Source organism: Macaca thibetana, chromosome 15 (assembly GCF_024542745.1).
Source record: "Macaca thibetana thibetana isolate TM-01 chromosome 15, ASM2454274v1, whole genome shotgun sequence".
Lineage (NCBI taxonomy): Eukaryota > Metazoa > Chordata > Mammalia > Primates > Cercopithecidae > Macaca > Macaca thibetana.
Window position 1 is genome coordinate 78,174,099 of NC_065592.1, and position 72,089 is coordinate 78,246,187.

At 41.8% G+C, this 72,089-nt stretch overlaps 1 protein-coding gene across 4 annotated transcripts; it reads right to left on the reverse strand.

Annotated features, from left to right (window-relative positions):
- Positions 1-14,490: 14,490 nt before the first annotated feature.
- Positions 14,491-47,572, reverse strand: VLDLR (very low density lipoprotein receptor). 4 transcript variants are annotated; one of them, XM_050761922.1, is made up of 19 exons: positions 46,863-47,572; positions 33,652-33,771; positions 28,949-29,071; positions 27,431-27,553; positions 25,410-25,781; positions 25,191-25,313; positions 24,982-25,104; positions 24,084-24,203; positions 23,855-23,980; positions 23,193-23,364; positions 22,388-22,606; positions 21,370-21,488; positions 20,615-20,754; positions 20,153-20,294; positions 18,447-18,593; positions 17,457-17,540; positions 17,001-17,081; positions 16,014-16,183; positions 14,491-15,138 (listed from the first exon to the last, which is right to left on the reverse strand). In XM_050761922.1, the coding sequence occupies exons 1-19, from the start codon at positions 47,167-47,169 to the stop codon at positions 15,103-15,105; spliced, it is 2,847 nt and encodes a 948-aa protein (XP_050617879.1). In that variant the 5' UTR covers positions 47,170-47,572; the 3' UTR covers positions 14,491-15,102. The 4 variants fall into 4 exon arrangements, with proteins under 4 accessions (XP_050617879.1, XP_050617881.1, XP_050617880.1 ...); XM_050761924.1 differs by lacking the exon at positions 27,431-27,553; XM_050761923.1 differs by lacking the exon at positions 17,457-17,540.
- Between the last annotated feature and the right edge of the window lie 24,517 nt (positions 47,573-72,089).

Sequence of the window (72,089 nt, forward strand, 5' to 3'; positions counted from 1 at the left end):
TAACAACTATGTGAAGCAACTAAGTCAAATTTTATAATTCACTCATTGTACAGATGCAGAAATGGAGGCATGGACTATAATAAGTAAGTGGCAAAACTAAGATCAGAACTCAAAACTCTCAACTCTGGCTTTCATGCTTCTACACATGGCATACTGCCTCTCCAGAGGGACAATACAGAAATGGTGATGAAGTGATTTCTTGTTTGCAAGACTCAAAATATACACACTTGGTATATACATAGGGTGAGCCAATATTACACCCCTGGAGTTGAATATTTTGTCAATAAGTTTCCAAATGTTACAATTCCATAAAGAAATGTCTATGTTTTGCTTTTAAATAAGATATTTTTTCCACCCATTAATACACTGTTTTGATGGTATCTCAGAGAACTTATGTGTGGGATTTTAGAAAAAAAAGAAAACAGGCATAGATAATGTGAATTTATTTAAATGTACATAAAACCGAGGTTTCTAACTTCCGATATGGACCTTTTTAGAATCCCCATATAGATAGACACCAAGAGATACAGGAATTCCTGAAATTAAATGTAAAATTTTTTGAGTATAAATGTTTTCTGGGAGGATCTTTTGGTTTCATTGGACTTTTAAAGGAGGTTTGTTTCTTGAGGAACCATTACTCTGATAGACACCAGAAATAATTCCTCCTATCACCCACCAAAGCAGCCCACAAAGATATCTCCATCTCCTGAGCTTTCAGAGAGTGTGCTATCTGTCTGGCATGTTTATTTGGGACCCACTGAGCTTTGCTTTGTCATTTAACTGTTATACGTAAGAGGGACTTCATCTCAATAATCTGTTTCAGAGTACACAGAACCGTTTTGTGCCTGTACTAGATGCTTAAGAAATCATAGATTTATAAATGTTGACTTTAAAGTCTCTGATAACTAGGGTAAGAACCCATGAGGACTGTGGGATCAAGCAATGCTTAATTAAGGTACTTAGTTGGCAAATCAATTCTAAACACAAAAAACTAAGTAACAGGTATGATTATCAAGCTATAGGATAACTTTAAAAATAGCCCCACTAGTGTATCGTAACCTAGATAATTGTTACCATTTCAATGTGATTCCTTTCCCCAGTTATGTGTTTTTTCAAAGATGATGCTTGTATTAGTCCATTTTCAGACTGCTGATGAAGGCATGCTCGAGACTGGAAAGAAAAAGGTTTAATGGACTTACAGTTCCACATGGCTGGGGAGGCCTCACAATCATAGCAGAAGGTAAGGAGGAGCAGGTCATGTCTTATATGGATGGCAGTAGGCAAAAAGAGAGCTTATGCAGGGAAACTCCCATTTTTAATACCGTCAGTTCTTATGAGACTTATCCACTATCATGAGAACAGCATGGGAAAGACCCATCTCCATGATTAAATTATCTCCCACCAGGTCCCTTCCACAACATGTGGGAATTATGGGAGCTACAAGATGAGATTTGGGTGGTGACACAGAGCCAAACCACATCATTCCACTCCTGGCCCCTCCCAAATTTCATGTCTTCACATTTCAAAACCAATCATGCCTTCCCAACAGTCCCCCAAAGTCTTAAGCCATTTCAGCATTAACTCAAAAGTCCATAGTCCAAAGTCTCATCTGAGACAAGGCAAGTCCCTTCCGCCTATGAGCCTGTAAAATCAAAGGCAAGGTAGTTACTTCCTAGATACAGTGAGGGTATAGGCATTGGGTAAATACAGCCATCCCAAATGGGCAAAATTGGCCAAAACAAAGGGGCCACAGGCCCCATGCAAGCCCAAAATCCAGGAGGCAGTCAAATCTTAAAGCTCCAAGATGATCTCCTTAAACTCTGTCTCACATTCAGGTCACACCGATGCAAGAGGTGAGCTCCCACAGCCTTGGGCAGCTCCGTCCCTGTGACTCCATTCCTGACTGTTTTCATGGGCTGGTGTTGAGTGTCTGTGGCTTTTCCAGGCACATGGTGCAAGCTGTCAAAGGATCTACCATTCTGGGATCTGGAGGACAGAGGCCCTCTTCTCACAGTTCCAGTAGGTGGTGCGCCAGTGGGGGCTCTGTACCCTACATTTCCCTTTGGCACTTCCCTAGCAGAGGTTCTCCATGAGCACCCCACCCCTGCAGCAAACTTCTGCCTGGACATCCAGGCATTTCCATACATGCTCTGAAATTTAGGAGGAGTTTTCAAAACCCCAATTTTTGACTTGTGCAGGCTCAACACCATGTAGAAGATGCTAAGGCTTGGGGCTTCCACCCTCTGAAGTAAAAGCCCAAGCTGTACCTTGACTCCTTTTAGTCATGGCTGGAGCAGCTGGGTTGCAGGAGACCAAGTCCCTAGACTGCACACAGCAGAGGGACCCTGGGCCTGGGCCACAAAATCATTTTCTCCCTCTAAGCCTCTGGGTCTGTGATGGGAGGGGCTGCTGCAAAGGTCTCTGACATGCCCTGGAAATATTTTCCCCATTGGCTTGATGACTAACATATGGCTCCTTGTTACTTAAGCAAATTTCTGCAGGCAGATTGAATTTCTCCTCAGAAAATGGAATTATATTTTCTATTGCATTGTCAGGAAGCAAATTTTTGGAACTTTTATGCTTTGTTTTCCCTTTAAATCTGAATGTCTTTAACAGCACCCAAGTCACCTCTTGAATGCTTTTCTGCTTAGAAATTTTTTTCTGCCAGATACTCTAAATCATCTCTCTCAAGGTCAAAGTTCCACAGATCTTTAGGGCAGGGGCAAAATGCCACCAGTCTCTTTGCTGAAATGTAGCAAGAGTCGCCTTTACTCTAGTTCCCAACAATTTCCTCATCTCTCTCTGAGACCACTTCAGCCTGGATTTCATGTCCATATCATTATCAGCATTTTGGTCAAAGCCATTCAAGTCTCTAGGAAGTTCCAAACTCTCCTACATTTTCCTGTCTTCTGAGCCCTCCAAACTGTTCCAAACTCTCCCTGCTACCCAGTTCCAGTCATTTCCACATTTTCTGATATTTTTTCAGCAGCACCCCACTCTACTGGTACCAATTTGCTCTGTTAGTCTGTTTTCATCCTGCTGATAAATACATACCCAAGACTGGGAAGAAAAAGTTTAATGGACTTATAGCGCCACATGGCTGGGGAGGACTCACAATTATGCCAGGAGGCAAGGAGGAGCAAGTCACATCTTACGCGGATGGTGGCAAGCAAAAAGAGAGCTTGTGCAGGGAAACTCCTGTTTTTAAAACTATCAGATCTTGTGAGACTTATTCACAATCATGAGAGCAGCATGGGAAAACCCACCCCCATGATTCAATTATCTTCCACCTGGTCCCTCCCACAGCTACAAGATGAGATTTGGATGGGGACACAGTCAAACCATGTCAATGCTATTAGCTCTACATACAGTCTATAGGACTTCCTCATTAGGACAGCCACGGAGGGTCTCAAAAGGGCATTAATCAGCATGACAAATTACTACGTTCCCTGATGGAAAGTGCAACGATTTTGCTGTTTCAAAATCTTAAGTCTACCTTCAAAGATGTAAGGGTTTTATATATATATATATAACAATATGTATGCAAAGATCAGTTTTGTGCTCCCTGAATATAAATCAACGAAAGGACCTGTAACTTGTATGCTGAGTAGTAAATCACTGGGATAGGTAAACAATCTCTTATTCTTTCAAGAGACAGTGCTTACTTGGAGGCCTAAATACTGGGATGCTTACTTTAAAAATAATCTATGGTTTGCATTCATGGTATCAATTTAGTTTCACAATCCAGTATTTGAGCACTTAAAAAGCATCCAACTTTGTGCTATGCACTGAGGGCACAAAGATTGCAAAGACTAAATTCTTATATAAACGAAGCTTGTATTTCATTCAGTCAAAAAGTTATATATAATCTCAACATGATGATATACATGGTATTGTAGATTTATATGCCAGGTAGACAAGAGACTCATGACCCAAACAGGGACAACAGGGAAGGCTTCCTGGAAGAAGAGACATCTGAGCCCAGACTTGGAAGAAGAATAAGAGCCAGGTAAGTAAAGGCCAGAAGGGCACTTCAAGCAGAGGGAAGAGCAGGAGCAAAGGCACAGTCTTGTACAGAAAACAGCAGTAAAGGAGGAGGTTAAGAGTTCGGCATTACTGAGAAGTTGGCCTGGGGAACTGCAGGGCATAGAGGGGCCGAGCAGCAGGCTGCAGGGTCAGGTCATGGTGATCTTGAGCCTGAGTCTTGGGACCTTGGCCTTTGTTCTGTAGGCAACAAGAAGTCATCTTAGATAGGAAGTGACATGATCATATTCGGACTTTGAAAAGATGATTCCATAGTTCAAGATAGTCCAAGATCCTACAAGCCATGGCTATACTTAGTTATGTATCCTGACTAGCAAAATGCTGGATGCATATTATTTAAAAGTCACCTGATCCCACCTAATACATTTAATAACCTGTGACATCATCTGGAGTCACTCTGTCCTTCAATCTCCAGATAATACTTGAACTTCCATTCCACATCCTGCAGAAAGTCCAGTGTCCCAGCCAGAGTTCTAAAAGACCCTGGGTTGCTTATGTTCTCTGAGTCTAAGCTCTTCAGTGACTTAATTTGTTCAGTTAACAAATTGTTCAGAAAGTTCCTTCTCTGTTCTGTTGCCATATCAACCCAGGTCTAGGACTGGGCTCCTATCTATGATTTTCATCAAAAGCCACTCCCACAAGGTGTTAGTGTGTGCCGCAGACGTTACTGAAGGATCAGGGAGGTGATAGGGCTTACAGTGCCAAAAAGGTAAGCAATCCAAAATTGCATATTGGATATTCTTGTTTGTCACCTTGAGCCCCAAATTTCCACGGCACACCATGTGGCTCTGCCCTCCTTTCCACCTTGCTGCTTCCCAGCTACTTCTCGTCCCTGACCTGACCCTGTATTTTCTGTCCACAGAATACAGAGCGATGCAGCCATCTGTAGCCTGCTTCCCAAACTTGGCTCAGGACCTCCTTTGGCAGATCCACAGATTTTCTTTCCTTTGTAGCTATATAGAAATTTCCCTTCCCGGGGCATTCCTAGCCCTCCTACCAAGGCAAAAGAAGCTACAGTTGGTTTCGGTTTTAGATAATCTTTTTCCACCCCCATTTCACTGGATTTCTGAGACTGAAAGTTGTATACAAACTGGTGTGCCACTTTTGGTGAACTGACACTATTAAGTAGGCCCATTGAAATATTATCTGTCTCATAATGGAGATAGTTCACAGAGTACTGGGAACACAGTGCCTGCTGCAGGGGCGGGAGAAGAGAGGGAGAATGGCACATAGTCTCTGTTCCCAGCATAGTCCTCCGTGGAGGTTAGCAGATCCTGACATACAGGAGGTTGGCCTTCTTTTCTGAATGGAAATAGGCACTGGGGCTAATGTCTGGGAAGAGGCTGCTGTCTGTTTCATAAGCTGTTTGCTACTATTTGGCTTCTATTCTGTAACATGCATGGATGCATTTCAGAGACTCACCTTATTACCTAACATAATCCTTTCCTCAAAGTTTTGGCTTTAGGAGGCTTTGTTTTCCCAAACAGAATCCATTTCTGTTTTTTTTTTTTTCTTAAAGAGTCACAAGTTATTGTTGAATTTACAGGCTTACTATGAGAGCAATTGTTACTCTGTGGGTGACTTAAGACATTGCTGAATGAGGTCTCCTTCCTGGTAACATTAGGCGGCCCGCTTTCTGCTTCCTCAGTGGGGCCTGTTGCCTCCTGTATCAGACAATTATCAGAGACTCAGTGACCTTCGGGTTCCTTTTAACTCATAAATACCAGGATTCTAAAATTTCTTAGGGAAAGTAGTGTTGATAGTTTTCCAATATTTTTAGAGACCAGACAGGTAACAGGGAAAATATAAAGCAGTTGGATAGACAGAATATGCTGGACCCTGCCTAAAGCCATCATATTTCAAAAAAATGATGCCATTCATACAAACATTCCTCCAGAGACCATGACAAGAGTTAGTATGGAACTCCATATTAAAATGATGATGCCAAAATATGTCCCTGGAAAGCCTTTACGTTGAAGGTAGAAAAGAACTTCCTTTGAACGGTTGGAGCCTTTGAACTTTTGGGGGGCTGGAAGTCATGCTCTAGGCTCTTCTTTTCTTCTAAATCCTGACTTCTTCCGGTTAGGGAGAAGAGGCATGACTTTTCTCCCACTTTCCACGCAGCCTCGTTTTTTTTCCGGCCGTGCTGGGGTTGTGCCGATCATTCCTGCCCAATCAGGGAGGCAGCCAAACAGATATCCCACAGGCAGAGGGCACAGCTGAGATAGGAACTGGTGAGATTCTCCTGGATTAAGAGACCATCTACAGGCTGAATTCCCCCCACTCTGGGGACACAGCCTGTGCACACACCCCCTGTGATGGACTGAATCTGGAGTAGAGCTTTCTTTCATCTCTACTGGCTTAGCTCACATCCTGTCCATCTACCAGGGCCACTACCAGTCTCCTAATTTATCTCCCTGTTTTCACCCTTGCTTCCCTGCTGTCCATTCTAAACAAAGCAGCCAGTGTGAGCCTTTTATAATTGGATGTCGTTCTATTGCCCCAAGCCCACCAAAATTGTCGTGTCACTTAAAATTCTGAGTCCAAACCACAGCTCTTGAAATTGACATCACTTGGTCCTTCTTCTTTTCTCTCCTCCCACTCTGCCTCTGCCACCCCCAGCTACCAAGGCCATCTTGCTGCTTCTTAGAGGAATCAAGCATGCTTCTGCCTCTGGATTCATGTATTTACTATGCCTCAGTGGGCTCATACCACATTTCCACTAGGTTCTCTGCTAAGTCCTCTCTTCGGAGAGCTACCTTAACCACTTTATCTAAAATAGCACATTCTGCCGTTCTCTAGTCCCTTACTCTACTTTGTTTATCTTTATAGATCTTATCACTGCCTAACATATAAATGTCGGGTTAGTGCCTGACTCCCAGCTAGAATGAGCATCATGAAGGATGTGGCTCTGGCCCGTCATGTTCTCACTGGTTCCTCAGAATTCAGGACAATACCTGGTACATAGCAGGCACTAAACAAATGAATGAGGTAAAGACAGCACATGTAGGGGGTGTCTGTGTGTGGCTATAAGGAGGGACAGCTTCTGATGGGGCTGATTCGTAGATCCTTCCTCAATTTTGTGAAAAGTTTAAGAAATGTTTGCACTTCCCTGTAACTGATGTTTCATCTAGGATGTGCCAATTATAAAACTGTTCTGGAACCTTTTAGAATCTGTTAATTCCCCTGAGGTCTGAGGAGGAATGCCAGTTGCTATCTAGTTATCTGAGATTACCTTACAGCGTTTAGAAGTCCTGCTTAGGAAACCACAGGGCTACTTGTTTGGGGTCAGGCCAAAAGGCAAATTCCCCTGGAACTTTAAAGAACTAATCCTCAGCAAATCTCACATGTAAGTGGGTAAATTTAAGGAAACATAAACAATGACTAAGGGTTTAAAATATACTCTCTGCCCTCAATCAACCAGTAGGCAAGAAATGCCTCTGAATTGAACACTGTGACATGAAATGTTCATGCCTGAAATCTAGCATTCCACATTTCCTAGATTGTGGGCCAGTTATATTTGCTGAGCTTGATAAATCCAAAGAGCATGCTATACCTTCTAGAGTGGTATAAGGTACAGTCTGTCTTCTTACCCCCACTAATTAAAAAGACATTTATGAATAATTGAACTTAAACCAATCACCTGCGTTCTTTAATCAGCAGAGGGTCACACACGAGGCTTTCTACAAAGCTCATAGGTGCAGCATGATTAATCAACTTGATTTTTTGAAGTAAAAAAAATCAAATGCTAGCATTTCAAGGGGAGATTGATCAAGGAACACTTGCAAATGGAATTTTAATACACGAATACGGATCAAAATCAGATCTCCGAATAGACATAAGGATTTTTACTTTAAAAAAGATGAATCATGATTTTTTTTTTTTTTTTTTTTTTTTTTTGGTGCTAGAGAGGGAAATAACAGTTGTTGTTTGAATGAAGCACTTTATATGTGTTGCCTCTCTCTTTTATGAGAACTCTGTGGAAGTAGGTGTTGTGATTTTCAGAAGAGGACAGAAGCTTGGATGGAAAGCAACTTACTTGTGGCCACAGCTTGATTAAGTAGTGGAAAAATATCCAAACTTATATCCACTTACTGCAAAGCTGGTGAGATCAACATCTCAAACAAAATGCAACATCTCACTTATTAAGGACTCACTGTTGAGCTTTAAAATATTTTTTGGCTGTTTCTCTTTCCTTTTATTTATTTATTTTTCTCCTATTCTTTCGGATCCTCTGAGTCAATTTCAAGGTTTAATGCCTAATTTAATTCAGACAATTGGGGCCATTGCTTAGAAAAGTTTTAGGTGGAATATATCTAAGACTCACAAAAGTTTTAGCCTTATAAATGAATCTCAACACCATCTAAGAACTGACGAGGAGACAGAATCAAAATGATTTTACTTGTTACGTCCTTTCCTGTCCTGTCGCCCTGAGGTATGCCCCCTTTAGCCGGGTGTTGCCTGTTCTCAGTCACCTACAAGAAGGAAGTGCTAGGCTAACATTCCTAACTAACAGGAGCTTTGACTTCTGTCTTTTTCATGGGAAGGGTAGAGAGGGGAAATTTGAGAAGATAATATACTGGCTGTCCATGGTGAGGCACTAACTGTACTAAATATGGCAAGAAAGGGAACATCTCAGTTTTTCAGCCTGAAAAGTCCAGACCTGGGTGGCCTTACTTGTTTCCTAGAAAGGGGTGACTGAGTCATCTTCAGTGATTCAGTTGAGAAAAGGAAAAAGAATTGAATAAAAGCTTTTATAAAAGGTATCTAGAAAAAGGAAAGGCTCACAACAATTATCTCAAAAATAAACTTTTATTTAAATGTACAGTTCATTAATAAAAAAATGTTTATCAACAGGTCATCAGGACTCTGCATTCTAACATGTACCTTTAGAATGCTGAAGATCCTGAGCATGATAATTTGGTTGTATGTGCCAGACTCCTGAGGCATTACATGCTTTTAAATCACGTTTTAGTATCAAGTGACATTTAAAAAGAGCAAGATAGTTTTGTCAAAGCCAGTCATTTTGTTCAAAAAATTCTCTTCCTCCTTGCATGTGTGTAAATTGAGAAATACCCAAGTCTCAGGGGATAGATTCCAGAATACCTAAGATCCAATCCTGGAGTTATAGCATCATTGAGTTACAAGCCACAGTTCTTCCTGTCTTTTTGGCCATGTTTCTCCCTATAGGAGAGTCTTGAAACTTAAGATTTGTTGTGGTACAGCTTTTTCTCCCAATATCTTAGGAATGAAGTTGCCTGCTCATAAATTCCTTTAGGGGAATCTTTATTATTTTCTTTGCAATCCAACAATCTACTTCTACTTCACTTGGATGGCCAAGGAAAATAATTCTGGAATGTGTAGCATCTTGAAGGCATAACAAATAGCTGAGCTGATCTGTGCTGACCTAATAAGGTAGTACCAGTGGTACACTTCCATTACACCACCATATTGGATGCCAGCCATAATAGGCATCGGAGGAACTGTTGAAGGATCCTCACATCAGTAGCAAAGGGGACTCAGCAAACATGCAATGCAACATCCAGCTCAATCTTTGCACAGTAAGCACATAGGATTTGGAATCACACATTGTTTGTAGCCTCAGTTTTTACCTGTGTAAAATGGAGATACTTATTAGGGTTGCTGTGAGGAACAAGTAGAAGGCTTGGGGACACTTACTTAGTACAAAATTAAGCATATGATAAGAATTTAAAGGAGATTTTAAGTTCTTTGGCAGCCATCTAAAGACTATGCAGGCTCCGAAATATTTGTTTCCATCCTAGGAGGTAGTCAAAAGAACTGAGGCAGAAACATGCCATCTATGTTTCTAGCGTTTAAACCATGCAATCTTTTAAGCCTTCTTAACTATGCAAGATGCTATCACTCCTTAAATATCAGACTTAGCTCTCTTTAGACAGGTGTAGAAGAGAACACTTGGGTCAGCATCTAACACATTACATTCATCACAGATAAAGGTACCTGTGACTTTCTCTGGTAAAGTCACTTACCGGTTCCTGTGTGTGACAGTAAATACAGACCTAGCATTGATGTGATATTCAGTAGCGACATCTGCCCTGTACATATTAGATGCCAGACACTGTGCTGAGCTTTTCGTGTGCATCTCACTTAACACTTACCTTGTCACAGTGAGACAGTCCCCATCATCTCTACTTTACAGGGGGAATTAGTAACTTGCCCAAGGTACCACACACAAGACACAGAAGTCTATGCTGTTAACTACATTGCCTGCTGCTTCTAAACAGAACCACCTTGCCACACATCTGACTTTTTCCTTAAGCGCAGTGAAGAAAAAAGCCATTTTTGATATGCCGTGAGGTAACCTGCAGAGCACAAACTCCCCACCCGCAGCTGGTCTCACTCGCGTCTCAGTGTTTTGACACTGAGATTTTTACGGTGAGATTTACAGGAGAACACTGGGTCATGGTCCTACTTTGCTCTTTTTCTCAGATTAGCCAGGCTCAAAAATGTGAAACAGACTCAGGAGACACGACAGAGAGAAGGAACCCCACTGTTATCAGTTCGTTAGTAGCTTATTTATCTATGGATCCCTAAGTTTCATATCTAGAGCCTCACTGGCAAAATGCATTCAGCTGTCATGTGTGAAGGTAGATATGAAAGGGATATGCAAAGACGCCTGATAACCTTCACATGTAACTGTTTTGAGCTAAAAATCCTCCAGGCTGGATTAGAGAGAAATAAGTTCGAAAAATGCTATTGTTCCATCTTCAAATTCATTCCCTCCGTATTTGGAAATAAGTACCTTTGATGATTTTTCTACTTTTATATATTTCTGAACTCTCATAGTTTAGGTCCATGATATGGCTGAAGCATGAATGTACAATTTTTAGTTGTCCCAAGGAAAATCATACTTGTTAGGATATTTACTCGAGTAGTTTTATAATGTTACAATTCTGGAAGAGAAGAAAAGTCATTATAAGTCCCTTCCGGCCTTAGAGAATACATAATACCAAAAATACCTAAAAATCTTTTATTTAAGAAAGTGAAATCGCTTGATGTGCCCTCCCACTCTGGTTAGATGCTTAATAGACCACAGCAGACAGTGCACCTCGGGGCTAAGTGTGCAAGAAAAGTACACAAAAAGCAAATTATAGGCTCAGGTACTGTGAGGCATAAAACAAGAATCCATCAATCCGTGAAATCACTTGATGTGCCCTCCCACTCTGGTGAGATGCTTAACAGACCACAGCAGACAATGCACCTCAACCAGGGCTAAGTGTGCACACTTGGCCAGCAGCCACCAACAGAACGTGCAGCAGCAGCAGTTAGCGCTGACACAACTATCGCTGCTATTGCCACCATCTCCCCACTAACAGGGCTTGCAGAATGTATAATACCACATGGGATTATATATATGTGGTTTTTAGGCACCGCCTCATTATCCACAAGAAGGGAAGCTTCTTTCTACTCTTTCACTAGTTGCTACTCCTACTTGTTAGGAGTTTGATGTATCAGACCCTTTTGAGAAATGTCTATGTCACAACGACCTTCAGGATAAAACAATTATGAAACTGAAGGGCTCAGATTTGGGGATCAAGATTAGCAGGTGGTACTCATTGTACTTGAACTTAAATTAGCAAAAGTATATGTGCTTTTTGCAAGTTTTTGCCACCATTGAAAGCAAAATGTATAGCTTTCATTTGGATTCAAAATAATAAATTGTTTTACTAGGGCAAGATTTCACTAGTAAGAATTCTAGGAAATTATTCCAATTAGATTATATAATAGAGTTAAGTGACCCCTAGAATCTTTAGGTTTGGGGTAGAGATTCTTGAATGGTAGACTTTAAGTTGGTCTCCCATTTCAACAGTGTTCTTAACTGAAGAATTAGTCTTTTAATATCCTATAGTTTGCTATTTAAAGCTTGGCTTCTCATTTTTGCGAAGGGCTATTTGACTTCCACAGATATAAGGTACAGAAGCAAATGCCAAAGTGCAAGTCTCAATTTTTTTTTTTTTTTTGCCTCGTATTCATCAAGAACTAGAGAGGCAGGGATACCTAGGCTTTAAAACACCTACTAGAATGTTTCAAGGGAACTAGTTGAACAACTGGGACTAATTTTGCCAAATAGATAGCTTGCAAAGGGCACTTAAAAATTTGGACAGAGGAACTTGGCTGGATTTCTTTAGCAGAGGCCACAAATCTGTTTATTCACCTATCATCAATCTTTGTGGCAATTCCTAAAATTTCTGGAGGGTCCACTTTCACTTTGTGTGACAGGCTCATCTAACTCCAAATATTCTGCTTTAGTGTGTGGTAAGCTTCATATTTTACCTCTTAATTATCTTCTACATTAAACTCTAGAGACACAGGAAACTTACCCTAACACATTTCACATAGAATTCAGGTTCTTGTTTGGGTGATAAAGCCAAGGCCTCTTATCATTCATGCACTATTATTACAAGTTGTATTGACTAGTAGTTTAGTCATATAACTATTTTTTATTTTTATAAATTTTTTTTGTAGAGACAGGGTCTCACCATGATGCTCAGGCTGGTCTCGAACTCCTGGCCTCAAGTAATCCTCCTGCCTTGGCCTTCCAAAGTGCTGGGATTATAGGCGTGAGCCACCATACCTGGCCCCCCAGTATATTTATTCTTATTTCAATAGGAATATCTAGTTACTTTGTTTCTACAAATGAGTTTGTACCTCTTAGGTACAATGAGTTGTACCTTGGCTTCTTCTTGGGGAGGACATGGTAAAAAAAAAAAAAAAAAAAAATGAGATGTTTTAGACTCTTTGAGGGTTGGAAATTTGTACCCAGAACATGAAAGAACATACTAGGGACAGGAATTCAAAAGATGATGATGATAGAGAATAATGCTTTATTTGCCAAAACAAACTTTGGGCCTTATAATTAATACTGTATAATCGTTATAATGGGGAAAGCAATAGTATCAAACTTCAAGCTTCTAAAGGGAATTTGGTATTACTCCAGTTTAAAAAAAAAAAAAATCCATGTTTTTTTGTACCATAGCAGGGTCAGAGCAGCATTCAAACACTGAAATGGCTTTCAGAGTTCATGTTGAATGCTAACCTACTTACCAAATAGGCACTTCAGCTACTCACTGTCAGCAGGCCACATCCTGTTCAGTGTGATGACTAAATGTACAGTAAGGAAAAGGTGGAGAGCAGACAGTTCTATATTCATGACTACAGCCTTTTCCTTCTACATGCTTGACCTCCAAACCTCCCATGAAAAAAAGGTCCAAGGCTATCTTTCCTTTTTCATTCAGTTGACCAAAATCACAAGGGGGCATCCCTTAAGACAACAGAACCAACTTTCCCTTCGTCTAGTAATATTAATTTCTTTCCTTAAGCCACAAACAAGATGTTAACTGCCTTATATTTCATATGCAAGTGAAAATATGAGTCATCCACTGATTCATGTAGCGACTTAAAACATCTTCTCTTCATCTTCTTCCTACAGTGTTGGTCGGTCATTTAATTCCAGAGGAATTGCTGTACCTTCCACAGTCAACTCTCCACCTCACTTGTGACACACAGCATCCACCCGATGCTTCCAGTCTTGTGTCTTTCCTTGCTTCCAGACATCCTGAGACTTTGGAGAAAGAAAGTAATGGCCAACCTGATGGAAAAATTCACTAAACTCCCTGTGCAACTTTTTGTCTCAAACTCTTCATCTGCTCTTCATACTGTAAGTTCCAGAAATTGTCCATAATAAGAATCTGCCCTATCCCAGCCAGGATAAAAATTTAGGTGATATTATAATTATATTCTTCATGAAGTCACATCAAAACAGTGGTTTTTAAGCTTTAGTTTACATCAGTATTGCCTGAAGGGCTTATGAAAGCAGGTTTCAGCCCTAGCCCGCAGAGTTTCTGATTCAGTAGGTCTGGGATGGGGCTGAGAACTTGCATTTCTAACACATTCCCAGGTGATGCAGATGCTTCTGTTCCCGGGACCACACTGAGAACCCTGCCTTAGATTGTTCAAGAATGCCATTGCTTGCTATCCTCCCTGGGCATCTTCACAGTAAGACAGTCTAGACTTTTATAAGAAGAAAGCCCTTATCCATGCCTTAGAAGGCACTTGTCCTTGACCTAAATAAATGACAGAACATGGAAAACAGACTTAACTATAAAGAAGCAGAATTCATAGAAATCTTAGCATGTGTTTCTCAATCAGGAAACAAGTTAATGGAAAAGAATCTCCTCTAACCAAAAGGAATTCTAGGTACAGACTAAGCTAGCTTCTTTTACACAGTAAGAAATATTTTGGGAGCAAATGTTAAACAGTACTTCATTTTTTAGCTGTACTTGGGTGTAAGAGAAACTAGCCCAATTACAGGCTTAGTTATACAACATCAAGAATTATAGCTCACACAGAACACTTGATACTACTCAGGCTAGGATTTCATCCTAGAGGAACAGGCACAAACCATGGTTAAGCTGCTTGGTTTAATTTTTTAGCACTTGAAAAAAAATGTACAGTAGTTTGAATACTCAGTCTTTGCAAACCTCCATTGAGGTCAAAGATTTCATTCATACGTACAAAATTAGTTTACAAATTTTTTTTTGGCAATTTCATCTTAGTAACCCGTTTTATCCTATTGCCATTGTCCCAACCATTGAAAAAGTTTACAATAATTTACATAGAAATATTTTCAAAGTGCTTAAGAATAGTGATTGTTCTCTGGGATATTTACAGATGGCCTATACAATGTATGTACAGGTGGTATACACTATAGCACAAGTTTCATTGCTGGAATATGGCTTTCTAGGGAAAGTGCATATTTGGCCAGAGGTGGCAATACTGTCTAGAAATTCAAGAGTTACAGATACTTAGTAACCACATCCAAAGCTGAAGTAGAATGTGGACAAGAATATTTACAAAAGTAATATAAAAACGGTCAAGTACACAAGCTTGATCCACACAAAGGTATCTTGATGTTCTTCCAGCCGAGAGGAAGAAAGAGACTTCAGCTGCTGGCTCGGTTACTGTTCCGACGGGGGTATTATTTGTTTAGACCTCAAAGGTCAAGACTTGTCACAGAAGTCAAGCTAGATCATCATCTGTGCTTACAACTGATATCTGTGGAAAAGAAGAAGTATGGAATGAGCTTGGTGATCACTCACTGATGGCAACTCTCGTCTTTAAAATGGACCCTGCTTTTTAGTTGGTCATTCGAACACTGAGAGTGCTCAGAAGAAAAGTCAGATACAAAAGAGTACTGAATTGTATCATTCATGCATTTAATTTGAATTCAACTATACCTGCTTGGTAGTGAGATAAGATAGTGTGACTGATTCTGCCTCTTCTACTTAATGATCATAAGTCTTGGAGAAAAATGTGAAAAGCCATCTGTGTCAAGAATTGACCACTGTTCCATGTTTCACCAGAGCTTGAGAGGGGAGCAATCAATACTTGTTTTTTTCAGCCTGTTTCCTACGTGAAGGCCAGACACTCCACTTGGGTTTCATCTGAAGAACAAGTGAATGACTACTGCTAGAAGAAAAGCTAGCTATACTAAGTGTGCTAAGTGTGGTGGGATACTTTTTAAAGCAAAGTGTATCATAATTTTGGCTAAGTGAATCTTACTCAATACACTGACTTTAAGCCAACTCCCCTATATAGGATATGCTAATTTACTTTCAAATATCCAGTAGGCAATGGATTTAATAGTTCAGTAAAGAGCTACTTGGTTCATGCTAATATTTACATGTCATTTCTATAACCAAAAATATCTTAAGGTCACCACTATATTAAGTTGACCCTCTTGCCATTTGGTGAGGGCTAGATGCTGATCAACTGACTTATGTTCTAATAGGCTACACTGTCTAATGTCCAGGTGGCAGATGAAGTATTTGGTAACTCCATCATCCTAATGGCTCTCTTTCTAGCCTAGGTCTCCTTTCTGAAACGTCTCACTTCAAGCCATGGTATATAAAGACACAAAGCTGACTTACTGCTGGGTATGTGTGTCCAACAGAAGCACTGTGTCTACCAATGTCTATGGAGAGGTCCTCTTCAGTGGTTTTCAAGTACACAGGATTGTCAAAGTTCATACTTTTCATGTTCTTGTGTTGCCAATTCCGCCACATCAAGTAGCCACCTACTGCTGCCATCACTAAGAGCACTGAAAAAAATCAGAGGGTAGCTAAGTGAGTTAAGTCTAATATTGGAACATATAAGAAAGGTAATAATGTTCAGGAATCCATAATAATTGACATTAGTAAAAATGTCATGTTTTATGGAGCTAGGATAACTAGAAGTTGGAATAAACATGGGCCAGGAGCTTGAAACAAGTTCAGCCCAGAGGTAGTTCTATGCACTGGAGCTGGGCTAGCCACATCCATCCAGGCAAGGGCAGGGTCCTCGGTCCCACCTTAGGCTCACCAAATTAAAATTGCAGAAGGTTCTGGAGAGCTATTCAGGTGTTCCTGGTGTGTTAGCTAAGCTTGGAATCTATTAATTTAGGACAAAGGCTTTTATAGCCAAGTCCTTGTAATTCGCATGTCTCATAATAGTTTGAGGTCCTTTTTCCATAGGTTTGAAAATTCTTAACTGCTTTTAATTTACCCTCAACAAGTCCTGTAACTCTTCAAGAAAGCATTTAAGCATTTGTGCATCTCCTCTGTATAAAGCATTACACGCATTTCAAAGGGGGAACAGAAGAGCAGTTAAAGAGACTTATAGGGGGACAAGCCAGGCTAACAGTGCTGAAGTGGAAAGCATTAACTGTTGAACATTTATCATGCCAGTTACTGTGCCAACGGCACAAATGAAGAGAAAGATATGGGCCTTAATTTAGTGTACTATGTGGGGGAGAAAGTGAATATAATTCAGTGTCATAAGTGCTATGACAGCATAAAAGGGTAGCTCCAGATGAACAAAAAATATTCATCTGGTATCTAAGTAGTTCTTGAACCCAGACTTGTAGGAAATCTACTTACAGAGAGGAAGAATGGCCCAAGCGGCAGAAGTCCCTTTTGGGGGAACACTGACCTCTGATACTGCTGTGGTCACATTGATCCCTACAGAGGAATAAAAGGAATCCGTTTAGAAGGGTCTGTATTAAGATTTAGAGATTTACCCATCAGGTAAGGAGCCAAAACCTTTGCATCCAACATTGATGTTCACTATCTACTACAATTGAACACCAGGAACAACTCTGGCCTAGAAGTATTTGAGTCACATGCTGTAGTAGCCATTTCACTGACAGTTCTCTACTAGAAACCTTAAAGATCAGTCAGGAAAAGATATGCAAATTTTAAGTCTTTGGTGTTTAAATATAGGTTACCAATTGGGGCAGAAATAGTAGTTAAAGGTTGCATTAATTATTTAAGCTATAGATACAAAGAGTGTGGCTGTTAGTGGAGATTAACAGTTTGCAGTACTGAACTCGATACCTCCAGGAACTAGTCCACTAGTTGGTGAAATTTCTGTTGTGTTCGTATCTTTTGTCTCACTGTAAGTCACAGTAGTTGCAGTACCTGAATTATAAAAACCAAGAACCTGGTTAATGCCAAGGTTCCAGAATGGCTAGCTCTTTTGTCCAGACAAGCCATGCAAAAGGTTATTTTAAAACCAGGTAAAAGAGACAAACCACTGCTGAACTAAGTTGTACAGCTGATGTGTCAAAATTGAAACAGCAATCTTCATGCAAAAAGAGATACCATGAAACTTTGGGAAGAACAGTCGGTATTTGGAATTTGACAATTCAAAATGATGGACAACCATATTTTATCCCTCTAAACAATATCCCACGTTCCTGGAAATTACAAGAAATGTTTTCAAGATGCTCTGGTATAGCAGGCATACCAGACTGTCTTGCAACTAATTTCTTGGTAAACTGAGCTAATCCCTGCCGTGACCTGACCATGAATCATGCTAGTAAAAACCTCACCAGCCTCACCATATGAGCTCCTTGGCCACACAAAGGAGTTTAATTTGCCACTTAATCAAAAGCTAAGAACAGAAGACTAAATGCAAATTCAGCTTAAGTGTTATTTTAGGTAAGCGTCACCCACGAGGCAATGAGGTTTTCGTAACCATGGCCTTCCTTAAGCATAGTTTCTGTCCTCCTCCTTTTGAGGAAAAATGTTAAGGCCTCGTTTAATTACCTGCAAGTCGGCTAGCTCAGTGCTGTTAAGGGACTAACTGGTACAAATTAGTATAAGGTATGTTGACACTATAGTCTCCTATAAACTCATTTAATGTTGACATGGGTTAAAGTCAGTTCTAAAGAAATGACATGATAACCCGGCATACAACAATAGCAGATATCTTCTCAAATCTATTCAAAGAATTAGCTAAAACAGAATTCTTAAAAATCCAAGCTTGTGTCTTACATTGCTTGTTGTATGTTCTACTTGTGGTTGAAACACAAAATGCCTTACTTTGGCAGTCTCGGCCATTTTCCTCTAGATTGAACCCATTGGGGCAGGAACAGGTATATTTTGGAGAGTGATCATTAATCTGTGGTGCTGGCAGGCATAGGTATTCACATCCTCCATTCTCCATGTCTTCTTCACACCAATTTTTACCTAGTCAGGAAAAAATACCATTAAAATGGGTATTCCAATGCCTAGTATATATAAAGCCTTGTTCTACGTGTTGAAGACCTGAGTCCTTGCCCCCAAGAGCTTAGACTTGTTGACTCTGGCAATCCTTCAAGTGAGAGCAGTATCAAGGAAGAATAAGTATAAAGGTACAGGCAGCATGCTCTAAGGACACAAAATAAGGGACCTCTTAGAGACAGACTGTAAAAGTTATGTCTTTAAGAGACAGATTTCAAAAGAGAAGGTGGGGAAGGGAGGTGAGGGACCAGGACTGGCTCTCACTATTGGCCCAAGGTTTAGTGTGAAGGCTCAGAGAAAGGAGGCTAGGCATGTTCTCCTGGTTTTCTCTTTACTTGCTCCAACAAAGTGGAAGGAAACTCAGCCTTAGGAAGGTTTGAAGGTTTTATTTAGATAGAACCAGCCAAGTGTTTTCAGCAGGACATAATATAACCCGATGTGTTTAAGACTCTACACAATCCTATATCAGGTGTGTCACAGGGAAAAAGTAGGTGTTACAAGTTGAATTGCGTTCCTTCCTAAAATTCATATATTGAAGTCCTAGTACCTCAGAATGTGATCTGATTTGGAGATATTGAAGACAGGATATTTACAGAGGTAATCAAGTTAAAATGAGGTCATTAAGCTGGGCTCTAATTCAATATGACTGGTATTACAGTTCACACCTTTAATTCTAGCTCTTTGGGAGGCCAAGGCAGGCAGATTACTTGGGGTCAGGAGTTTGAGACCAGTCTGGCCAACATAGTGAACATAGTGAAACCCCATCTCTACTAAAAATACAAAATGTAGCTGGGCATGGTGGCTCACTCCTGTAGTCCCAGCAACTCGGGAGGCTGAAGCAAGAGAATTGCTTGAACACAGGAGGTGGAGGTTGCAGTGAGCTGAGATTGTGCCACTGCACTCCAGCCTGGGCGACAGAGCGAGACTCCGTCTCAAAAAAAAACAAAAAACAAAAAAAACCTGGACAAAAGCATATACAGAGGGAAGATGATGTGAAGAGACACAGGCGGAAGCACTGTCAACAGACCACGAAAAGAGGCCCTGAACAGATCCTTCCCTCACAGCCCTCAAGAGGCACCAACCCTGCTGGCACCTTGATTTCAGACTTCTGGCCTCCAGAATTTTGAGACAATAAACTTCCGTGGTTTAAGGCAGTTTGTGGCACTTCATTGCAAAAATCCTAGCAAACTAACAGTAGAGGAAGTTTGTAGCACAAAAGCTACTTTGGAGGCTACTGCAATAGTCTTGGCAAGAGGGGCTGAAGGCCAAGGGGACATGGATGAAGCAGAAATAAAAGATCTGACACTGAGGCTTGGGAGGGAAGCTAGGAGCTGAAGCTGAGAAGCCATTTCTCTAAGGCAGCAGAAATAAAAAAATAACGTGTGAACTGTTTGAGGTAGGGTACGGGAGGGCAAACGTTCCTTTTAAAGAAAGGGGAGTTGCCAAGAGCCACTGACATCCAGTAGGTTCTGTGTCATGCTGCTTCCCTTAAAGTGGTTATTAAGGACTGTGCTTCTCCACGGTACCTGATGGCTGTACAAGTTCATGATAGACAATGATGTCTTGGGCATCATTAAGGTTGTTGACTAGAGTGGCTAGCTCTGATCCAGTGAATTTATTGGCACCATAGACTGCTTCGTTTTCCCCATCTATCCAGTAGACACGATCCTACAACAGAACCCCACAATTAGCATGTACATCCAGGATTAACACAAGTCCATTTCTAAGGTCATCATTTACTTCTCATTTAATGGACTAAGTTTATTGAATGCTGAGCTGGGACACTAGATATAAAACTGTAAAAGAATCAAGTTTAGGTTTGAAGTGCTTCTGGGAATTAGTGTCTAATTTGTACCAGGTTTTAAGTGAAAGCAGTTTCTCAAGCCATGCTCAGCTGCTCTTCCCTCCTCCCGCCATGTCTGTCATTTCTCCTCAAAGTGATATAATAGCTGAAAGGTATACACACTTTGATGTGAGACACATCTTACCTCAAATATTGTTAGTGCAAGAGGGTGAGCTAGGAACTCCAGAGACTTTAGTACTATCCTACGATCTTGGCCATTCAAGTCCACGCTGGATAACATGTGCAACTTAGAATCAAGCCAATAGAGGCGGCTTTTTATAAGGTCTAGGTAGGAAAAGAATTGTCATTACATGACAAGCCACTACTACTCTGGCTTCCATTTAAAACATCTAATGGATTAATATTCTACTTTTATGGTTCTTTCTCCAGCAGGGTTTCTTAACAGGGGTCACACAAACCTGGCAAAGCAGCATGCAGAATCTGTATCCACATTCATTTTTGGGGACTAACAGGGTACCTGAGATTCTCAAAGTAAATGACTTAAGAAATACTACTCACATTACAGAAAATATTAAAAGAGGCTGGCATTTTGTTCTCCTCCTCCACAAAGCCAGAAGAAAACTGTTAAAAGCCTGCAATTCAGGAAATGCTAAGGCATTCATGCCCAGAATATTTAGTATGAGTGCACCCAAGGCCCAACCTTCACTGAGTTCGTGCCACATATTAGGCCCAGCTGGACAACAGGTCAGTAGTTACGGAATGTGTAATTTGCTAATCCACCATTTTACTTGTGTTGTTCAGTTACTCCCATTGAAAATTCCTGCTAGAATTTAGGCGGAAGCAGAAGAGTCATCTGCTAGTCCAGAATTCACCATGGAGATAAATGGAAACACTATGAAGATAGTTGAGTGGGTGATCGAGAAGGAAGACCATACATACCAAGTGTAATTCCGTTAGGCCACTGGATATCCACTGTCACCAGTGGACGTCTATCAAATCCATTCATTCCTGCTTTTTCTATTTTAGCTGGTTCACCCCAGTCTGACCAGTAAACAAAACTGTGAAGAATTAAATGAGAAATAAGCCTCAGTGGTTTAGAAGGAATAAAGTTGTAGCCTGAAACTAAAATTTAAGCAGAAAAGGGATTCTCTAGTGACAAATAGTAACACTTAAGGGTCTAAATTTTGTTCTAGGTAAATAAATTTGAATATTAAGAATCTGCAAGTTCATTATTAACCGTAATAATCTATGTTTGTCTGACATCTAAATTTCGGCCCAAAGTCACAAGGTTATGTTTCCTTTTTAAAAGGTTACTTCTTTCAGAGGAGTGAAAGACAAATATCCTTTAAATTTCATAGCAGGGGTTGGCTGATTGAGTTCTAATGAGGCTGTAGGGGGGGCAGTTGTGATGACTACAGCCTTAGTCAATTTCCTAAGCTGCTCTTCTATGTTACTTAGTGGTAATTTAGGGAACCCCCTTAGTGAAATGTTTCTATAAAGGTCTGTTTATTTCTGCTGGACTTTCAGACAACTTGCACACTTAGATGCAATGTCGTTACCCAAATCCCCACAATTCAGACTGTCATTTAGGTTTGATCATCCAGAGCTAGCCCAGCAAAGTGTTCAGTCAAAAACTAAAAAATCACTTGCATAGAAACTGGGTGGGCAAAAGGGTTCAGATACAGCTTTTGGTACACACATCAAATCAGGAATGTTAATTCATTAATATCAACCAGCAATCACTCATACGAGTCAGACAGGAGGACCTGTCATACAGATAAGGCCGTCCTAGGGTCATTCAACTGGGGCAAAACTGATATCTTGAATTAGAATTCTAATTCTTTGTTGTAGAGGGCTGATAAACCTTGAGATTTTAGTACTAATTCAGGTATGAGAAAGCTCCTGACCTACACAGATACCATTCAAAAAGCTATGTGATAGAAAACGGTGTACAAACCCAGACAGTGGGTCCACAGCTATGGAGGCAGGCTCTCGCAAATCAGAGTTAAACAGGAACTTCCTCTTGGTTCCATCTAGGGTAGCTACTGAAATAGTCTTAGAAGCCGCATCAGTCCAGTAGATGGTCTTGTACACCCAATCAACAGCAATGGCTGCAGGATTATAGACATTGTCGATCATTTTAACATGTCTACCAACCTTGTCATCAATTGAGGCACTGAAACAGAATAGGTCACAAGAAATTTAAGAGTTTGACACAATTAGAGCTTGGAGAAGGGACTTTTTGCTTACAAAATGGTCAATGACTTCATTCAGAAAGAAATCTAGTAACACCACAGCTCACCACTCAAATTATTTAACCATGCTGCTTACTGATGCTAAATTAATAATGCTGTGGATTATCTAGTTGCTGGTATGTATTCTATATACAAGAACAACAAATTTATAAGGGAAGCTATTTGTTTCAGTATCCATCATCTGAGTTTCTATAGTTCCCATTAAGAAACGGCTGTACTACCATTTCTATTTGTAGCAACAATGAACAGTTCTCAATTAACTGTAGAGAAAAGGGAGAAAATATAAAAAATATGAAAGATGTCATCTTTTACTTCAGAGACAATTATTAGTTTCTATTTAGGAAATGATAACAATTTAATAAAGAATTAGTGTTAGATTTAATGTCCCCAGGTAATTAGATGCTAGATGGGGCTAGACACAAAATGAAACTCCTCCAAACTATCCCACAGATCACTTCCCAAGTGACAATGACTTGTCGAGACACTACAAATGGAACTGAAAGTTACCTGAAGATAGCCTTTTGGCTTAGATCAGCCCAGAATAGTTTCTGAGCAGCAATGTCAGCATCGAGAGCCACAGTGTTTCTTAGCTGTTCAACTAGTTGGATATATTCTTTCCTCTCTAAGCCAATCTTCCTGATGTCTCTTCGATTAGTGAAGATCAGACTTGGCTCTTTGCCTGCAAGATGAAAGTCAGGGTTACTTAGTTTTGCTTTAAGAAGGCAAGGTCTTTCTAAACCACCTCCTCCCAGCAGAGATCTTAGAAAGTAAAGGTATTGTGGAATACGTCAGTAGTATCTGTTCTGGAGTTCCTGCCCCTGGGACTTGCAAGTGCTTCCTATGGTTTAGGAAGGCAGTCCTGGGATTACAGCCTTCAACAACAGGGTGGGTGATGAATAAGTCACTTATTTGAGTTGCACTCAAGTTTTGGAAACAGAGAGCATGCAAACCTGGTAGGTATTCATGGTATCATACGCAAAAGGAATGACCAAGGTAGATGTCTGGGGGAGAGATCTGCTATTTAACCGATACTGCTGTATTATGAGGTTAGCAACATTGTTCTCAAGTACGATTTCACGTTTAGTTTGACTATTGTGGTCACCGGCTGTACCTTTAAGAGGGACTTACTTGTAAAAGTACAATAGCTACACCAGTCCAAGTTCATTTACCTACTGCCTTGCACACGCCAGTGGCAAGATCCATTTGATAGCCACGACTACATTCACACTTGTAACCGCCTTTTAAGTTGATACAAATTTGACTGCAGATTCCTGGATTTTGGCATTCGTCAATATCTAGGAGGGAAATCAGAATTAGTCTTTCTGCTCCTATACCTTACTAGGTACATACTACCCTTTCCCATCACCCGCAGGGTCCAGGTTTTCTTCTTAGACTCACCTCCACAGGTTTTCCTATCTATCAGTTCAAACCCAGCTGCACAGTCACACTCGTAGCCTATAACTAGGTCTTTGCAGATATGGGAACATCCGCCATTATTTACCAAGCATTCGTTTATATCTGGAATAAAAATGTAGCAGTCACTTGACAACTTATTTTCAATTAATACCTGTCTTTCACATTTAAAACCCAAGCTATTTGATAACTTATCTAGTTGGCCTGGTCAAACCCATGATTTGTCTAAGACCTAATCATTTATTTTATAGGTATATTTTTCAGGGTGGATTATCTATCTCCTTGGCAAGTTACCAGTTGGTCAAGCAGCCTTTAGTCAAGTTTCTCTATTGATGATCAGTTATCTTTAAGGAGGTTAAACTATAAACTAGTTTGGGCTAGGCACGGTGGCTCATGCCTGTAATCCCAGCACTTTGGAAGGCCGAGGCAGGTGGATCACGAGGTCAGGAGTTTGAGACCAGCCTAGCCAACACGGGGAAACCTTGTCTTTACTAAAAATACAAAAAAAAAAAAAAAAAAAAAAAAAAAAAACCGGGCATGGTGGCGGGCGCCTATAGTCCCAGCTACTTGGGAGGCTGAGGCAGGATAATTGCTTGAACCTGGGAGGCAGAAGTTGCAGTGAGCCGAGATTGCGTCAACCCACTCCAGCCTGGGCAACCAGAGTGGAACTCCGTCTCAAAAAACACAAAAAACAAAAAACAAAAACAAACACTATAGTTTGTCCTACCTGGGTTTTTAAGTCATAAAGTTTCACTCTGAAGTCTACAATTGAACTTCAGTATATTCAAAAGTTTAAGCAGCCATCACATGGGGTCTACAGTGTTAGCTATGCTGGATTGTATCAAACTTCCAGGGTTTGTACTTGAGCAACAAGTACACTTACGACATTCTTTCAGGGGCTCATCACTCCAGTCCCTGCAGTCCTGCTCCTGGTTACATACTTTGCTGATATCTATGCATTCTCCACTTCTGCATTTGAATTTTCCAGGGCCCAAGCACTGATTGACTACAAAGAGAAACAAAGAAGGGAGATTCCATGAGTGGGTCTGGTCAGAGCAATCCATTGCTTAACCAACAAGAAGAAACCCTTACCATTTTTGCAGTTGACTTCATCGGAACCATCGACACAGTCTCGGATGCCATTACACTGCCTGCTGCCATGGATGCAGCTGCCATCCTCACACTCAAATTGGTCAGGTCGGCAAGTTCGAGAGGCTACAAAGGGAGGAAACACCATGGAATGAAGCTAGCAAATTGTCCCAGTTGATACACGGAAGAGAACTGAACATGCCATGCTAGAAAGCTACTTACGACAGTTGACCTCATCACTGCCGTCCTTGCAGTCAGGGTCCCCATCACATCGCCACTTCTTATGGATGCACTCGCCAGAGCCGCACTGGATTTCGCTGGCTGGACACTTGGTGTGTATAACTGGCTGGCGGCCACACTGCTCCAGGGACTCATCAGATTGGTCGGAGCAGTCTGCATCATCGTCACATACCCAGCTGATGGGGATGCAGGAGGAGGTGCTGCACTGGAACTCATGGACGCCACAGGTTGGCGGGGCACAGTCCAGCTCATCACTGCCATCGCTGCAGTCATCCTGGCCATTGCATACAAAGTTCCTGGAGATGCAGCGGCCACTGGAGCAGGTGAACTCACTGGGGCTACATGTTATATTGCCTATTAAGAGAGAGGATGCCCCATTGAAAGTGCATCAAGATAGGTCCTTTCAAGATTCTTTTCCCAAAATCTAATACATTGATCTTTATTCATTAATCGTAACTTACTAGCCCAACTTAAAGGCTACAACGGAGTTAAATCAAGAACACAGTCTCACTGTACAAAAAATGAAGGCACACTGTAAATAAGAAGAACAGAAATAAAGGACCAAGAAAATAGTTGAAGACTAGAAATTAATTTGAGATGAGAACCACAATTGACTCTAAAAGTGGCTGTGATAACTAACAAACTGAAACAAGGGATTTCAATTTGGAAGGCAGAGATTGAGTTGTCCTTGAATCAACATACAGCTTGTCAGATCTCATCACTAGTTGAGAATATCATGCAACGTAATACAACAAGCATTAAGACACTGTCACCAAAAAGAGGTGAACCACATACTACCATACATGGTTCCTCTTTTCGGTCCTTTAAATAAGGATCAGGAATAACAAGTCTTAAACACTTTCCATTTTGAAAAAATCGATTACTGCCAGGGCTGTAATCACCATTTAACAATCAGGTATGCTGACAATGATAAGCTAGTCCTACTAGCCAATTGGTACTTTGACTTAAATTCCTGCCAAACATTTCAAGGTCACAATTTGGTGGCAATTAGAATAGAGACCACGACTCTCTTGGGAAGCAAAGTCTAGATTTATAAGGGAAACACTTGGCAGCACAAGGGCTTACCAATACAGAAAACTCAATTCTAGGATTGAACACTAAAACTCATTGGACTAGGTGCAATGGTATTGACCTCAGGAGGTGACTTCTATACACAAGACTGGTGTTTCAACTGTAAGTACCCTGAGCTCCCTTGACTACTACCATATCAGGAGACCCATGCTTGTCAGACCTGGGTAGGTTTTAGAGGCCCTATAAAAAGGGCGGTAGCTTGAAAGAACATTCAAAGCACTGTTTGTTCAACCTAGCGATTTTCCCAGGACTTCACCTTCAACATGCAGCATTTTATTAAAGATTTTCCAAGACCAGAAACATGAAAGAATAGGAAACAGAGTTAGCTTTCAGAGACAGGAACTGCAACAGGAGACAAAGGTATCACCAGTTGGGTAGACTTTTCTTTGGGTATCTGAGGCAAGATGTTAATTCATGCTTCTGTGTCTTTTTTTTTTCCCCAAAAAAGTTATGCCAGAATCTAGTTTAGGGGCAAAGAAATGTTTGTATAATACTCAAATAATTTATTCCAATAACCCAATCAAGTTTAGACCTATGAATGTGTTTGCCAACCCTACTCACCTAATTTTATTGTGCCAAAGTGCAAAAGGAACATGAATTACTGTCACAACAGAGACAAAAGTCCACATAATTGCTGCTTCCCTGAGCTACTACTACATACAAGTGCCTTGAATGACTTACCTTCTTATTTCTATTTGCCTAAAAGAAACACCAAGCAATGGCCAATTGCCACGTGAATGTCTTTTAGGGTTTTAGGGCAGTTATGAAGGACGAGTAATTGAGCAGATAGTGAAGTCACTGAAAAGTGAGTCAATGTCAGTGCCTCTTCATGCTTAGGTTAGTTTCCCCTGCCCACCCTTCCTTTAGGAAAAGGGTCTTTGGGTTACGTCACTCAACACTGATCTTCTTACCACAGTTTTCTTCATCTTCTCCACTGTCACAATCATTTTCACCATCACATCTCCAGGACACTGGGATACACTGAGTAGAATGGGCGGCACAGCTGATTTCATTTATGCGGCATGTTCTCATATCTGTTGATGATATACAGTCTCAAAAGAGCCTCAAAACTGATCAATGCAAAGCTGATGCTCCTGTGCTGCCTGGAAGCGCTAATACCTGTGACTCAGTAGCCTGGCAACTGGTGAAATTCTAACTGGCTGAAGCCTGGGGAGCTCTTTCATCAGCTCCATTCCTTAGAAGCTGTGCCAAACCTATGCTACCTGACAGTGTACCTGACAGCCTTGACCACGTCACTCCTTCAAGGTCCCATGGCGTGCTCAGTTCTGGCTTTTGTTTTACTTGGCATGGTGAAGTTTACTGGCTGGGCTGCTCCTAGACCACTATTTATCTGTTGGATATCAAGTGGACAGACCCAGATATTGTCATCTAATCTCAAATGCATGAAAAGTCAGATGGTCAAACATCTAGGAAATCTTCTATTGCCTAGATTCCTTTACAGGCCTCCTTCACAACCTTCTTTAAATTGACATCTTGCAAAGTAGAAGCATGCCCTAATACTTGACTTGACGAGGTCATTCTCCACTAAAACTTGAGGCTGAATCTTTACACAACCTGTCTTTAGCTCGCAGGCCTTGAACTCACTTGTCTTGACCAATATTACTCCCCTCACTTATCTACAAAATTGAAAGTAACACCCTTATCTTCCTTTCCATTTGATTTTCTTTCATAATCACATTTTAGACCTAAATTTTGTTCATGTTAGTCCTTCTTTAGTGCTTCTACCAGTGCAGGCCTCTACTGACTCAAAATAAACTCTAAGACTTTCTTCGCCTTGACATTCATGTGATCTCAATTTATATGATCCCAAACCATCATTCTTTATGGTCTCACAGACTGTTTCCTAAGGACACAGGTATACACTTGCATACCTATGAAGTTTATCTTATTCAAGAATAAGCTGTAAGATCTCCATTTTAGTAACTTTAGGTTACATGTGTGTCAGAAGTCACTATTCACCCAATTACTAGCTACCTTACCTCTTCAGTAATAGCTTTTTAATAGTATGAGAAGCTGTGCTTCTAAAAGCTTATGCTTGGCCCATAGGGAACCCTCACTTCTTGACTTAGCTTCCAGGACCACAGTACCATCTGCTCAGAATCATTATAATCAAACATTTGAAATCTATGCACCTAGTCAAGGAGTTCTTGACTGAATCTGCTGACTTCAGTTTTAAGTATTCAATAGTGAAGCTACCCAAGAGAATGTAAGTCTTGTTGGACCAGGGAGAACATTCTTTAAAGGAGGCTGATAAACTGGTAGTGATTTGACTGACTTTGGAGTCAATTGACCTAAACTTCAAGGCAGGCAAAGAAAAATGAATACCAAGTAGTAGATTAAGCAATACTTAGAAACGTGAGACACCAAACAACTTAGGAAAGTTCAAGGCCAAAGCAAGTTACACTCACGGCACTGTTCTGGACTTTCATCTGAACCATCTTCACAGTCAGGATCTCCATCACACTTCCATCGGTTGGGAACACACTGGCCATTGTTGCACACGAAGTCAGATTCAGCACACGTCTTCTTTACTACAAACGTTTATTTGAAGGGTTAAAGTTGAAGTCACTTACCCACAGCCCTAGCTTCACATGAGGGCTCATACTGCATTTTGGCATGTTTTGCTCTAAAAAAAGCTGAGTCAATGGGCACTCAATTGCCAATATCCAGGGGGAAACTTCAGAAAAATTATTATTATTATTATTTTTTTTTTCAGAGAAGGAAGATGCTCATTTGAGAGACTTGGAGGAAACTGAAGTCAAGGTCAGATAGAAGTTGCCCATTATCTTACGACTCGGAGATATCTTACATTTAACTTCCTGCCTATTGTATAATGTTGAGATTAAGTAACACTTTCATTTTCTATATGTATTTCTTCCAAGTCATTCAAGTACTTCATACATTTAACAGCTAAACATTCCCTCTTCTGACTGGATCATAGTAGAACTGTTTGCTGGGGACTGAATGTTTGTTTCCACCCAAAATTCATGTATTGAAATCCTAACCCCCAATATGATGTTATTAGGAAGTCGGGCCTCTGGGAGGTAATTAAGTCATGAGGATGGAGTCCCCATGAATGGGATTAATACCCTTATAAAAAGAAATCAGAGCACTTGCTTTCTCTCTCTTTGTAATCTACTATGTAAGGACACAGTGAGAAGATGGTCATCTGCAAATCGGAAAGAGCTCTCACCTGATACCAGATCTGCTGGCACCTTGATCTTGGACTTCTCAGCCTCCATAACTATGAGAAATAAATTTCTGTTGTTTCAGCCACCCATCTATGGTGTTTTTGTGAGAGCAGTCTGAGCTGACTAAGACACTGTTCAAGGGGCATCCCTTAACAACACATGTGTTTAGTGTGGAGAATGAAGGCCAAACCCCAGTACTGAATATTGTCACCAATACTGGTCTACAGGGGCAAAGGAACTCATCAGGTAGAAAGGGGAGAAAACTCAATCAGTGTAACAAGAGATGTTGTATTTAGAATTCAAGGGAGAGATGATTTTAGCCTTTCTAGTCAAGGGGTAGGCTAACATCAATCAGCTAAAAGTCATTGAAGCTGTCAGTGCTAATATCCGTAACTGACTGCTAATGTTAAAATAGCCTAAGGAAAGGAATTGATTCTGCCGCTAATTCTTGCTGGGGCAGGTCTTTCCCCTATACTTAGGGTTACCATGCAATTTTTTGTCCAAATTGGGACAATCTCAGCAGAAAGGGGACACTGTTAATTAATCCAGAAGATAAGTATAAACCAGGGCTGTCCTAAGCAAATTGGGCAGCTTGATTACCCTACCCATGAAGGAATCACAGAGTAGGATGAATCTTGATATAAAGTAGCCACACAGGATACCCTAAGCTTATCTTTCTTACCGTATATTCTTTCTTGCCTATATGCTTATAGCTTCTACCCAAATTTGTATTTTAAAACATTCCTCTATAACATATATTCTGTGAAGATAAATAAGCGAAAAATTCACAATTTGATGAACATTTGAAAGGGACTATTTCCCAAATCACTGGCTCAAAGTAAGTAGAACTCTCAGAGTTTAGAGTTTGCCCTTGGACCACTCTGGTTCAGTGTAAGATATTATAAAGGGGAGAGATAGTGATTACAGTTAATTTCTAGAACCCAAGATGGGTTGGCAAATTATGATCTAAAAAGCATTATCTCCTTGAATTACATAACCAAGGAAACAAGACTAGCCATGCTAGCTTTAGATTCATGACTGTTTCTAAAATCACTGAAAAACTCAAACACTAGTGTTAATGAATTAAGTGGTATTCAAGGCCCATGTTCTCCTGAGCATGGAGGAAGAAGTCAGAGGGTCTGCAGGGTTAGTTGTTGTAATTCAACCTGTGATATTCTTTGGAAGTTGCAAAAGAGGGACTAGCGGAATGGCTGTAAAGAGACCCCGTGATTGATTGATTGATTGATTTTGAGACAGAGTCTCGCTCTGTCACCCAGGCTGGAGTGCAGTGGTGTGATCTCAGCTCACTGCAAGCTCTGCCTCCCTGTGGAGGCCATTCTCCTGCCTCAGCCATTCTCCTGCCTCAGCCTCCCAAGTAGCTGGGACTACAGGTGCCTGCCACCATGCCTGGCTAATATTTTGTATTTTTAGTAGAGACAGGGTTTCACCGTGTTAGCCAGGATGGTCTCAATCTCCTGACCTCGTGATCCGTTCGCCTTAGCCTCCCAAAGTGCTGGGATTACAGGCGTGAGCCACTGCTCCTAGCAGTTTTTTTTGAGACGGAGTCTCGTTCTGTCGCCCAGGCTGGAGGGCAGTGGCACGATCTCGGCTCACTGCAAGCTCTGCCTTCCCAGGTTCACGCCATTCTCCTCCCCCAGCCTCCCGAGTAGCTGGGATTACAGGTGCCCGGCTGGGACTACACCACGCCCGGCTAATTTTTTTTTTGTATTTTTAGTAGAGACAGGGTTTCATTGTGTTAGGCAGGATGGTCTCAATCTCCTGACCTCATGATCCACCCGCCTCGGCCTCCCAAAGTGCTGGGATTATAGGCATGAGCCACTGCACCTGGCCCCCCATGATTTTAAGTCTTAGAAAACATAATGAGGATGTGAAAGATTGGCTGTATACCACAGTGTTTGAGCAAAAGATAAACAGAGACAAATTGCTGTAGGGTTATCTCTCTTCATCTGGAGCATAGACTGGGAGGGTAAAGAAAGGATATTTGAACTGGGCCTTGAGAGACAAGTAAAAATTTAGATGTGCTACAGAGGAAGAGAATTAGCAGTTACATATTTAGAGTACTTAGGTTGCTGATTAATTAGCTCAGCCTAACACTCTAAAAGAATGAGTTAATGGGACCAACAGAAGCACATGGCTTAGAGAATCTAAAGTTGACTATGCCCACTGACATACTGGAAATAAAGAACCATGCTAAATATTGTAACCAAGTTCCATATTAAGAGATTAGACCAAAAATAGGAGGTAGTTTTGGAAGTTTTAAGTAATTCTACAGCTTTCCTCTTCCATAGAGAAATAAAGTAAGCACTCAGAACTTCCCTGATTGTAATGTTTCCACTTTCTTTCTCTACTGTCACACATGGAAAGTAGAGACTAATTGTGGCTAAGAATACAATTTTTCCTACCTCAAATGATCTTGATTAGATATATGTCTACCTCCTTTTCTTTTCCAAACTCTCCTACCATGTGGCTAGTAGAGAGTACTTATACAAGACTATTTTAGAAAAATCCCAAGTTGACCCAGGTTAGTTCCTACTGAGTCAGATGGTAAAAGAAGACTTTTGCAATATAAAGAGAATAATTGCTTTTTAAGAACAAGCAATAGGTTTTGCCAAATATATAGTTTAGAATAGAGAAAAAAAATTGCAACTTACAACAGGAAAATAGTTGACAAGAGTGAGGACTCTCTAGGGAGATATTTAGTGAGGGAACTAAATTACCAAGGTAACCCAGAAATAGCATGAGACTCAATGTCTTGTGGAATAGATTAAAATCTTAGTGTTAAAATGCAAATGATGGGAAAGTGTTGCACAGGAGAACTATTCTTGGTCCTACGACTGGATGTAAGTTTCTTCCCTGAGACTGTAGAATTGACTTTCTTATGCTTCCAAAGGAGCTGCTGATCTGCTCTACACATTGGCATAAAAACACCTGTGATACTGCTCAGAGCGAACAGGTATAGAACAAGGTCTGCCATGATGTATAGTCGTTTAGTAATGATGCAAGAAGTAGGTAAGGGCATAACAAGGTGTCAGTTGCTGAGACCTACATTTCGTCTCTACTATTCTTCTGTATTTCTACCTTGTATAGTGAACATCTTTATATAACATCTTTTAAAAGATAAATGACAATGTTAGCACCAATATTCACATAGAATATTGTTTCAGAATGTTTACAACATGGAACGAAAGGATCCTAGAGCAAACTTCAGCATGTATTCATGGTATCTAAATGTGATCTTGCCATGCAGTTCTCAGCTGATTTGGCTTGACATGAGGTTGTATAGATTGCATACATAGGCATTTCTCACAATGATCTTTTGATAGATGCTGATTGATGGATGTGACACTGTATCCCTATTCTCTTGGGGAGAGAATGTCTTCCGCTCTGCTAATGCTTTAGAATTAGCAACTATTGTAGGCAGAGAATTAAAAAAGAATCCTTATCGGATCTTTGATCTGTGCTGGCTTGTAGTTTCTATGTCAGGGGTTAATTAACCCCCTGAAACTTTATGGGATTTTCTCATGTCCATGGCTTGCCTTCTTTTCTAGGATCAGAGCCATTTGAAAATCAAAAGGGGAAAACAGTCCTTTCTAAGCAATCCTCTGTTTGTCTCTATTTCTGGTCCTCTTCTTCCTTCTCCCAGATTCCTATTCCACATGTTTGTGTGATCTAAGATAAACTAGGTCCTGTCATTTAAATGGAACATCACCTTATTCCATTCTCAAGTTGATAACCCCATGTCAAAGATTCAATTTTATTCCTTTACACAGAGAAGTACAGATTCTTTAGACTCTTTCAAAGCAACTGTTAGAAGTGATTTTATTTTTAGAATCTCAATACGTTTGCAGATTAACATCATATTTTAACAAAATGCATAAATCATCAAAGTCTTTACTTACCACAGTTCTTTTCATCACTGCCGTCAACACAGTCTTCATCCCCATCACATTTCCACAACAGCGTAATACAGCGACCATTTGTGCACTGGAATTGGGAGGGTTCACATTTGGCTTTTCTCCCTGGAATAAGAAGGGAACACTCAGCAAAGCAAGGATTGGTTATAGATTTAAGATACCTAATACCCATGGATGGGAACTTTCTAAGGAGGATACTGCAGACTTGGCAGGCTGTAACCTCCTAAGGGCCAGAGTAGGATGAATCTTCAGCCAGTGAGTGACAGTAATTGCGTTCTTAGCTGGGTCCATGCTAAGACTAAATACTAGATTTCCCAGCCTGTTTCTTAGTGAGGTACAGCCAAGGGACTACATTCTGACTAATGGAATGTAAACTGAAATGGTATATACAACTTTAGGAAATATCCTTAAGAGGGCAGAGGATCCATTTTCTTTCCATCTATTCATTTCTGGTACCTGAAAATTGGGCATGGTGGCTGGAATAGTGATCTCGGGCAAATGGAACCAGACCAAAATAGAAACAATCCAGATTGCCCAGAGACCACAAGGGGCATCATCTCTGCCTCTGGACTCATTTTTCTCATTTGTTGAAACTACATGTGTGGCTATAATCAGCCAAGTCCTAATCCTTTAATGGCATTTCTCATCCACATCCATACTATTATTCATTAATGATGTTTCTATTACAAGCACAGTGAAGAAGATTTAGAAGGAGCAACAAGAATAGGGTAGAAATAGAGATTGAACACATGATTCCTCCTCTTAGAAACTGAGGTCTAATTGGAAAACACAGGTTTACAAAACAGCTCCAAGATAAAAGCTACAAGAAAGTATAGTTAAGAGGGAAAGGAAGATCATTCATCATTTAAAGACGAGAAGAAAGAAAAGTGAGGTGGAGCTGAAGATGTAGATTCTATTTCTCTGAATCTGTTCTTCTATGCTTAATGTATGGATATTTAATTCACACAATGGTGTGAACTAAGACTTGTAAGTGGGACAGTTGGTTTTTTTGCCCGGCACAGGCCAGCTAATGTTCAGGTGCTTCCTATCATTAGCAGTTCTGTCCTTCTGGCGGATGTGATTGCTTTACGATAAAAGGCACAGATGTGGCCGCTTAAAGCAAATATACTGCAAATATTTGAGAAAAACAGTGGAATCATATAGTTCATGCAGACTACTGAGGGAGGGTTTCCAAGCAGAAGGCCTTCCGATTTCCTGCCACCTTTCAGCATTTGCAGCTGCGGCATGCTGGCATAAGAACTGATATTACAGAGGCAAGCACAGACTGGAACTCTTGTGTTACGTGCACAATACCCTAGTTGGTCTCCCTAGTGTCAGCTACTCCCTGCTGTCTGGGAGCATTCTGTGCTTTGTGGCTCTTCCCTGGGAGATTAAAATTTGACCCAACTCAAGATGACCATATGGGTGTGGTTACTTCCTTGGATATTAAATACGTTGCTTTTAAAACAGCATCTATCACTCTGCTCCCATGAGTCTAATTAAGCTAGGACCCAGCTACAAAGCAGAATGGTTTCCTACCTTCATTTCTTAATACTTTTTCATTCCTCACATGTTTTATGGGTTGTAATATACTAGGGATTTAGAAGGGGAGCTAGAGGAGGGTAGAGATTGTTGTCAGGAAGCATCACCTATGCGGTTTTATACTGCTAGACCAAATAGGATGTACCTGGTGCCTCTCCCCTCTTCCCTCATTGCCACTGGATTCTTAATATGTCTGCAATATTCTCAATGCCGAGAGTACATGTCTTGTAGTTCTATATAACCTTATTACCTTTGGGACTGTGAAGGTGGTAAGACTCTACCTTGAGTAATCAGAAAAAGAACGATTTGTAGTCTGAGAACATAGGTATAAATATACTTGGAAAGAACAGTCAGGTTGGAGTCAGGATACAGTAAAGGTTGAAAGCCTCTGATTTTTTTTTTTTTTTTTTAAGGTTTTAGTTACCAAAGGTTAAGTCAAAATGAGACAAAAACATTGACATTGATATCTACAGTGTCAAAATGGGAACCTTGTGATCAGATTTGAATAGGAACTTAAAGGTCAATGTCAAATGATAGTTTCCCACCTCAGGGTTAAGGCACCTGGAAGACAACCTCCTTAAAAATGAGTTTGAAGCTACAGATTTCATAGGCACTCAGAGTGGTCTGGGATTAAATATGGGTATACAGTATCCCAAGGCTGATATTTACTCTACTATCGCCTTAAAGAGGGTCTCTGAATTTAGTTGTAATATACAAGCTATCGACAGTAATAAATTCTATTAAAATCCTAGCAGCTCTGCTCCAAGAGTCTATATTGAGCAGACTCAGGACAGGCATCAGCATTTTCTACTAAGAAAATATCTGAAGCCAAAAAGGAGTTTAATTTCTAGCTTTTCTTATCCCAGATATTTCTACTTTACTCAAGTTTCTGCCTGATCATCATGAAGCTATGTTTTACCCTCTCTCTGTCAACCACACACACATATACACACACACGCACACACTCCAATAAGAAGTAGCAATAGGCATTAGGAGTACAGTGTTCTACTAAAATGTCCCTGCTTGTTTAAAAGAATGACATTGGGGTGGGGGTGGGAAGACAAGCTGGCTTTATAAAGGATTCTTTAAAGACAGGCAAATAAAGACCTTAAGCTTTATGGCTATGCCTCTTCGTTTCCTAAGCACTTTGTTTTGAGGGACAGCTACTGGGCAGAAAGTGCTCCCTAGTTCTGTTTAATTCTCTGCTTCCCACAGAGAGGGTGAGCCCAGACACTAAATCGAATGCCGAGCCCTTAGCCACTGACTGGAACACTGTTAAGTTTTCTGTTCAAGTTTTTAAAAGGTTCTACCTTTCTACCTCTGGGACTCAGCTGGGACTGCTGCTGTGCAGAGCTCTAGGAGAATTGAAAGCACCAAATGAGTTAAGAAGCTTTTGGTTTCCAAAGCTTTGGGGATTACAGGATTGTGGACCTGCAGTCTATTCCCATCCATGAAAGTTAAGTCTCAAATTCAGTATTATACTTTCATAAAGGGAACAAGTTGAGCTTGAAATCATCTACACTCGAGGTTCTTTTAATTCTTAGGGCTAAGCTAAAGCCGATGACACCTCAAAAAATACCTTGGAAGTAGAAGTGCTAGGCACTTCTGCTCAGACAGGTGAGTAGTTGGGGTAAAATGCAATTGTTAGTGGGTTCCTCAAAGCCATGAGGTTTCACAAGAATGCCTTAGGTTAAGGGGCGGTTGAAGTGGAGGGAAAGGCCATGCCCTGTGTGTTCCACCTCTGCCTCTACCAACACTTTCTTTTGAATGTTGGATTTTGTTGGAAAAATTTGAAAAGGTTTCTATCAAGAAATTGTATAGGTTTTCTTCCAGCTCTAATACTTAGAATATCTCTGCTCCTTTGGGTGAGGAGGTTGGAAGTCACTTGTACCTACTCACTTATGTGGCTATTTAAATTTGTAATGCATGAATTCCTGGAGTGTCAACAAAATTCTCACCTTTACTATCACTTACATAGATGGAATCAGACTACGCACACTTCAAGGCACCTATTTTCCTGGGAGCCTTGCTTCTCTAAATAGTTAACATTGCTACACAGACACATTGGCAGTTCACTGGCTCCAAGAACCTCAGGGTTCTTCTTGGTGCTGTTTGTATAAATTTATGGGGTACATGTTAAATTTTGTTACATGTATGTAATGAATGCATACTGATGAAATCCGAGGATTCAGGGTGTCCATCACGTGAGTACATTTTTGTTAACTACAGTCATTGATGTTATTTCTTCTATCTTACTGTATATCTGTATTCTTTTACCCGCTTCTTTTCAACTGCCCTCCCTTTCCCCCGACTTCTGAGTCTCTGTCATCTTTCTACCGTCTACCTCCATGGAATGAAATATTTTAGCTTCCCCACATGAGTGAGAACATAAGATATTTGTCTTGCTGTGCCTGGCTTATTTCCCTTAGCATAATGACCTCCAATTCCATCCCCATGCTGCTGCAAATGGCATTATTTTCCCTTTTCTCCATATCCTCAGCAACATCTGTTGTATTTTGTCTTTTTAGTAATAGCCATTCTGACTGGTATAAGATATGCCATTGTGGTTTTGGTTTGCGTTTCTCCGATGATTAGTAATGGCAACGAATTTTTCATGTATCTGTTGGTTATTTTTATGTCCTCTTTTGAGAAATGTCTATTCATGTCCTTTGTCCACGTTTTAATGGGATTTTTTTTTCCCCTGTTGAGTTTGTATTTTCTGGGATATTAGTCTCCTGTCAGATAATAGTTTGCAAATATTTTCTCCCATTCGGCAGGTTGTTCTTCACTTTGTTGATTATTTCTTTTGCTGTGCAGAAGCTTTTTAGTTTAATTAAGACCTATTTCTCTATTTTGTTTTTGTGGCCTAAGCTTTTGAGATCTTTTTCATAAATTCCTTGTCTAGACCAATGTCCTAGAGAGAAACGCAGGGTTTTTAAAGCATATAGAAGTCAGCCTGCCATTGTCTAATTTTCCCTGCAGGGGTTGACTTGGGAGAACAATACATAAGCTTCAGTAAAAAACTGCATAGGCCTTTGAGTAAATACCAAGCCTTCCAGATGGACTACAAATCTCCCTATGGGGCTCTGAGCAGCACCCTGGCAGGAGCACTCCAACATGCATGCCCAGAATATAGAGAAAGTGGCTCTGGTACCAGGCTCACAGTGTACTTCAACCTGCACAGAGGCTCATGCTGCCACACTGCTGGGGCTACCAGGGCTAAGCATTTAATTCTTTCATGCCCTTACTCATTGCTTGAGCATATGGGTGTTATTTGCTGGAATTCCTTCAGTCCATTTGTTCTGGCACTTCTGGGGCCACGAAGGGCATTTATTTTTAGCCTAGTTCACTTTACTGCCTGCCACTTTAATGCCAGTGTTTCTATTTGTAAGCTAAAACTCCTTTCAGGACAAGCAAATTTCTGAGTCAGCAAAAAAGTTTTCCTATGGGGAGAAGGGTTTGTAAGAGGCAAAGTACCACAACAGGTGTTAAGGGAAATGTTCTGAGCTGTCAAGCACAAAGGTTGTGTTCTGGCCTTAAAGTCAGCCTCTGAAACATTGTAAGAACCAGTTTGGGCCAGGCACGGTGGCTCATGCCTGTAATCCCAGCACTTTGGGAAGCTGAGGCAGGCAGATCACCTCAGGTCAGGAGTTCAAGACCAGCCTGGTCAACATGGTGAAACCCCGTCTCTACTAAAAATACAAAAACTAGCCAGGCATGGTGGCACACACCTGCAATCCCAGCTACTTGGGAGACTGAGGCAGGAGAATTGTTTGAACCCGGGAGGTAGAGGTTGCAGTGAGCTGAGATAGTGCCACTGCACTCCAGCCTGGGCAACAAGAGTGAAATTCCACCTCAAAAAAAAAAAAAAAAAAGTTTGGGGGCCACTAAAAAGTGGTGAATATGTAGGCTAATTCTTCTGAGTCACGGAAATAAGTGAATTTTACAGTTCAATTGTCAGTTTTTCCATTTACATCAAATTGATCTTAAGAATCATGGATATAACTGAATCGTTTTTGTTACTGGTCAAACACCGCTCTAAGACTTCACATCTCTTAGCTTTTAAAATTCTTAATCCTGCATGGTTGGCCCTATTATTCCTCTTTTATAGATCAGGAAATCTGCTAGAGAAGGAAAGTATAGTCACTTGTCCCAGATCGCCCTTTGCAGAGCTAGGAGTTGAATCCAGGCACTGGCTCCAGATACTGTGTTAGTAAGCATCAATTTAGATTGAGCCTTGTTGAGATGGAGGCCTGCTTTCCTTACCCATTCTAAGTTTTTAAAAATGTTGCTAGAATTCCTCAGCAAGTCTTCTAAAAGGATTACAGCTCTTGCTTTTCTTGTCTAGGGTTCAAGTCAGAGGAAAGGCCCTCCATCTGATATACCTTGAAAATCGTTAGCTTCTGTGAGCGGTAAACTAAGTCAGTCGTTCTCAAGCTCCCGTGTGCATCAGAATCCCCAGGAAGGCTTGTTAAAACAGAATGCTGGGCCCCAGCCTGGATTCTGATTCAGTAGGTCTAGAACAGGGCCTAAGTTTGCATTTCTAATGAGTCAATGTTGACACATGAACTCAATTAATATTGAATTAATGTTGCCAATTTCAGCCCACACTTTGAGAACCACTGCACTAAGGTTAAGAAGCTATAGATTCTACCCATAATGTAAGTGGCTCTTTCATTTTCAGGGTTGTAAAATCTACTAATAACACCCTCAAAAGGCCTAAAGTTCATCACAGGAGGGACACAGGAGATAAATACCTCTTTTACAACACACGTGATAGTAACACCCGAGTAAAGCCCTCAAAACTATTTTGTAGAAAAAATTTATTTGGGTGTCTTACTAGGCAGAGGTTCTTCTAAAGTCTATCCTTCCCTCCCTGTGTGGTCTATCTCTGATTGGCCCCATTACTTACTCTAAATCAGTACTCCAGAAATAAGCCCTAATTCTTCCCTGACATTTGGCCATCAAGCCATGGCCATGCCCAAGCCCTCCTCTCTCAACTGATCTGAAGTTAAATCTCTTGTTCCTTTGCCTCCAGGCTGTCACATTCTCTACCCATATCAAGCAACCTAGTGATTCAAGCAACCTAGAATAGCCAAGAATGGGGTCATTTCTCGGCTTACCACTATCTCTAGGATTAAGTTCCCTACTAATTTCCTCAGACTTTTCCCTACTGGTCACCACCCACCATCTGCTATACAGGCTGAGCCAACAGCTCGAAGGGGATCCACTCACTTCCCCATGGCTTTGCCCTTCCTCATGGCTGCTTTGTCTCAGTTTGTTCATGTTGCCCTTGTCCACCCATTCACCAGGAGTGGGCTCAGATTGTATTCTTGAATGAGGCCTCAATGCCTTTTTTGGAAAAACTAGGTATGGTCTGGCTGCTTTCTCATAATAGTCCCTGTCACAGAGCCATCACACAAGGAGATGAGTTCAGCTACCATTTTTCACCTTTAGACACAGAGATCTCCTAAGGCATGGTCTGCAATATACATTTGTAACTCAGGACCTGGTGCGTGACATCCTACATTCTCTAGGCACTAGTTGGTAGTCTTGGGTGCATGAGTTGATTTATTAGTTTACTAATAAAGCTGGTCTCAACTAAAAACTTTTGTCAAAAACATTTTCCCCAGCTTTTCAGAACTTGAAACCAAGTGTGACTGGTTGTTTTACTAGCTAGAATACTTTGAAACACTCTAGGTTATAAAGGTCCCTGTTCCCTATGCCTATGAGGGTACCTTTACCTCATCTTTGTAACAATTTTTTTTTTTTATTTTTTGAGACAGAGTCTCGCACTGTAGCCCAGGCTGGACTACAGTGGCGCGATCTCAACTCACTGCAACCTCTGCCTCCCGGGTTCAAGTGATTCTCCTGCCTCAGCCTCCTGAGTAGCTGGGATTACAGGTGCGTGCCACCACACACCGCTCATTTTTTTGTATTTTTAGTAGAGATGGGCTTGCACTATGTTGGCCAGGCTGGTCTTGAACTCCTGACCTCATGATCCACCCACCTCGGCCTCCCAAAGCACAGGGATTACAGGTGTGAGCCATCACGCCCGGCCTCTTTGTTGCAATTTATCATTTAAAAACAGTGCATTTTCACACACTTGTCTGTCAGAATGAGTGTGTCCCTTTGGGTGTGTTGGCTTCATTTCCATGTGAAAAGAGAGGTTTTGACACCTGAGAAAGTTAGCTGCGGCTAACTGGTAAGGTTAAGAGTTTGATATATCAGATCCAGATTTTACTTCTGACATGTTTTACTGCTCTTTGGTAATACTGGCAGTAATCCATTGTTGCTTGAATCATATCACTTTTGTAGGATTATCTGCAGAGATAGACTCTTTACTGGCTTTTTCATATTAAAGTCTAAGTTCTTGGTGATTTTAGGGAAACTTCATAAGCTAGAACCCAGATAGCACACGGAAACTCCAGCAATCTTCAGCTGCTGTCTGCCTCTTTTATGATTAGGTCTTAAACAATGGATCTGCTCACTCCTCTTCAGAGTTTCTATTCCAAGCAGTCTTCGGCTGTTTCCTGCTTTGATTCCCCCACTAGACTAAGTGCCACGAATGAAGGAACCAGTGCTTTGGTCACTGACCCTGTGCCTGGTGCCATACGGTAGGTACTCAGTAGATATACATCAAGTGGTTTCAAGAAGATGCACAAAGATGACCAGCATCAATCTACAACCTACTTAGTGAACATATAGATCAGTTAATACCTCAGATCTGGGGAAGTCTTTAAAAAAATGAAAGATTAGAGGCAGTCTATAAAATAGAAACCCTGTTTACTCACAGTATGTGGGAGAACTATTAAGTTCCGACATATGATGTAATCACAAATGCTGTCTATCGCCAAGGCTTTGTTAGGTCCCTTGCTTGGCAAATTGCAAGTCCCCCCATCCCCACCACCATGTCTATATACATAAAGGCTACCCAGATGCCCCCCAAGTTGGCAAAATCAGCTGTTCTAGCCAGAGGCTCCATCTTATAGTTTCCAGCATCTCTAAACTACAAAGTAGGCAAAGGATCTCTAAGCAAGCATTGCAACATTTCTAACAGAATCTCCACACTTACCCTCACAGGACCTAGCAGGCATTATCTTGCTTAGAGACCCAAAATAACTATTGGGGCCGGGTGCAGTGGCTCACATCTGTAATCCCAGCACTTTGGGAGGCCGGGTGGATCACGAAGTCAGGAGATCGAGACTATCCTGGCTAACAAGGTGAAACCCCATCTCTACTAAAAATACAAAAAAAGTAGCAGGGCATGGTGGTGGGTGCCTGTAGTCCCAGCTACTCGGGAGGCTGAGGCAGGAGAATAGCGTGAATCCGGGAGGCCGAGCTTGCAGTGAGCCAAGATAGCACCACTGCACTCCAGCCTGGGCGACAGAGCGAGACTCCGTCTCAAAAACAAACAAACAAACAAAAACTATTGGGCCAAACTTTCCTAGGAGACTTCACTCAATGGGAAAAATATGCTAAATTTATGGTACAGGTGAGCATACCTAATCCACAATCTGAAATGCTCCAAAATCCAAAACTTTGAGTGCTAACATGATGCCATAAGGGGAAATTCCACACTTGACATCATGTGACAAGTTGCAGTCAAAACTTTGTTTCTTGTATAATATCATTAAAAGTATTCTATAAAATTACCTTCAGGCTATGTGTATAAGGTGTATGTAAAATATAAACGAATTTCATGTTTAGACTTGGGTCCCATCCCCAAGATATCTTATTATGTATGTGTGAATGTCCCAAAATCTGAAAAAATCTAAAATCTGTGGAACCCTTCTGGTTTCAAGTATTTCAGATACGGGACACCCAACCTGTGTTATCACCTGTCATCTCATTTGGTTCCTGCAGTGCGGTTAGTGTCTCTAAGTGGTATTAACAGTGTTTAGAGTTTTTGTTGCAAGCCAATAGAAGAACTTAGCAAAGAGACACCGATTTAGTTTGAAAAATGCAGAGAGTAAAATTGAGATGATTTTTACTTAAAAGCCAGATTCTCCTATAGCTAGGTTAGACTCTGCCCCAGCTCTTCAGAAGAACTGTCAGTCCTCAGATTTTCCAGCCCAAAACTCTTAGGTGGCAGAAAAAATTGTCCCAAATTGTCCCTGGACTACTTACTTCTGCTTAACAAGTCTATCTCGCCCATAACCTCAGTAGACGGTATTTTTGGACTGTTTGCCTTGAAAGCAGTCTATCATGCTGTTGTCCAAGTAGTCTTTTGAGATTAATTAATTAGTAGGGACCAAACTAAGCAATTTTGAATTTAATCAACCAACCATGGAGAGGGCAGTTGTATTAGCCACCACAAGGAGCTCCCTAAGGCAGGCACATTTACGATGAACATCACTATAGACCTCATCAAGCCCTTTAATGCATTAATTTCTTAGGCTAGTATATGAAGGTGGTTTTCCAAATGAAAGTCAGTATCCAAAGTGAATGCAATCATTACTTTAAGTCATGTAGGCAACTGCCTCGTTTTAAGCACTTTTCCATGCACTGGAAAGAACGACTTTATTTACATTCTGTGAGAAATAGAAAATGGGCTAGATATTTAAAATGAATTCTATGCTGTGTGCCAAGTCTTCAAGGTTTGGGATCAAAACCTGAAGCCATACGGCTGGGTACTATCTGTTCCCTTGATCTTATGGTCATGTTCTACTCTAGGAGTCCTTGTTAAGTATCATCAGTTTGTTACCTCTCCTGGAGCAGAAGAGGCTTGTAACAACTTTCTTCCTCTTCCAAAATTGTAATAAAACTAGTCAAGTCAAGTTTATGGTTATTCAATTTTATGACAGGTAGAGACACTTGGATCAGGTCTTCACTTCTTTTGAGCATGGAGGCTGTCACCTTTGCTAGCAACATTTAGTGTTAAATAGCAGTCTATTGTACTAAAGTCTTAATATTGGCAGCTCTACTTGACCTTTATACATGCTTTAGGTATCTGGGGACTCAGGCCATAAAAGCAAACAATCAAAACGACACAGGACAGGCACTATAGGTAAATGCCACATAAAGTGGGCAAGAGGGTGATTCAGGGAACAAAGCTACACTAGGTTTCAAGAAGCTGTTACTGCCAAGAAGGGCTTGGCTGGTGACCTTCCTTTATACAGTCCTTGCTCACATGAGTGATCAGGTTTTGATAAGGGTTACTATCGTCATACCTTCATTGGTGGTATCTGGATGAGCCAAGTTTACTTTCCATGCCTTCCAGTTTCTTCCCTCCAGGTCTACTACTACCACCAGTAACACCAACCCACTTCTCACAGTGAGGGAAGTTTCCTTCTACTCTTAGTCTAGTTGCTAGCCATATATGAATAGCTCTCACAAAACCTTGGTTTTTTTAGACTTTGACCTTCAAGAATATATCATACCACAGATCTTAATCCTGACTACTCAGGCTGGAGGAAAATGTCCTAGAACCCCCAGCAATTGTGCAATCAGATATACCAACTTCTCAATAGCTTTAAGTTCCTTGCCAGAGTCTCAGTGCTCACCTGCCTTGTCCAGGAGTACCGTGGAACAGCACCATGTGCCAGTGGAGAGACAGGGCGAGCGTAGAAGCTCCAGGGTAGGAAGTGAGCCCACATACCCTGGGACTTTGAACTTAAGACAGATGCCAGTTGGGATTGGTTTAGAGTCAATACCTGCCTCAGCCCAAATTTCCTCCAGTTCTGAAAGAATCTGCCTCCTTTCCTTTGAAGAATTTGTTTTTTCCATTGTTCATGGCATGTCAAATATTTCACATGTGACAAAGAGGATCCTCACCTGCCTAATACAAGGTGAATATCTGGCTTTGACTAACTCAAGTCAGTTTAGGTGCACTCCTAACATTCTATAAGGTAAAGTTAACCTCTAGTGGAAGGGACATGCAGCAAAAATGAAACTTTTCTCTCACCTTCCTGGATAATTGTCCCTCCTGGTATACCTTAGTGTTTTGAAATGTTACAAAAGGCATAATGCAAGTCATAGCACTATACTGAGAAATCGTTTAATAAGTTAGTATTACTCATCCATTAATGATTAATGCTAGCGTTTGAAAACTCTTGTAAGCAGAGCTTTTCTAGGCTCTCAGGCTTGTTACACATCAGATTCCATGTTCACTACACATTCGTCCTCTTCAAAGAGTCCAGGCAGGGGAAGGCATTTGAGGAGCTTGTGGAGTCTCCTACTTTCCATTGAAAATAACACTTCCCGTGCTGCTCGCTTAGGAGTCCGCGGAACCATGTGACCAACCTAAACGTGATCGCACTGCCAGCCAATCGCAGAGGGCAGAAAGGCCAATCCCAGTTCACACCCTCCGGACAGTGGCAACTAAAGGGCAGGGGAATTCGGAGACGTAAAAACCCCAGGCATTGCCCGAGAGGCTCCTTGACCACAAACTTTAAAGTTCGCTCTCACTTCAGGAGCACGTGACTGCAGGCAGGCAGGGCCCCTTAAGCCACCTGGCTACTGGAGCTAGGGACTCTGGAATGGGTGTTTCGGGCCGGGGCGGCTTTCAGTCCCAATTCCCCGCAGCTGGCAAACAAGCCCCTTGGCGTCACATCTGAAGATCACTTCTGGGACGCGCTAGGATTCTGACTGAGTCCTCTTAGAAGGGCTTCCTGTCGCTTGTCCAGGAAAGTTATGAGGCCCCATGTGGGAACGTGGTTGAAGACCAGGCAGGGCCCCCAAGCCCCTGCGGCAGACTCTAGGGACCCGACAGTAGTCACACCGCCCTTCTCAACAAGACAGGGCCACACACTCGCTCTCGCGCTGTTCCTTTGATTTATTGTTTAGAATGAAGGCTAATTACAATCACTAGCCTAGGACTCAATTCCTCTCGAGGAAACGTCAACGGGAAGGAGGATCAGCAAACTAACCTGATTAAGTCTTCGTTCCATTCCCCCTCCCCATTCAGCTACACGAGAGACCCGAGAGGTTTCCAAATGCCGCCCGAGGCGTGGAAAAGGGAGGGGAGAAGCACCCAGAGGACAGTCCTGCGTAAAGCCCGCTCCTCCCCTACCCCGCACGCCGGAGAGGCGGCCCCGCGCCGGGGGAGACGCAGTCTGGGTGCGCAGACTGCGCACTGCCCGCGGCTCCGCGGAGCCTCCCGGCTGCCGCCCACCGAACGTGCGCCCGCTCACGGCCGCCGGAAGACTCCGAGCCCCGGCCCGCACCTGGCGCCCCGCGTCCCCGGAGGCCCTCACCTTCGCCCACCGTCCGCTCCCACACTCCCTGAGGTTCGAGGCGCGCGCCCCGGGCTGCCGCGCACGTCTCGGCCCTCTACCTCCTTCCTAACACTCCGCCTGGCAGAGGAGGCAGAACCATTGTTCAATGCTCAGAAGCCCACATACCTCAGCCCCTGTCAAGGGGGCGAGAAACGAGGCAAAGCAGCGGCTTTGGGGGAGGCGGTGTGAGGGATCGAAGACTAGTTCAGGCGAGGCGTCAGGACACCCCAAACCCCACTGTTCCCCAAGCCCAGCTCCCTTTAGCCGCGGCGCTGACAGCTCAGAGGCGCCACCACTGAGGGGAGGGAGAGAAGGCAAGAGAGAGCCGAGAGGCGCCTCCTAGGAGGCGGTGGGCAAACGGAGACCTGCGCCTCGGGGTCTCCCGGTGCCCCGGCTGGGTCCCGGCCGCCGGCGGAGGGGCGCGTCCTCACTCACCGGTTCCGGTGGCGCCGCTCTCCCAGGGCGCCCAGCACAGCGCGAGCAGCAGCCAGAGCGCCCAGCGCGCGGACGTGCCCATGGTGCCCGCCTGGATGGTGCCGCCGCCGCCGCCGCCGCCGCCGCCGTTCGCTCCGCACAACAAGTTACCAGCCCTTCCGAAAGGAGGAAGAAGGTGGGGGCGGGGAGGGGAAAGGGGGAGAAGGAGGGGGAAGGAGTTGGGGGGGAAGGGAGCGGGGAACAAGAGGGCACCCCCTCCCCTACAACTTGCACAATCTCCTCCCCACCAGCCAACCCACCCACCCATCCACCTCCCCGGGCTGCAGCAGCAGTGCAAGCCGAGCCTGCGGGCAGAAAATAATGCAGGCGCTGCAGAGGAGGGGAGGGAAGGGGAGGGGAAGGAAGGGAGAGGGGGTGGGGAGCCAAGAGCAGAAGAGAGGACAGAACAGAGAGGAGCCGGTAGCGGAGCACCCACACCGGCGGCGGCTGGAGCTCGGGGTGAGGAGCGGGGAGGGGGCAGGAGGGGGAGTGGTCAACGGGAGGCGCGGCGGGCGGGCGGGAGCGCGGCGGCTTCAGTCCTCCTTTCCCTCGACGCGCTCCTCTTACACGCGCCGGGCAGCTGGGTGCCCGCGCCGGGAGTGTGCGAGTGTGAGCGTGCGTGCATGAGTGACCGTGGTCGTGGCTGTGGCCGCCGCCGCCGCCGTCGCCACCCGGGCTGCTTTAGGGGCCCGGCTGCTCCGCGAGGCCGCCTGGAGCTCACGGGGGCCCGGGGCGGCCGCTGGTTGGCTCGCGCACCGCCCTCGTCTCCAATCCCCGGTGCCTGTCCTAATTTCCTGATCCAGGGAACCTGCCGCCGCAGCAGCTGTGCGCTCTCTACAGTCATTACTGTACCCTCCCGGCAGCCGCCAGCAGAACATGCAGCAGCAGCAGCAGCAGCAGTTAGCGCTGATGCAACTATCGTTGCTATTGCCACTGCCTCCCCACTAACGGGGCGTGCACCTGGGGGGTACTTGCAGTTTCCAGGGGCAACAATCATCTCTCTACCACCCTCTCCTGCGCCCCTGAGAGAGGATGGTAGGTAGCATCTTCTTCGGGCCTCCTCTCTCCACTCAGAAAGTGATGAAGCTGAGGGGCTCCAAACGTTTGGGGCGCTCAAATGTGGGGTTTGGGATGTCGGTCTCAATCGCACGCTGAGATGCCATTTTCCTAAAAACTAAATGTGTCTTTAAGTGAGAGAGTGTGTATGTTTGAAAGAAAGAGTGCGCGCGGTTGTGACTGCTCCTCTGTAATAGAACAAGACTAAAATAACCCAGCCTGGGATAAGGAGAAGGGAAATTGCTAGCGCAGCTTTGCGTTTGCTCATCAACGATTATAGTTAATTGCTAATTGCACAAAATGATAGTTTGAGGGCCTGTAATTAAAAGCTTAACCTTTTCTTGTTTGGAAGAGACGGGACCCATACGTTTATTCCTCTTGATATACTTTGTAACATTCAATTACAAGAATCGAGGAAAGAATAAAGGAAGCAAAGGCAAGACTCCTAGAAAGGACTGATTCTTCTTTTGTGCCTGACAGTACCTGAGTCTATAATTTGCTTTTTGTGTACTTCAGTTTTCTTGCACACTTAGCCCTGGTTGAGGTGCATTGTCTGCTGTGGTCTGCTAAGCATCTAACCAGAGTGGGAGGGCACATTGAGCGATTTCACTTTCTTAAATAAAAGGTTTTTAGGTATTTTTAAAAAGTTGTTTTTATCTTGATTCAAACTTGGAAGATTTCAATAATATCATATTCTGACTCTATTCTGTTGGTGATCTGAAGAGTAGTGGGCACTGCCTCACTGTTTTCTCCTTGCCCTGGTTCTTGTGGAAATTTGTCAAGGCTAGCAATCAGGGGAGATGTCTGTTAGGAACTTACTATATCCAGTAAACACACAGGAGAGGAAAATTCCAAGTCAGGATATGTTTCTGTGGGACCAAAGATACCCTGATTGTGACTGCTAAGCCTGAAAGGGCTTAACTCTAGGTATGGAGGGGATCTTGCACTATAGTTCATTTTGAATGCTATTTTGCCCACCCTGTGGTTACATAGTTGATACAAACTGCAGCAGTCACACAGGTTGTATGTGAAACAACTAAAATTTGTTTTTATGACATTTAGTAGTGAAGATGCATGCTGGTGTTATTCACCAAACGGCATTGAGATGTGATGGGAAAACCTTAGTGCCTGATGTCTTTCATATTCTCAGGGTTCTGAAATGCCATCTGATGAGCTGTCGCTGTACACAAGAGGAAAGGAGTAGAGGGGATGGGTGGAATCAATACGAAAAGAGGCATCATTAATAAACAGTCATATGACTTGATTTAATACTTTTCTCAGAGATACAGGTATACTACAAGCTATACATTGATATGGTATAATAAGACTTATCTTTGAAAAACATGTGTGAGTACTTTCTAATTCTCCAAGGGATATAAATAAACTTTCAGTGAACTTAGCTGCAGCTCTATGTTCAATCCTGTAACTTTTTTGTTGACTCAAAATAAAGCATAACTTTTGGCTCCATCTGTGATCGACATATAACTTGGTAAAAATCACTGTGCCGCTCTGTGTCTGCCTTTTGGCCAGTAAACTGAAAATAAAACCGACCCACATTATATCAAAGTGCTCCGTGGCCTCACGGACCAGCTCTCTGCAAGGCATTGTTTATTAGAAGAAAAAGGTTGTATGGAGAAATGCATTTGATTATGATAGAAAGTAGCTAATAACTAAAAAGATAAATTGATAAGTGGAGATGGAAGTGGTTGAACTAACTGAGCTAATTGATCATAAGTGGAGATTGAAATGGTTGAACTAAGTGGGTTCAGATAAGTTGACACTGCTGGATTCCTGATGCCTTCAGGTAAATGCAGAGGCAATCCCATTCACTCCTACAATCCACCACATTCATTTATTTGTTGAAGCAACACATACTGAGCATCCCTCGCTAACAGGCAATGTGCAAAGCAGTGGGCATACAGAAGTGCTTATCTAGGAAGCTCAGCATCTGGTAGGGGAGGCAGGCAAGTGGGCAATTGTAGTACCCTATGTATAGCACTCTGATTAAGAGATGCTTAAAGTGCTATAAGATTGCAGGGAAGAAGCAGCTATTCTGGCTGCAGGATGAGGGTATCAGAAAAGGCTTCACAGAGCGTTTGTTTCCGAGCTTTTTTCATGATTTTTACCCAGTAATCTGAATTCTCCCTACTTCTGGACACATGGTAGGATTGGACATCCTGGCCCCCTTATGGTTGGATGGGGTCGAAAGACTAACTTTGGCTAATTATTTGTGAGTCTAAGTTACAGGGTGCCACTTTCAGACTGGAGCATTTAATTGCATATAGGAGACCCTCTCTTTTTGTCTGCATGGTGACAAGAAATGTTTAAGAGGTGGCTGCTGCATTAGTCCAGGTCTCTGAGTGATTAGATTCATTTAGAACTACCCATGTGAGTAGTTCCCTGCTGTCTATGTGTCTTTAGCAATGTTCACATAGAGTAGAGGTTAGCAACCTAGGGCTCATGGGCCAAGTCTAGCCAATCACCTGTTTTTGTATGGCCTACAGATAAGAATGATCTTTACATTTAAAAAGAGTTTTACAAAGAAGAGGTATAGTGTACAACAGAGACTGTATGTTGTTCACAAAGCCTAAAATATTTACCATCTAGCTCTTTAGGAAAAAAAAAAACAAAAAACAAAAAACTTGCCATCCCCTGACAGAACGGGTGAGAGAGTAGTAAATCTTTGTCATCTTCACCTACTGAGATTTTGTTACCTCAGCATAACCTAGTGTTAACCTGACTGATACACCAGAGGAAGAGGGAAGGAAAACCACGGTTAGCAGAGGGCACAAAGGCAAAAGAGCAGCATGTATTCAAGGCAATGGAAGGGATTCAGGGTGGTTCAAGGGTGGGGTTCAAGTGGACTAACAATGTGAAGTAAGGCTGAAGAAGAAAGGCAAGGACTGGATTAGCTGGAGTCTAGGGTGTCATGCTAAGGCTTTGGATTTTATCCTATGAACCATAGTAAGAACTTGTGATGGATTGTCATCAGAGGCTTGACATCCAGTTTCTTTTACTCTGACAGTGGTATGGAAAACAACTGGTTTAGGTTGTGGGATAGAGTCAGACTAGAGGAAGAAACATTAGTTAGAGGCCCCAGTAGTGAGGGAGTGCATTAAAGAAAGTAGAGGAGGGCGGGTGTGGTGGCTCACACCTGTAATACCAACACTTTGAGAGGCCGAGGCAGGCAAATCACTTGAGCTCAGGAGTTCAAGACCAGCCTGGGCAACATGGCAAAACCCCACAAAAAATACAAACCACTAGCTGGACATGGTGGTGCGCACCTATAGACTCAGCTACTGGGGGTGGAGGGAGGCCTGAGGCAAGAGAATTGCTTGAGTCCTGGAGGGTGAACGTGCAGTGAGCTGTGATCATGCCATTATACTGCTGCCTGGGTGACACAGGGAGACCGTGTGTCAAATAAAATAAAAATAAAAAATAAGAGGAAGAAACTACTGTTTGATTAGTCAGAAGCATTCAAATAATTCCTCCATGAGATTTTTCTCCTTGTTTTTTTGGCTTTATCTCTTTGACACATTTTCCAAACATGTATAATCCATGTGTATCACTGGCTATGTCTGCTAAAAGTACAGATTCTCAGGCCCCTCCCTTGATGATCCTTTTTCAATTGGTCTAGGGTAGAGCCCAGGAATCTGTATATGTAACCTTATTTCAGTTGGTTCTTAGAATTAGTCATGATTAAGAAACTGTTTTAGAGAATGACTTCTTCAATGCCAATTAATTGCTAAGTAGGTTTACTTCTATCATATTTGTGTAACTTAATTTGTCACATTTCTCCTAAGGCAGTAGGTTAGGATCCATCAACCTTAGGGTTGATGCTTGTCATTATTTTTCTTCAAGGTACTTAGACTAATAATATTGGCATCAGAAATAATCTTCAAACCAATTTGCTAGTTTGTAGTACTCATCACTGTGATTTCTACCCCACAGCCTCAGTATAAAAAGGAAGGAGTGAAATGAGCTGTCCTCTTCTAGGGCCATCCCCTTCTGAAGTGTTTCAATGGTAACTTCCCAGGCTTCATTCCATTATTTTCTAACTGTGTGACAGTCCAGGAAAATGAGTGGGATTCACCCCTTCTAGTCTCCATGAGTAGGACCTGATGGTCAAAATCAGTGGGTCACAAATTTTAGCTTCCATCAGAATCACTTGGAAGGCTTGTTAAACCATAGATTGCTGGCTCCACCTCCAGAGTTTCTGAATCAGTAGGCCCAAGAATTTGCATTTTTTATAAGTTCCCAGATGATGTTAATGCCACTGGTCAGGGAGCATACATTGAGAACCACTGTTCTAAACCCATTGACGTTACTTCCCCCCTCAGCTACTGTGATTGGTTTAAGGGTCTCAGCCAGTCAACCTATGGCCTTCCTCTGTTTGCATTGATTGGATGCTTCAGCCCTAAGCACAGTACAAAAGCTGGCTCAGTTACGATGAAGCTCAGGGCTTTTGCTTGGTTAGAAAGCCATTATCTTCTAAGTAATGAGATGTGTGGACGTAAGGCCAGAACTGCTCCTGCCATTTTGCCACCTTGAAGGAAGCCAGCTGGAAGGTGAAACTGACTCATGGAGAAGAGGAAACTGAAATAAATGGCCTCAAATTTGTAAGCCCAAGCCCAGATCAGCTTGTTTCAAAAGCTGCCATTCTGTGATACTTCTCACTTACCTGCACCAAAAAATTCCCTTTGCTGCTGAAGTCAGTTTAGATTGAGTTTTCTCTTACTTGCTACCTAACTGACAGAGGTACTACCTAACTGACAGGTATGGGCCCAGGATTTCAACAATGTAAGGCTGTGGTCCTCAACCCTGATTGTACATTAAAGTCTCCTGGAGAGCTTTTAAGACTATCAACACAGGAACAGCTCTATCTAGGCCAACTGAATAACATGTCTGGGAGTGGGGCCTGGGCACGAGCAGTTTTAACTTTCCAGGTGAGTCTAATGTGCATTCTAATGGTGACTCACTCGGTGTCAAGCCTAAATGCCCTCTTGAGGGATGTAATGTGCTTACTGGAAAGCAATAGGCAAAACTCTGCCCATGGCCACCCAGTGGAAACCACATGGCTAACCCCTCCTGGAGGGCATTCAGAAGAGGAATACAGGTATCAGTAAGGACTGTTTTGAACAACTGTATTCTTATGTAACCTGGCCAAATCAACTCCCCACTCTAAATCCGGGGTTAATGTGGACTTACTATAAATGAATGCTGATTGAGGGTTACAATCTAGTAAGAACAAGGTTTTGAAATTCCAAGGCCAAAGATAATTTTACAGACTGCTTTTGAGCAATTTTAGAAAGAAAAAATGTGGCCAAATGTGGTAAAAATAGTTTCTGGTTGGAGAGAAACTCCAAAATGGGTTGAATATGAGGCTAGACAAATGGTTATTAACTGGGAGCAATTGTAGACCCAATAAATGTTTGTCAATGTCTTGAAACATTTTTCACTGTCATGCCTGGGGGAGATGTACCCTCTACTGGGTAGAGGCCAGGGATGCTGCTGAACATCCTACAGTGCACAGGACTGGGCCCCACAATGAGTTATTCAGTCTAAAATGTCAGTGGGGCCACAGTTGAGACATTCTGAGTTAGACTTAGGAGAAGTCAGATGGCTCTGTATGTGCGAGGTTTTTATCTGGGTTGGGTGGCCTAACAGAAAGATGTTCTACTCACAACAGAGCAAGGACAAACTGGGTTTTGTCCAGTCAATGACAGATGTGAATGCAGTGTCAGAGGAGGTTGTGGGTAGATTTACAGACCTGGGAGATTTAAAGCAAATCACACATAGTTTATGTTTTAAGTTGAAATAGGTCAATGTAGGACACATTCTAGGCTGCATTGTGAACTCACCAGGGTTCTTTGTTTTGTAGGGTTGAGTTTTGTTTCCTTTGGTTTACAATGCAGGAATGAAATACTGGGCCACTTATGTTTGGAAGCTCTGATAATTAATTCCTACGACTCTGGCCCCAAATTTGATTGTTCTAATTTGTCATAAATGTAATTTATAGGAGGTTTTGGAATATAGGGTTATAGCATTTAAAACACTCTGACAATGGGATTTTCTATGGAAATAGAGGCATTGTGGCCTCTACCGAGCCAGTTAAGCATAGATTGCTCATTAGAACATAAGCATTTTAATCTGCAAGGTAGAGTAATGCAGCAAGTTCTTTAAGTACTACCATTTCACCAGGATATTTCATTTTCGAACTTTAAAGAGTTTTGTGGAAGTAGATAGTTGATTTAATGTTTTCTTACTTGGTTATGTAAGGAGGTTTAAGTTCATATTATACTGCTGCTCACATTCCTTGAAGGGCTGAGTTTCTGAATGAATATGCTTCCTTCCAGCCTGGCTATTTGGGAGGGTTATGTCCTAGCAACTCTATATTGTTTTGGAAACACATTTATGAGGAGTTCTAATGCTGATAATGACCATGTCTGCAGAGTGGAGGGGAGGCCCAGTTTTTGAGCCTGGCTTTAGTACATACAGTACATGTGAAAACTGCAAGCAACTCAGAATTGTTGGAGGATAGATCCCAGAGGAGATACCAGAGAGGAAGGCAAGTACAATTAAGGAAGCCATTTGTATGTTATTTATCCCCAAAACATTTAGTAAGCCATTGAAGGTTTGTGATCAAGAGACGATTTGTTTGGATATGTGTATTTAGAAATATGACTATCTGAAAAGGTGATTATGTCTGTATGGGATCTAGAGGGCACTCATGTGGTACTTGAAAGCCTTTGTGTGTTGAATGAATGCAGAGAGGTGGTATTGGTTAATGATTAAGACAGTGGGTGCTGGAGTGAGTTCCTCAGTTCAAAGCCTGGCTCTGACCCTGTGAAATCTTAGGCAAATTATTTAGCCTCTCTTTATGCCTTAGTTTTTTCACCTGAGAAATGGGAATAGGAAGAACACCCACTTCTTATGAGGGTTGGATACATTTATAATAAAGCATTTAGAACAGTGCCTGGCATATAATAAATCAGCAGCTTCGATGTATAAGAGAGGCAATTACAGGTATGGGCCCAGGATTTCTGCAATGTAAGGCTGTGGTCCTCAACCCTGATTGTACATTAAAGTCTCCTGGAGAGCTTTTAAGACTATCAACACAGGAACAGCTCTATCTAGGCCAACTGAATAACGTGTCTGGGAGTGGGGCCTGGGCACGAGCAGTTTTTAGCTTTCCAGGTGAGTCTAATGTGCATTCTAATTGTGACTCACTCAGTGTCAAGCCTAAAGCTGTGGCCACTGGGGTATGGAAGGGGAGCTGTGTGGTAGGTTTTGAATGAGAATGCACTCTTAGGGAGACAGGGATATTGTGACTATGGCAGGAGAAACAAATGCAAATTCCTCCTAGTGTTCCAGAACAGCCTCCCAGTTCTCGCTTTGTGCATCCTGCTCCTGGCCCAGCATCTCACATCCAGCTAGATTTGTCAGCTGTAAGGGGGCCAAGGACCATGGGAGGTCAGAAGCTGGGCACAGCTAGACTGTTTGGAACCCAGCTGGCATCTACCTATCAGGTGATGGATTACATATCGCTGGTCTCATGCCTTTACAAATCAATCTACCAGCAAGGACTTGTCGAGCACCTTCTGTGGGACCTACAGTGTGCCAGGTGACTGGAGGGCAGCAGCCAGATAGCAATGTGGCTGCTCTTGGGGGTGAGTTGTTATTGTTTTGTTTGCTTTTTCTGCAGGAGCCAAAACTCAGGCTTGTTAAGTGGTAATTGACAGTCCTTTCTTCTAAAGAAGTTTCTCTTGGATTTGCTGCCAATAGGAAGAGTATTATTTCTCAGAGCACTATAGCATTCATTTATCGAGTGCCCACTCAATTATGAGGCATGACAGAGTTTGCCATCTAAAAGAGGAAAGACCACTTAATGATTCCTAGAGTCAAAAGTCTGGAATAAATGGATACACAGATCAAAGAGTTAAGGAGATTCTATTGTAATTGGAGAAGCACTTTTAGCAGGAGCCAGGTCTTCCACTGAGATCTTAAAGGAGCTCTTGAATGAGTTGTGTGGGAGGGAAAGTATGTTTTTGAACGTAAAGAAATAGTCATTTGGCCAGGTGCAGTGGCTCACGCCTGTAATCCCAGCACTTTGGGAGGCCGAGGCGGGCGGATCACCTGAGGTCAGGAGTTTGAGACCAGCCTGACCAACATGGCAAAACCCCCTCTCTACTCAAAGTACAAAAATTAGCCGGGCATGGTGGTGGGCACCTGTAATCCCAACTACTCGGGAAGCTGAAGCAGCAGAATTGCTTGAATCTGGGAGGTGGAGGTTGTAGTGAGCCAAGATTGCACCATTGCACTCCAGCCTGGGCAACAGAGCAAGACTCCATCTCAAAAAAAATAAAAATAAAAATTTTTTTAAAAAGATGATTTTCAGCTGTTCCTGTGATAGGATAACAAGGTGTAGGCTGTGGTTTTTTTGCTAAACCATGGTGGGAGCAGGTTGAAGACCTGGTAGAAAGTGGAATTCTATTTTGGAATTCTGTTTCCCCTGACCTCAGGAAACATTTGAACTCTCTCAGAAGGCGTGTTTATCACAGCAATTTTCAGGGTCTCGTTGTTTTTCTGAATGGACAAGGCTTGCGTGTGAGAGAAATAAGAAATTTCACCCTTTAGGAGAAGTTTCCTTTTATAGTTGAAGAACTGGTCATGGTTACTGACCCAAATTAAAAGATAATTGATGGTTAATGACCCAAAGCAGACCTTGTTCCTAAATTGACTTGGATTTGCTTTAGGAAGAAGATAATGAAAGGTCATTTGGAAGTACCAGAGCAGTCTCATTGTGGATAGAGATGGAGAGGGGAAATGTTGGGATTGGGAGGGGAAACTTGGGGAATGAGACATACTGAGACTGCTATTGACTCTAATATTTGCTTTTTGTATTCTTAGCCATAATACCACAATTGATATTGATAACACCACAATATCAACAGTGTCCTTCTTTGTAATCAAAGCTTTCTACTTTGCTGCTATGAGAAGTAAATACTGTGAAGGCAAAAATTATGATTTAAATACTTGAAGGGCTTACTATGTTTGTGGAATTGAATTGGAATATGGGAAGAGATCTTTTAATCAGGTTTTCTTGGTGAACTCTAGGCACCTTTCAGGGCATCTACAAGGAGGATGGATCATTGTTTAGTTTTCTCTATATTTCTTCTTCCCTCCCTTCCTCCCATTTGCCAGGGACTGCAAGAAAGGACAAAGACAAGATGGAGAGAGAGTTGGCTGGCATAAAGAGTGCTCAAAACACAATGACAGATGCTGGCAAGGACATGGAGAAAAGGGAACTCTTATATGGTGTTGGTGGGAATGTAAATTAGTACAGCCACTATGGAAAATAGTACAGAGTTTCTCAATAAACCAAAAACAGAACTGCCATACTATCCAGCAATTTCATTACTGGGTGTTTATCCAAAAGAAAAGATGTCAGTATGTCAAAGGGATACCTGCACTTGCATGTTTATTGCAGCACTATTCACATTAGCAAAGATATGGAATCAACGTAAGTGCCCATCAATGGATGAATGGACAAAGAAAATGTGGTATAGCTACACAACAGAATCCTATTCAGTTATAAAAAAGAATAAGTTTATGTCATTTGCAGTAACATAGATGGAACTGGAGGTCATTATGCTGAGTGAAATAAGCCAGGAACAGAAAGACAAATATCTCATGTTCTCACACTCATGAGGGAGCTAAAAAAGTTGATCTCAAGGAGATAGAGAGTAGAATGACAGATAGCAGAGGCTAGAAAGGGAATGGAGAGGGGGGATGAAAAAGAGGGGCTGGTTAATGGATACAGATATACAGTTAGACACAAGGAATAAGCTCTAATGTTTGATAGTAAAGTGACCATAGTTAACAAGAATATATTATGTATTTCAAAATAGCTAGGACAGAGAACTTGAAATGTTTCTAACACATAGTAATGATAAATGCTTGAGGTGATGAGTCCCCCAAACACCCTGAGTGAAACATTACACCATCTATGCACTAACAAAATATCACAGGCATCCTATAAATATGTCAAGTATTCATATCAGTAAAAACAGTTTTTAAAAAGACTCCTCAAAACAAGCAACAAAAGATACATGAAGGTCATAGGAGATCTCGTCTTTCCTTTGCAGTGACTTCATCATAGACCTTGCCCGGCTAGAGGGGCAGTTTTCTAAATGTGAAACAAAAAAATGATCACTATGTCTTACATAGTATGAGAAGAATGTCTTGAGTTTGTGTGTTGCCTTTCTTCTGAGCAGGTTCAAAGTACTTTGCAAACATGACATCAGTACTCCCTGGGAGGAGGCTGCAGACGAATTCTGAGGAGAATAATCCCTTTTCAGCAGTTAGGAGGAGCTCAGGCACAGATCAGCTACCTCACTGAATTTATGCAAAGTGTCCCCTGACTGTTTTAAGCCTCACACATAGAAGGATGCCATTAATACTTAATGTGGCTAGATGAAGTTTAAGTGAGATCCTTGATGAACTCCATGCCTTATACTTTAAAAAGGCACACTGTACACTTTTATAGTTTATTTTTTTCTTGCCAGTGGCCGTTCTTAGAACTGGCCTTCCTCTAACATCTGTTTGTGGAGCAAGACAAAAATAAAATGAGAACAAAACAAGAGATACCAAGTAGTATTTGTGTTAGCATGACTTGGTACCAAATTGGATCACCTCAGGTAAAACTTGGAGTCTTACAGGACCCTCTGAAGAGGGAAATGAAACATCCTTTTTCCCTCTGTTGTTTTGATTAGGATCTTGTAGCAAAGTATGGCAGGTAAAAATTCTGTTAGTAACTTGAAGGAAAAGTAAATCAATAGTTATAACTTGGCAGCCGTTATAACTTCTTTTTTTGTTTTTCCAAAGAAATTTAAGGAACATCCACTAAAGTTGCTGCTGTTTTCCTTTTTTGATTCTAGCCTCCCTCCTCTAATCCCTGTCCTGTCTTCTGTTTGGCTCTCTTAAGAAATCTCGGGAGGCCCTGACCATGGAAGAAAGTTTATAGAATATGAAGAGAAATGGAGCTGTGTCTTGTAGATCTAATATTGTTTCCTCTAATCAAGTTCACTTCAGGAGACAATTCATTGGAGAAATTACCGGAAATATTGCAACAAGGATTATTTGGAAATTGAAGGTGAAAACAGGAACTATTCATCAGGTCAAATTCTTTTCCCATTTCCTTTGTCTCTAATATGAACTGGCTTCAGTTGGTTTCTACTAACAGGTCTAATATACTGTCAGATAGAACAGCTCTTCTATTAGAATCTATTTTTTCCTTTTTTGTATATTTTCAAAATTTATTAATGTTATTTTTAATTGACAAATCATAATTGTATACATTTATGGAGTGTGATTTGATGTTTTGATATATGTATACAATGTGACATGATTAAATTAACCTAATTAACATATCTATTACCTCACTCACCTATCATGTTTTATGGTGAGACATTTGAAATTCACCCTCTAGTTATTCTGAAATATACAGTGCACGATTATTGACTGTAGTCACCCTGTTGTGCAATAGATCTCGAAATCTATTCCTTCTGTTTGATACTTTCTTCTATTTGATCAACAGCTTTCCATTCCCTCCCTCCCCACCTCCCCCAGCCTCTGGTCATCATCAGAATCTTTCTTTACTTTTCCTTTTTTTGAGACAGAGTCTCACTCTGTCACCCAGGCTGGAGTACAGTGGCGCGATCTTGGCTCACTGCAACCTCTGCCTCCCAGGTTCAAGCAATTCTTCTGCCTCAGCACCCCCTAGTAACTGGGATTATAGGTGCGTGCCACCATGTCCAGCTATTTTGTTGTATTTTTAGTAGAGACAGGGTTTCACCATGTTAGTCAGGCTGGTCTCGAACTCCTGACCTCAGATAATCCTCCTGCCTCAGCCTCCCAGAGTGCTGGGATTACAGGTGTGAGCCACGGCGCCTGGCCAGAATCTTCTCCTTAATCACCAAAGTATTTGTGGTAGGAAAAGTTACTGGCCATCTAAATTTTGCTCAGCCAAAAATACTTGTCCTGTATCTAGACTTGGCAGTGTACACATTGGATTTACAACCAAAGTAGCCAGTTGACTCTGCCTTTCTTGTGGTCATCTGGATTTGGGGGGCAGGGGTGGGTCTTTGTATTTTTCTCCCCAAACACTCCCTGGTTAATTTTAAAAAATCTTCTTGGGGGTTTTGTGGGAACAGAAATACCTGCTACAGTCCTGTGTTTCCTTTGGTCTTGGTCTCTAGTATCATGCGGGAGTGGATCTGTGGAATTTTTGTCATTATATACATGTTGTCATGTTCAATAAGGTTGGAGATCCCAGGAGCATTACACTTTTTGCCATGTAACTTTTTCTTCCTTTTGTTATTTTTAACCTTTTTTTCAAGTGCATTGACATTTGTAATGTCTGGGACCATAACCACAGAGCCCACAGTAGGAGGCCCCTGCATGCACACACTTAAAGCACCATTTAAGTGACTAACCAGGGTAATCTGTATCCAGACTATACTTATCGTGTCTTCTGTAACCACTGAAATTCTACTGCAATCAGAACTCGGACTGAAAATGTTTAAAGCCTTGATAAAGTTGTGACCTTTGGAGGACATAGCATGAACCTCTCATAGACAGGACACTTTGTACTGTAATCTTTGTGTAACATGGCAGCACAGAGTCTTGGACCAGATACAAGAGACACTTATCTTTTACTAAAGTTGTTTCACGGAAAGAAGTTAACAGTAAGGGTCCGCTGTGTGTAATTTTAACCACTGAATGCGAATCTATAGTACTTGTTCACTGACATAGACAATGTGGATCAAGCACCACTCTTAACATATAAGCTCTGATGGGTAGGCACTGGGGAGGCGGGAGTACCCATGTCTGTCCTATGTTCAGCCTGAAGATGCTCCCGTTGGTAGTAGCAAGCACCAGTTTTCCAGGTCCCAGAAGCCTGTAGCCACTCTCCCTTACAGAGCTGCATGTGATTCTTGGGTCTGGGTGAGCTCTCAGAGGTAGTCAGGAGAGCGCTGCTTTGCTCTCCAGAGTTCAGAGGTGCCCTGAGAGGAGACTGGTGAATGCCCAGTGTTTGTTAAGGGAAAGGAAGAGTGGCCCTTGTCAAAGCAACATGGGATTTCCGAGCATAAAGAGACCTTAAGCTCCCTCATTATGAGCAGGAAAACATACTAAAAGGTGGCACCCTTTAAACTACTGGCTCCCTTCCTCAGGCTCTGTAGGACCTTTGAGTTCAGGAATGCAGGGGCTAATAAGGTGGAAATGTTTGATAGTTCCAATATGAAGTCTGCAGCCCCCAGATAAGATTTTAAGTTGTATGGGTAAATGTCCCATTCCATTAATAAGCAGCTGAGCAAGTAACAGGTGGGAGTTTGGGTATGAGTGTGTGTGAGTTGTGTGTGTTAGACGGATTTCTGGCCCACATTCAATATAAAGTGCCATCTAAATTGTAAGTAATATTTTATCTGCTTATCTAGAGGATGACTCTAGTTACTTTGCTTAAGAAAGAAGGAAAAAACTTTCAAAGACGTGTTGTAGAAGGAACTTGTTTGACTCTGAGATGGCTTTGCAAAAATTTCCATCACCTTAATATGGTGTGACCTATCCTGGCATTTGGATTCAAAAGGTAGGGTTTTTGTCCAGACTTTGCAATCATGAGCTCTGTGTCCTTGACAAAGTCCCCTAAGTCCTTCTGAGCCTCACTTTCTTCAGTTGGGGAAAGGAAATAATTCTTGCTCAACTTCTGGCCTTTTATAGTATTTCATCTGGATCCGAAGGGAGAATGAGTATATAAAGTGACTGTCAGTAGTTTTGGTGGAGTGTCCAGTGAGGTTTTCACTGGGACAGTATATAGATATTAAGAATTTAAAATTGTAAGGAAGAAAGCAGGACAGAGGTAAGTAAACTTCCGTAAGGACTTTAATGGCCCTCCTGGGAGGGAAGGGACCAAAATCTCTCAACCCCCTCTTCTTGTAATTTCAGGTTACAGAAACCTGTGAGTGGTCTGGGTGATCCAATGCCATAGGAATATAAAACGATCCCTGTATTAAAGTGCCTATGGGGACAGAGTTGTGCTGGATGTTAGCAATGGCATTGGATCTTACCTTGTTCCAAAAAGTGAAGGATTCTGCTTTGAGCAAATGGCTTGGGCATTTGAATCTAAAAAGATGGCAGCTGGTAGCCCAAATCACTTTTGGCATAGAGCATCCTCAGCTGAGATAACACTGAGTAAAGAAGCCTCCTTTTTTTTTTTTAACCTGAAGATCCACATTATTCAGACAGGGGTTTGCACTCTGGTAGGTAAGAGAGTAGAGTGATTCCCAACGCTATCAGTTGCCCCTTCAGGTAAGAAATATCTTGAAATGCCCTTTCCCTGTCCTGAAACGAAAATCATATATAAGATATACATACATATATAATCTATAAAAAATAATCAAAATAATGTCCTGATTATAATATAAAGGAAACATGAAGGGAAAATAATTTATAAAAAAGCAATATGGCCAAACCACTTCAGAAGACAATGTGCAGTGGTCAGATATTGCACATGTAGGATCTTCATGAATGTGACAGCCCATAGGTCATCGTATCCATATGATACTGGTATAGTAGAATAGAATGGACACTGTCATATCACAAGTAGTGTCGCTGTTAGTGACATGATTTTCTGAAATGGTGAGCCACAATTGATGATGTTCCAAGTTAAATACATAGCAATCTTCCCTTTTCTAGACAGAATAGCTGCATTCCTCAAAAATTCAGTTATCATAAAACTTTAAAAAAGTAATTTTTGCTTATATATAAGGCAAAATCAAAACCTTTGCTCAGATAATTATAAATAAGGAGGAAACCCTTGATGCCTATTGGAACATCTTTGGATATATGAAGCATGTAGACCTTTTTTTTTGTTGTTGTTGGGGGTGGTCTCACTATTTTGCTCAGGCTGGAGTGCAGTGGCATGACCGTAACTTACTACAGCCTTAACTTCTGAGCTCCCAGTCATCTTCCTTCCTCAGCCTCCCAAGTAGTTGGGACTACAGGCATGTGTCACTGTGCCTGGCTAAGGTTTTATTTATTTATTTATTTATTTAGAGACAAGGTCTTGCTATGTTGCCTAGGTTGGTCTTGAACTCCTGGCTTTAAATGACCCTCCTGCCTCAGTCTCCTGTAGACCATTTTTCTTGATATGTAGGATGTGTCACCTGCTTTGCAGGATGTCTGGAATCCTGGCCCACTAAAAGCCAGCAACATAAAAACTTCAGTCATTATGACAACTAAAATGTGCCCTCATATTTCCAAGACACCCTCTGGGAATGCTAACATTGTCATAAGAAACTCTAGGGTAGAGGCCTAGCCTCACTTAAACTGTTTTGGACATAGCTGGAGGTGACCATGCCTTCTAGTGAAGTCAGGGTTAGTCAATGGAAGACCTTTTTAAACTTCATGGGACACCAGGTTTCTGGACTAATTTTGTTTTCTAAAGCAACTGTCTTCTGTTACAAGCTATTATGGTACTCTGGAGATCAAAGAAGCATGATTGAGTTCTGGCTCTAGGGGCTGACTGGGAGAAGGCAGGACTGGCAGACCTTCTGCCCATGAGCAAGTACCTAGAACTTCTTAGCTCTATTGGGGTGAACAAGTCATGGAAAGAGGATTTAAACTTTCTGCTCTTCTGGACAAATGGAGTCCCAGTGATGTCATGTTTAAGAGTATATATTTGGGAGTTGGACAGATCTGGGTTTGAATCCTGTTTCTATCATCTGGTAGCTGTTTGACCTTGAACAAGTTACTCAGTGGTCTGAGCCTGAACACTAAAATGGAGATAGACCTACTGTCTTAGTCCATTCCTGCTGCTCTAACAAAATACTTTAAATGGAATCCACAAACAACAGAATTTATTGCTGATAATTATGGATACTGGGAAGTCCAAGATCAAGGTGCCAGCAGATTTGGTGTCTGGTGTGGGCCTGTTCCTCGTAGATGGCAACTTCTAGGCATCCTCATATGGTAGAAGGAGCAAATCAGCATCCTCAGGCCTCTTCTAAGGGCACTGATCCCTCATGACCTCATCACCTCCCAGATGCCCCATCTTCTAATATGATCATGTTTGTAATTAGGATTCAGCTTAGGAATTTGTAAGGGACGCAAACATTCAGACCACAGTACCTACCTAGAAGGCTGGTGGTGAAGGACAATGAGATCTTCATAAAGAGCTTTGCATTGTTCCAGGCACATAGTAAGAACTTAGTTAACTCCAGTGAACTCCAACAACTTAACTGTTGTTGCTTACAGTCATACAGTCATCTTTTGGGGACTTTTTAAAACTTTTAAATTCAGGGATATATGTATAGTTTGTTACATATGTAAACTGGTGTCACGGGTGTTCGTTGTACAGGTTATCACCCAAATATTAAGCCTTATACCTATTTTTCCTGATCCTCTTCCTCCTCCCACCTTTTACTATCTGATCAGCCCATTGTGTGTTGTTCCCCTCTATGTATCCATGTGTTCGTATCATTTAGCTCCCACTTATACGTGACAGCATGTGGTATTTGGTTTTCTGTTCCTGCCTTAGTTTGCTGAGAATAACGGCCTCCAGCTCCATCCATGTCCCTATAAAGGACATTACGTCATTCTTTTTGAAGGCTACCATAGTATTCCATGGCGTATATGTACCACATTTTCTTTATCCAGTCTATCATTGTTGGGCATTTAGGTTGATTCCATATCTTTGCTATTGTGAATAGTGTTGCAGTGAATGTACATGTGCATGTGTCTTTATAATATAATTATTTATATACCTTTAGGTATATACCCAGTAATGAGATTGCTGGGTTGAATGGTATTTCTGCCTTTAGGTCTTTGAGGAATCACCACACTGTCTTCCACAATGGTTGAACTAATTTACACTCCCGCCAACAGTATATAAGAGTTCCTTTTTCTTGACAATCTTGCCAGCATCTGTTACTTTTTGGTTTTTAATAGGGGGCTTATATTTGTGGCGAAGGGCATCAGTGACAACTGATGCTATACAGAACCATCCTGCGACAAAGTACAGCTCCATTTCAGCAAAAAGGGATGAGAGTTTTTCTAGAAAGTCATTGAGGGAGAAAACAAGCCAGCTCTGGATTATATTGAAGGGACTATCTTAAACGTGATAGCAAAGATCTTCTCTATAAACCTTAATACTTAAGATTATGTACTTTTAATACTTCCTACTGAGTTCCAAAGAGCCTGGGTAACAAGGCAGTATGATGATCACACAATAACCTTTATACATCAGGAGGTATACACAAGCTCTGCCATGAAATTCCAGGTTTACTGTCTCACGTGACTTATCCCCAGCTAAGCAGAGCTAGAACCTATTACTGCTCTGCAAGGGCCCTGGAACAGAAATTCATGTGATTGTTCCTTATATACGTGCTTTTCCTAAAAAGTGAATATTAAGGTGTCCTTTTGTTGATGCAAAGCAAGCAACTAGGTACACTCATGCACACACATTTTCCCAGAACAACACAGAGAAAAACTGTTTGAATATGTTTAATGAAAACATTTTGCCAGCTCAGAAGTTCTTAAAGAGATCCAGCTTTCTTGTGGAAAACAGCCCAGGATTCACAGAGAAATATTGAAGTATTCTTCTTTTCCTTGATCAGTGTTGTTTTGCCAAAGAAGATGCTGTCTGTCTTTTTCATTGAAGAGTGAAAAGAAGCTCTGATCATATGTCTCCATCATTCCATGGGCAATTGTTCAAATTTGTTTTCCTTCATAACAGTGGGGCAAGTGCTTTTCTTATAACTGTCTTGGTTCATAAAAACTTTAAGACAAAAAAATAAGAATATAAAATAAATGAGGACTAAGGGGAAGGATAAATATGGCAAAGGTAAATACGGAAAATGTATACCTGTGGAATAAACATTTGTAGGCTTCCCAGTGACTAGAGCAAAGAGGAAAATCCCATTTGGTTATGTGATTTAAAAAAATGAAGTTTTTTAGGAGGAGCTCAGTTGTCCCTGGTGTTAAGAACAGAAGTAAGTTTTCTCACACTTACTCATAAAAAGTATTTTGAGATCTGATGATCAGGTTCCTAAAATGCCCTGCAGTGACTGCGACTGAATTGTGTCAGACCTCTTTGTATAACGTCCCTCCTTCTTGGCATTTTGCCAAAGTGTAATTCTATAAAGGGAAAGAAATAACCTCCAGGCAATCTTCCATTTATACTGTTTATTTTCAACTGAAGTTTTGCGAAATATTGAGCAGCAAAGAGTTAGAGGTCATCTCTGATAAGTACCTGGAATGCAACTCTTCTCAGCAGATGGGAAAGTGCAAAGCCACAGGCTTGCAACATTTCACTAAGTTGGGCAGAGATGACATTCCATTATAAATATGAAAAAGAAGCCCAAAGATATGGGGGCTGGAAGAGAAGGTCATCCACCTTGACATGTAGAGAGGCAAGTCCATCAAAGAAGTTGTAGAAAGTTTGAGAGGAAGGGGAAGAAAAAAATGAACAATAATTTTATTAACTTAAGATAACCACTATTCACACTTTTGTATATTTCCTTCTTTTTTTTTTTGTCTTCCTAGTGGGTAATGTTAACACAATCAGAATATGCACACCGCTGGGTGCAGTGGCTCACACCTGTAATCTCAGCACTTTGGGAGGCTGAGGTGGGAGGCTGTGGTGAGCCCAGGAGTTCGAGGCTGTGATGAGTTGTGATAGCACCACTGCACTCCAGCCTGGGTGACAGAGCAAGACCCTTCCCCCTGACCCCTCCAAAACACTAGGCATACAATTTTATATCGTTTTTCACTCAATTAAGCACCATAAAATTAGTTATTATATTTTGTTTTATTGGGATTTGTGGGCTGCTGTAATATAATCCCCATCATGGCTTCTGACCTTCTATAAAATGTATCATATACCCCCTGCCATGAGTAACTGATGCTTTAGGAAAATTAGCGAGACTGTTTAAATAGACTGGGAATCAATAAAGAGGCCAGAGGGGATGTAGGAGGTGAGAGCTGAGTGTGGGGAGTTCAGCAGAAACAGAGAATCAGAAGGGGAAATGACTGGGAGAACATAAGCCCCAAGGGAATTTACTAACCACTTGGAGCTCCCCGTGAATGTGGCATTAGGGATTCAATTTTATCTCAAGATGGAACAAGTCCACCTTTTGTAATGTTTTTTAAAATATAAACATGTGTAAGTTCTGCCCTTTCATAAAAAGAGGTAGAAAGAGAACAGTGGTGGGTCATGATAATATGGTAGTACAATTTGACAAGATTTTTCTGTTTTAGCAGCAGCTTTCCAGAAATCACATTTTTCCATAGTTGAGAATTTCTCTTTTTTGGTGGGGGGGGGGGGGGGCGGGGATGTGGTGGGTAGCAAAGTAATGTTACTTTTTCCTTTTCTTTTCTTTTTCTTTTTCTTTTTTTTTTTTTTTTTGAGATGGAGTTTTGCTCTGTCACCCAGGCTGGAGTGCAGTGGTGTGATCTCGGCTCACTGCAACCTCTGCCTTCTCGGTTCAAGCGATTCTCCTGCCTCAGCCTCCCGAGTAGCTGGTATTACAGGCATGTGCCACTAGGTCTGGCTAATTTTTTGTACTTTTAGTGGAGATGGAGTTTCACCATGTTGGCCAGGCTGGTCTCGAACTCCTGACCTCAGGTGATCCGCCTGTCTCAGCCTCCCAAAGTGTTGGGATTACATGCACGAGCCCCCAAGCCCAGCCAGTAATCTGTTACTTACAGAGGAACACTGGTGTTTACACTCCAACCAGCCCCACATACAGGCACTTCTAAATTATCCATCGCTTACTTTGTTAAATTTTGTATCTCTCCTTCCCCAAAATAAAAATGTTTCTGATGCTTAAATACAACCAGAAAGTCATTGAAGACATATCTTGAATGACCATTAGGTTCTGATATTCCTTCTTTGACCTTGTACAGATTTTTTTCTCCCCTTATTGTTTTGAAATGTGTCACTTTTTTCTTTGCTACTTTGAATTACCTTCTGTTCCAGGAAGGGATGGGTAAATACATTTTCTTCAATCCTGGTAGTTTTCTGCTGGTCAGATGTTGTGCTAAAATTCCACCTTCTCCAGGGACTAAAGTGTGACTATTGAACGAGGAGGCTAATCTTTTTTTCTTTTTATCATACGTGGCTTATAGGAATCAGCCTCGCTGTGTATGATGATTGCTTTGTCCTCTGACAGCCTTCAGAAGTACTGGGAGGGAATCTGTCAGTTGATTGTCTCAGACAATCCCTTTCTGCACTAAGAGATTATGTCTTCTAAAGAAATTCAACCAAATGTGACTTTAGCCATCTAAAATCTTCTTCTCCCAATAAATGGATTTAAAGTATCTGAAAAGACACAATGAAATTAGAGACTTCCGATTGATTTAATTAAGCAGCTGGGATTAATGAAAGGATGTATTCTTCCTGCAGTTATAAAGTCTCTTCCATTCTCTAGTATTCAGTTAATGAAAGGAAATAATATATATTTGGATGTTTTCCTTCTCTCCAATACTGCATATTTTATAAGCTGCTAGTTTCACTACTGGATATTAAAGTCTTATGAGGAAAAAAAAACCTTTTTTTATATCAAAAGGGAATGGATTTTGTGTTTCTAGCACAACAGGTAGTCTGCCACTAGGTGGTATGTTTGCTTATTGCCCATACTTAGGTTTCAGAGATGTAAATGCAGTATAGGTACCCCATCATACAAAAGTTCAATTTCCTGAAAAATTCATAATTTAACTATAAAGAGAATTCTCTTTCTTCATTGGCTCCTATTTTAAAGCCAGAATAACATTTCCTTACTGAACTATATAAATGCATTGAAAGTGTCTGATGGGAGGTTCTGGTGTTGACCAGGTCCCTGGAATTCTGGGAACATGAGTGGAATTTACCCATCGACCATAATTCTCTTCTCTCCTTTGGAGCCTCTGGTAGTACTTCCTAGAAGGACTTCCCTGGGTCCTTCTCTGTATCTGAAGAATTTCTGTCTCATATTTGTGGCTTCTAGAACTTTATCTTTGTTTATCCCTTACTTTGGGTACTTACAACCTCTGACAGAGCTGGGTTCCATGTCATTTCACCACGGGGTTTACCAAGCGCCTCATAGAGCCTTTCGAATGGAAGTTTCCTCCCCTTCTTCATCAGTCTCACTCCCTCTCTCTCATTTGCCCCCTCTAGTCCTACTCCTCTCTCTCCCCAAGTCCTTTGCCCTCCCTCAGTCTCATCATCCTTTGGTTTCTTTTTTATTTTGACATATTTTTTAAAACTAGCAATGCCACGTAAAATTTAATTAACAGTTTCTACCCCCAGTTTTATTTTTTTAATACAAGAAAATATAACAAATACAATTAAAGTCCTTTTTGATGCTCCAGCTCCATTCTCTTCCTCTTGCTCTATTAAATATCTCACAAAGCCAAAAGATCCATCTGATGACCCTTTGCACAGCTGTGTTAACAGAAGCCTCATGGGAGGCTGTTCTCTTGCTTTAGGTCATTAATTTATTAGATGTTGATGGGGGCGCTGTGCTAAAGGGGGCAGTGAGTAGTCCAGAAGCAAATTTAATGAATATCTACTCTTACCCAAATTGTATGGAAAAATAAATAGATTTGATGTGCCATGGAGTAAACTTGTGAGGAAGAATCAAGTGCAGGAGACTTTAGCAGAATTAGTGACTGCTCCTAATTCCCATTTCCTTTCCAGGAAACCTGACTTGGTCTTCAGCATTCCAGATCTCATTCTTTATAGTTCTCTCTTTTTTAAAAAAAGTGGTTTTAATGTCTATATATCTAATCCTGGCCTCATGGGCTGTTTATTGATTTTCTGGCTATGTGATGGTTTGATTTTGATGTTCTTAAATCTACACTATCCCCAAGCTCTGCTTAATTTAGTTGAAGACACAATCAATGGGCTCAGATGCAGTCTCCTCATCCTAACCCATCAGGGCAAACTTGGATGTAGACAGAGGTTGGCTATCTAACTGACTTAAAAGTTGACTGTGCCCCTAGATCTGCACAGCTTTGTCCCATTGTTGCCAGTTTTCCGGTCCCTAAGGGTAAGTGGGGACCCAAGAAGAAAGGCACCAAAACTTAGCAGTGCCAGGGAACCTAGAGCCTGAGGTGTCAACATCAACTTGTTGCCTACCAAGACAGATCTTAGTGGGAGGCATGTTGAAATTGGCCACAGTTTCAAGGTTCTCTTCTAGGTCCCCTCTTGGTATTGAGTCTGGGACCTGACCCCGCTGTCATCATTGATAGTGGCATAGATGAGACTGATGATGCTGGGCTAGTGCTGGGTGTATGTGGGAACACGCTAGTCCTGGCTAGACTGGGTCCATCACCTTCATTTTATGTACAGTGGTGGATTTGTAAGCTTTTTATGAGCTCCTCCTCCTCCTCCTCCTCCTCCTCCTCCTCCTCCTCCTCCTCCTCCTTCTCCTCCTTCTTCTTCCTCTTTTTTTTCTTGAGACAAGATCTCACTGTGTTACCCAGGCTGGAGTGCAGTGGCACTAACATGACTCACTGCAGCCTTGACCTCCTGGGCTTAGGCAGTCTTCTCGCTTCAGTCCCCCAAGTAGCTGGAACTACGGCGTGCACCATCATTCCTGCTTATTTGTGTACTTTTTGTAGAGACGGGGTTTCACCACATTGCCTAGGCTGGTCTTGAACTCCTGGTCTTAAGCGATCCTCCCTCTTTAGCCTCCCAAAGTGCTGGGATTACAGGTGTGAGCCATCATGCCTGGCCTGTTTTGCTTCTTTTAACCATTCTTCCTTCAGCTTCTTTCCATTAATTTTTTCCTTCTGTCTTTGCCTTGACTTGAGTATCTGCTTGGCTTTCTGTCCTATGCTGTATCCGGTTAACTTGTCCTCTCAGCTGTGAATTGTAGTGACACATAAATGGGGAAATGAAAAATATTGATCAGCCTTGTAGAAAGCCTGCCAAAATTTTCATCGTGCCTTCTCACTCTGACCAAATATCAGGGAAATAATGTGATGGGTAATAGACTCCCACAAGCATCTGAGATTCGAGACTCATGCAGTAGATGGTACTTGCTATGGGGGAAAAGACTTGATTTAGTCTATGAAAAATAATAAAACTAAAGAGCAATCCTCTCTTTGTTTTTACATGTTCCATTTTTAGCTTTCTTTGGTTTTATTACTCCCTAGTAATTGGACTTGTGGTCTGAGGAAGAGTAATTGATCCACTTTCTCTCTGTGCTGTTAAGCCATCTCTATTCAGGATTAAGTTATAGTGTTTGAGGGCGTTTACCTGCCCATTTGTCATGCTTTTTAAGGCAGACAAACATAAAACATCAAAGTGAGACCGAAATGAAAACTTTCCTCATCCTACTCGAAGTTAGAAGATCCTCAAAGTTCAAGTTTCCAGCCAGACTGCTCAGTTAAGTGCCTCTTCCTGGTAGCAGCAAGAATATTGAGTCAAATGTCACTAGAGCATCTGTCTGGATTGCTGGGGGTCATAATGCCTTAAAACCTCCTTTTCCTCATGTGTAAAATGGGGGCTGATGAAACAAACTATCTTCAGTTGTTATGCTGTGTTATGCTAGCAAAGAGGTTGGCATAGAATTAGCACTCAGGTGTGGTTGCCTCACAGTTACTGTTCTCCTGCCTCCTCTCCTCCACTCCTCTCCTACCTCCCACAGTGGTTCACAATACAACCCTGTCATGGGGCTGCCTACACTTGATCTTGGTCCCACCCGTTCCTCCTATTTGATTCAGAACAGAACCGGCCACCTTTCTGAGGTTGTTTTTGCATCTCAGAATTGATGATGATGCTGATAATATACCTACCGAAGTTCATTTAAAGTTGTATCAGAGTGCTTGAAGCATGGTAAATGTTCAATAGTTATTTGTTATTATAATATGATTACTAATATTTTGTCCCAGAGCAAAGTCTTAAATCCCTGCTGAATTTCTGGGGTCTGGCAGAGTTGAGACGGGGGTAGGTTAAACTATCAAGTTTAGATGGACAGTCAACAGCTTTTCTGAAATGACAGTATTTGTTCATTTAAATTTAAGTGAGGTCTCAAGTCATCTCTAGGTTTCTTTCATTGTAGCATAGTCCCCATGTCCCCGTATTGT

Excerpts from the sequence above, each read along its gene's own strand:
- VLDLR (XM_050761922.1), bottom strand. The coding sequence starts at position 47,169 with ATGGGTGGGTGGGTTGGCTGGTGGGGAGGAGATTGTGCAAGTTGTAGG. Across the intron at positions 33,772-46,862 it reads GAGCGGCGCCACCGGAACCG|GGAGAAAAGCCAAATGTGAA; the intron begins GTGAGTGAGGAC and ends TTCTTATTCCAG. Across the intron at positions 20,755-21,369 it reads GCCTAACGGAATTACACTTG|ACCTTATAAAAAGCCGCCTC; the intron begins GTATGTATGGTC and ends TTTCCTACCTAG.